Consider the following 69,118-nt stretch of genomic DNA (forward strand, 5'->3'; position numbering starts at 1 on the left):
ATATTGCTAATCAATAGAGAACTGAAAAATATAATGAAATATAGAGCTACATTGTAGACTATAGAGATTAATACCTTTATAAATAAACTATTTAGTATGACTCAATATAAAGGTTTGGCCATTTTTGTCAAAGGCTTATGCAAAGAAATTGGAAAAAAGGCTCAGCCTGATTAATATGCTATTTTGATGAAAGGACTATATATGTTTATAAATTTTGATGCATGCATTAGCTTAGGCAAAGATGAAGTGCTCTAAATTTTATAAATGGGACTCATACAATTGAAATGCCTGATATGTTAATTTTGCTAGTATACTGCTATTATGCAATATGATGGGCATTATGATATTTAATTACTGAAATGTTATCCTGCTGATATACATATGATAATTAAGCATGAAGTGTTGTCATACAAATTAATATCAATTATTTACATTTAGAGGGTCCCACGAGCAACATGTCAAGTAGATGGACTAGCTAGTTACCAATACTATTGTACCGTCTAATTTGGGATGCCACATCTAGCCTCTATTAAGATTTGCTCTTTGACTGTGCAAAGTAAACATTATTTGGTGCACATTAAGGGTCCGTTCCATAGAGTGAAAATAAGAAACAAAGTGAATTAAGATATGAAAGTTTTTGAAGAAGACTTAATCATATATGAACCTGAAAGAGACCTAATCATATGACGATTAAAAATTCCAATTAACAGAAATACTTGATTTTTTGTTGACGCAAATTAAAGAAACTTCAAATTGAGCCTAATCCATGGCTCAGCGGGAGCATTATTTACAGAATAAAAAAAAAGAAGGAAATAATTAAAGCGGGGAAAAAGAATACAAACAATCATGAAAAGTTTATGAGGATTTATTCTGTGCTTTGCTTTCTTCTCAATTTCTCTTCAAGTAGGTCTTGATTGAACACTGTCATGATTCGTCAAAGTGATGTTAACAAATTCTTCTGGAACAAATTAAGCACCTTTTCATCCGTGTACCACTTGTCTTGAACAATGGGAAAAACAACCGGGGGTATAGATTCTTAGAAGGAGGAGGTGATTTATCTTCCTGCGACAGATAGCATGCAAATATATAAGATATGCGTTTGAGCATTAAGAACAAAACATTTAAAGATGAAAAATTCAAAGTATATATTGATTTGATAATTTCTTCTTTTTTTTTTTTGAAAAATTATTTGATTAATTCTAGCTACTCTTTTTTTAATTCCTCCTAATGTTGTCAAATAAGATGTAGAAATTAATTTTACAGATAAAGTAAAAGGAAATAATTAAAACAATGAATATTATAAAAGGAAAAAAAAAACTGAAAGCAGTTATGTAAACTCAGTTATATATTAATGTGTTATTCTTTTACCGAAAATCTCTCTTATGTTGACCATATCCTCGTCGATCTTAATTACTAACTGCTTCCTTAGATCTCTATCTCATTGTTTTGTTTCTTTATGTTTTATTTTTTTAATAAAGCTACATATGTGTATGAACAAAGAAAAAAAAAATACAAATATTGACATATCTCACAAGGTACGAGGTTTTAGTAAGTGTCGTAAATAAAATTTTAATAATTTTTCAACCAAATCTAATATTAGTTTGCACTTTCTGTGCCTAATTTAAAACCATCAACAATAACCTTAAGATAGCTTTGCTTAAAGTTGACTGCCTTTGTAATAATAATAATAATAATAATAATAATAATAATAATAATAATAATAATAATAATAATAATAATAAAGACCTCTAGCGTAATCTTTTTCTTTTTTATGTTCATTCTACCTATAGCTTAATTGTTTACCTACTTACACAATCAAAACTTGACTTTGCTTAGGTTAACTTATGTTTTAATAACGAATCAGTAAAATTGGGATGGCATGTCTACCTTAATTTGCTACAATTTGTTGTTTCACGGAGTGATGATAACATTATTTGGTTTATTGAAGGATCCTTAAGAAACTTAGCAATTTGATGATAAAAAAAAAAATCAAAACTAAAAACACTGGTTCTTCATATATGCAAAATGAATTTATAATTAATCTAATCTAAACTTGGAAAACAATGGTTCTCTCTTACATGCAAAATGAATCTAATCTAATTTAATCTAAGCATGGCTCTTTGTACATGCAAAATGCACTAGGGACTGAATCTAATCTTAGGCTCAGAAGAGGGCACTAATTGCAGAATAACAACAACATAGAAAATAAAATAAAATAAAGCAGCGAAAAAAATGCAAACAACAACGCATCATGAACATGTTCAGCTTATGAAGATTTAGTCTTGCTTTGCTTCTTCTCAATGTCTGTCCCAATCAGCTGTTTAAGATCCTCAAGGATGGTAGGTCTTGAGTGAACATCCTCGTGATTTGTCAAAGTAGTGACAATTCCGTTTGGAACAAAGCACCTTTCCTCCGTGTACAACTTCTCTTGAACAAGGGGAGAAACAACTAGAGCGTGTATATTTTCAGGAGGAGGTTCAGCTTTATCTTCCTGAGACAATTAACAAAATAATTTAAGGAGATACGAAATGAATTTGAATATTAAGAAAAAAAAAAGTAAGATGAAAAATTGAAAGCATTGATTTGATAATTTCTAGCTCATTTTAAGGGTGGTAAATCACGGATGGCCCTATTTTTCAATTCTTCCAAATTTTGTCCAGTAAAATGAAGTAAAATGAAGAAATGCATTTTATAACTATTATAAAAGAAAGTAAAACATGGAATATTAATAATAATAATAAAGGAAAAACAAGTGGAGAATTTCATGTAAAGCAGTTACATAACAAACACGGTTTTTAAGCATATTTCTTGCTCTGGTGGAAGTCTCTTAATTATATAGATCCTGTCCTCCTCTTGTAACTGTTTTCCTTAACTTTCTTTAACCAAAGGAATGAAAAACAACATGGATACAACAGTGGGTCATAGTTTAGTAAATTGCATATAACTAACCAACTGGGGCAATTCAGCAATTTCAACTTGTATTTACAAAGAAGCAACATGGAGTCACGGAAGACATGCAATGGACTAAACCTTAATTACATTACAGCTTAGAAAACGTTTCTACGTGAACAATAATAGCATACTCTAACTAATTCTAATTAAGCAAGTGTTCACACTTACTAGATGACCAAATATGCAATGACCCAGCACATGCATTCGGATTGTTAAAGCAAATATTGAGGCATCGTCACATATGAACTAATTAAAAACATTAAAAAGAGACTCTATTAAGCATTTGTCACCAAAAAAATAAAATTAAAAGAATGAAAAGATTGACATTAAAAGCAATTAAAATTCAAGTGAAATAGAGAAGTTTCATAACTTAACATCATTTGCGACCCACATGGTTGAAAATATGGCAAGAAATTAACAGTTACATACCTCAAGTATGTTCATGAGTTCAAGCATCCCAACTTGGGCTTGAAGGAACTTAACATACTTTGCAGCTGCATGAAGCATCTCAGCTGTGTTCATCTTGGGTCCACCAGGAACCAACTTCCCAAGCTCTTGAGTCTTCTCAGTGATCTTTCTTCTCCTTTCTCTCGGCGGAGATATTGGTCTCTTGGTACCTCTCTTCTCACACTGAAGATCCACACAAGGGTCTCCATATTGTGTAACCTCGTAGAAGACTGGTTGTTGGAGTTCCTCTGCTTGGAAGGAGGAGCAATTTTCATAAGGCACAACAAATCCATCTATTAAATTGGATAGTAGGGTTGGTGTGGTAATCTCTTGCAGTGAAGAGTACACGTGTTCTTGATGTTGTTGTTTTTCCTCGTAGCAGCATTTTTTGCGTTTTGGGCATGGGAGAAGATTGTAATCTTCATGAGTCGGGAAAATGTCATCACGACTAGTGAGTGAAGTGAAGGGATCATAAGGATGGTTGATCCCTGGAGGATAGAGAAAACCGAAAGTTGGGTCAATGTAGTTCTCAAGAAGCGTGTTTGAAAGGAAGAAGCTTTCATCTAAGTAGGAAAAAAAGTGTTGGAGGTTTGGTGCTGCTACTTCTTCTTCTGGCATGGCTTCATGGAAAGTGTTTGTTTCTAAGTTGGAAATTTGAAGAGTGTCACAGTTGGAGTACGTGCTTAGTGCCATCATCACAAAACAACCTGCAAATATTAAAAAAAAATAACAATTTAGTGGATACTTAAACCAACATATATAGAATAGAAGAAATTGTGCATTAATTCGTAATTCTATATATATACAATGCACATGCATTCGAGCCTAGTGTAACGGTTAAAATTAAAGCTCAAGTGATGTAGAAACAGGAAGAAGAAGAAGATAACAACTAAGAAGAGACAAGACTTGAGATTTTAGTAATGTATATGGCACGCACAAGCACAAGAATCTTTGCTTTAGATATTTGTAGCAAGTAGTAGAGTATTTGTGTGCGAGACCTGAGAGATACGACGATGTTGTTGTAGATTTGAGTGTGAGAGATTAAGGAAAAGACTGTGTGAAGACTTCTATGCATGGAAGCTATGAAAAGAAAACTGACTCTATCCTCACTCGGCCCTCTTTGTGGGTTCAGATAATTTAGGGGAAGTTGCTGGCAGTTATGGAGAATGGATTATTAGCATTTTTTTTCTTTTCTTTTCTTTTCCTAGGTGATCGAGAGAGACAAGAAAATAACACAAAATTTTAGCCCTTGTTTTTATTTTAACTGCTATAATTTCAGGGCATGGTTGTGATATTTTGGACCTTTTATGTAAAATTGATTTTTATTTTTATCTATTTTTGTCAAAAGTACTGATATTTTAGCTCGTTTTTTTATGTAGTTTCTTTCTGCTTTAGGGATTTTATCCTCTACTTACTTTGGTATAATAACGCTAAATTTTAAGTCATGAACTATTTTTAAAATATAATTAACAAGTTTAAGTGAAAGTAGAGAATGTTAATTATGCAAATTAAATAACTTTTCATATAATATAAAGTGATAATTTGAATGAGTTTCACTAAACTTAGTTTTGTTAGGTAAGGTGTAGTCTAGTTATAATTCATAAATTGTTATAAATATCATGATACTGACTTCCATTCTTTGGGATAAAAAAAAAGTTATGTTTTGTTAATTATAAGACATGAATCGAATTAAATACAACATATGTGTTTGAGCATATAATTAAAAAACATATTTGAAATACAACCACTTTCAAAATACATCATCTTCTCTATATAGTGACATATTTGACATATTTTTATTTTAGAAGCACATATATGATGTATCTCAAGGGGTAGGGGTTCAGGTATTTGGTATTCCAGCTGGTGTAGGAATCCCATTGAAAATATCAGAAATCAGAATCAGCCTGACAAAGCCATGATATGATATACGCTATTATATATATCTGTTATTCTCCTTCTGCATAAATCGTGACAGGGATAGTCAAGTTTAGTTTTTAAGTTTAAAACTCAAGTTTTTTTAATTTTGAAATTCTTTAGTAAACGCTTGCGCATCTTTGTGATTGGTGAGAAAAATACCTTGTAGCACATCATTTTGGTAGTGGCATCTGATAAGATGGTTCGGCCAATAAAATTGTCAGATTCCAATTTTACTTTCAATCAATAAAATAATTTTAAATTGTTCTTAACATGTTCTCCTCAATACCACAATTTGTAATTTTGTATGGTAGAAATTAATATTCCTGTCATAAAATATATTTTCAATACAATTTTACCCAAAATTTGAAGACAACTTATGCCGAAAAGTATGAATATGCTTATGCGCAATTATGCTTAATAGTTTTTCAGTACGGTTATATTCATGGTATTTTTTTTTTTGGTCAAAGTAAATGCAACTGGCAATTTCAGATTTAAAATCTACAAAGCAGTGTGAAGCTACACAAAATCCCAGCTAAATTAATGTCACAACCATGCACTGAAATTGTATATATTGTATAGCAAAATGAAAAAAATAAAATGGGGACTGAAATGTTTTGTGCCATAATTTTTCTATAGGTACCAAAGAAAAATCATAAATGTAATGTGAATTTTATTTTAATTATAAAAAATAAATAATTCTCATAATTCATTCTCCGTAACTGCCTACAACTTCCCCTAAATTGTCTCCACTCACAAAGCAGCAAGAGGCAGAGTGAGGATAGAATCAGTTTTCATAGCTTCCATACATAAAAGTCTTCACACTGTCTTTTCCTTTTCTCTCACACTCAAATCTACAGCATCGTATTTCTCTCTCTCTCAGGTCTCTCTCTATTTCTCCCTCAAAGATGCTCTAGCTATATGCTAGAATTATCTAAAGCAAAGATTCTTGTGTCTTGTGGCATGCACAAGCATGACTTAAACTTCATGTCTTGTCTCTTATTATTTTCTTCTTCCTTCCTCTACATATGCATTAGACCATTACACTAGGCAAGCTTGCATGTGCATGTTTATATCTAGAATTATTAATTAATGCACCATTTCTTCTATTCTATGGTGGTTATAGAATCATCAATTAATGCACCATTTCTTCTATTTCTATGTTGGTTTAAGTTTCCACTAAATAGAACTTGTTTTTCCATGTTGCAGGTTGTTTTGTTACAATGGCACTAAGCACATACTTCAACTTTGAAACTCTTCAAATTCCCAACTTAGAAACAAACACTTTCCATGAAGCCATGCCAGAAGAAGTAGCAGCACCAAACCTCCAACAGCTTTTTCCCTATTCAGATGAAAGCTTCTTTCTTTCAGACGCGCTTTTTGAGAACTATATTGACCCAACTGGTGGTTTTCTCTATCCTCCAGACGTAAACCCTCCTTATGATGGGGACATTTTCCCAACTCATAAAGATTACAAACTTCTCCCATGTTCAAAACGCCAAAAGTGCTGCTATGAGGAACAACAACGACAACAAGAACACGTGTACTCTTCTTCATTGCAAGAGTTTACTACACCCACACTACCATCCAGTTTCTTAGATGGCTTTGTTATTCCTTATGATAATTGCTGCTCCTTGCAAGCAGAGGAACTGCAACAGAAACTCTTCTCCGAGACACAATATGGTGATACTTGTGTTGATCTTCCATGTGAGAAGAAAGGCAATGAGAGAACCATATCTCCACAGAGTGTAGCGGCGAGAGAAAGGAGAAGAAAGATCACTAAGAAGACTCAAGAGCTTGGGAAGTTGGTCCCTGGTGGACCAAAGATGAACACAGCTGAGATGCTTCATGCAGCTGGAAAGTATGTTATGTACCTTCAGGCCCAAGTTGGGATGCTTGAACTCATGAACACACTCGAGGTACGTGACTGTTGATTTCTTGCCATAATTTTTAATCATGTGTGTCACAAATTATGTTAGCTATGAAACTGCTTAATTTCACTTGAATTTTAACTATTTTAGTAACTTTAGTGAATTCACAGTGGAAATGTCACTCTTGTTTTTTCCTTTTAATGTTTTTAATTGGTTTTTATTATGTGTTGCTTCCTCAATATATATTTACTTTAACAATCCGAATGGTGAATGTATGTGCTAATTTGCTAATTGCTGAGTATTTTGTCATCTAGTACGTGTGAGGACCTCCTTAAATTAGAGCGTTATTATTGTACAATAGATATATAAGGATGATTGTCTTCTGTTTTGCTCGATCATTAATTGGTAAATACGAAAGTTGAAATTGCTTATTATTGCCAGATATTTGGTTAGTTATGTGTAGTTCACTAATGTATATGACCCACTTTTGTATCAATATCACTTTTCGTTCCTTTTACTAGAGAGACTTAATATATCAAAAAAATTAAAAAAAAAAAAAGAGAGAGTTTTAAGGAAACGGTTACAAGAGGAGGACATGGTCAACATGACAAATGATAACATAAGAGTGACGTTCAGAACAAGAAATATACAAATGAGTTTTTGTTATGTAACTGCTTTGTGTGTAATTTTCCAGTTTTTTTATATAATATTTCATGGTTTACTTTCTTTTGTTTTCGTTATAAAATTAATGTCTACATGTCTACACTTTATTGAACAACATTCCGAAGAATTAAAAAAAGAGTCATCCCATCCCATGATTTAACACCATTGAAATTAATGAAGTTAGTAACTTACTCCAAAATTATCTGGAAAGTATCAAGTCAATCTTTGAATTTTTCTTCTTAATTTATTTCTTATATTTTTAATTAAGCTAGCTCAAACTCATATCTTATATTTTTCTAATTGTAGCAGGAAGATAAAGCTGAACCTCCTCCTGAAAATCTACACGCTCTGGTTGCTTCTCCCTTTGTTCAAGAGAAGTTGTACACGGAGGAAAGGTGCTTTGTTCCAAAAGAAGTTGTCACTACTTTGACAAATCACAAGGATGTTCAATCGAGACCTACCATTCTTAAGGATCTTAAACAGCTGATTGGGACAGACATTGAGAAGAAAGCAAAGCAAGAATGAATTAATCTTTACAAACTGTTCATGATCTGTTTGCATTTTTCCATTGTTTCATTTCAATTCCTTTTTTTTCTTTCTTTCTATTTTATTGTTTTCTGGTAAATATTGCCCTCTTGTGAGCCAAGTTTAGATTAGATTAGATTCATTTCGTAGTTCATTTTCCATGTTGAATGTAGAGCCAAGTTTAGATTAGATTGGATTCATTTTGCATGTAAAGAAGAACCAAGTTTAGAGTAAATCAGATTCATTTTGCAGGTAATTAAGAACCACCAAGTATTTCAGTTTTTTGGATGTATTTTTTTTATCATCTAATGGTTAAGTCTCTTAAGGATCCTTCAATGTATACCAAATAATGTTACCTGCATTCTGCACAGTGAAACAACAAATCTTAACAAATGGTAGATATGTCTTCGCAAATTTATAGACTAGTGATTTTAAGTGAGTGTGATAAGACAAGAAAAAAAATTGTTACAAACAATGAGGTGTGTACAATTTTTGTTGTTAAGTATACTAAACTATATCTGCTTTTAATTTGACCTTAACACCTTAATTTGATATATACAAAGAGGATCTTGTATCTTCCAACAACATCTTCTCCATACACATAGTTAGGAATTGTGGCCCTCTCATCAAAACATGCTGATTAGTTTTTTTTTCTGAGGTAGTATCAAAGATCAAATATGTCCACCTCCACATCTTTTACTTTTCTGGTACAGATACAGTTGAAGAAGGTTTCAACTCAAGTCACTTTGTATAAATTCTCTCTATTTTACTTTATGTGTCACCTTGACTTTAGAACGAGTAGCATGCTGCAGGAAACCTGTTTGATCTTATATCCACTACCTTAATTAGTACGGCTTCTAGTAAACAATAAACAACACAGTTCCAGCATGTTTGGAAAATGTAAAACACAATGATACCATTGTACATTTCAATTGCGTAAATGTAAGATCTTCAAGAGATCACTAGTTTGTTCTTAATAAAATGCTGATTTGTTGATGATTGAAGGTTGAAACCGTGAATTTTCCTCAAATGCTTTTGCTGGTTACTACTTATACAAATTACGGCAAATCAATTGAACTTAAAACAAAAGTGATTGGTCACTAAAATTATTTATCTGCACAACAAATTGAAATAGACAACTTCAAGATATTAAGAAATGATTTCATTCCACAAACAGAGAAGTTAAAATTACAACAAGAAAACAAAAACATGGATTCCTACACATATAGCACCCACAGATAAAACAGAACCATATTAAACTAATTCATTCCTCTACAATTTGCAGGGGTTCGGCTGTTTATTCTTTTCAGTCTCACTTCTCAAGCCATTGGGGTTTCCCGGTCAAGAATACACGGCCCAAGAGCATTCCAAATAGCGCCACACAACACACGCGTATATTTGCCTTTACAAAAAAAACATTTCGATTAAAAGAATTGTCTTTTAATTACTGTCGACCCTGCGCATGGACTTAGTTGTTATTAATTGCTTCATTGCTAGAGTTTAATTAATTAATCTCTCCCTTTCAAAATGACATTCTTTTAAAAAGTTATGATATACTAATTAACAAATACTCAACTTATACAAATTTGACAAAAATATTCTCAGATTTTTTATCTACGATACACAGGATGCCCATGTAGTCAAACTTACATTCTAACACGATCTATGATCAAAATAGACTCATGTGAGACTCATCATGAAAATAAGTTTGTAAAAGTGATCCAAAAAGGTTAATCGGTCGAGAAACTGGCAGCAAAAGGGCATAATAAAGAACATTTGGATCCTTTATGCAAAGCCATTATTTAGGGCCAAATGCCTACACAGTACAACACAACTTTGATATTTTTTTCCCTAATGGAATGTTACGTACGAACCCGCATTTAAGAGTCTCAAAGAAATGATCCTCACACGTGAAGCTTTGATAAAAAAAAAAAAAAAAAAACATCTTTCAATCCATGCATATACATCTATATATTGTTTCTTTTTTTTTTATGTGAGGGATGGGATTTGATATTGTAGATAGGAGAATCTCATACATGAAAGAGTCATTATACGCCCAATATTTGTTTACTACTATAGCAAGTGCAGCACAAAAGGCAACCACCATGAACACAACAGACAGAAAAAGGAAGAAAAGGCCCGAGAGTAACTTCCACGGCAACATTCTTTGGAATTCTTTTTCAGCATAACGCGATGTGAGGATCCCAATGAATATCAACACTGAAGTGGCAGAAGTGAAGAGAGGCACTGCATGCATCTGCTAAAATATTTGTTTGTCATGCCTAATTGGAATGGTGACGTCTAATTGTCACAATTATTTGTTAAATGTCATACAGTGAAGGCAAAATGTTTTTAAATGCTAAAATAAAAATCAATTCAAATAAATAAACATTTAGGTATAACATTCAGATATAAATTATCCATTACATTATCAATGACAAAAACTAAAGTACGATAAATGTTCAACAATGATCTAAATCTAAAACACTACGCGAATTTACTATAGAACTACTTGCAAGCACTAATCTGGAGCTAAGAACAAGCCAATGGATCTTGCACAATATTTCTTCCTTAATCACGTATCACTTATGACTTCTAAGAGTTCCAAAAAATCCGTCAAAAAAAAAAAAACTTAGGAAGCCTATAGGAACCATTATGCATGGGCAATCGATCCTTGCGAAGCAAGAGTAACAATCCCTTGGCTAATAGCTTCTACGGTGTCACTCAGTGGAGGGATAAGTTCTACTTTTAACTCTGTATTTCTGAAAAAGAAAGAAGAAAAATAATAATATTTTGTCAACAAAACATCTACTTTATAAAGGTTGCTCATATCTAAAAACATACCACAAAAATATTTCCAGTAAGTGATGTGGCTACTTGTTAAGTTTTTCTAAATTTATTATATATATTTTTATAATTATATCATGGAATAACAAACCATTTTAAATTGTCAGCTTTGCAGTATAATAATAAGGTAGAGACTTTTGTGTTATTCAGTTTTGAGGGGAAAAAATTAGACAAAAAAAAAAACATAACAAAACAAAACAATACAACACGATGGCAAGCAAAAAGATAAAAGCGGTTAAGTTGTTTATTACCAAAGAGAGTGTGCGAATTGAAACTGATACGTGTATCCATGATCATGGGCTAAAATTTATTAAAAGATAAATTTGATAGGCCTCACGTCATATTTAATATATTTAATGCCTCTCTTTCTTCTTGATTATTGATTTGTAATTTTTAATAAATTTTAAAGTTAGAGAATCTATTTGAAGGTATGTTAAAAAAGTGTGTTCCGAATACTTTTAGTTGGCATAATTTATTAATTAAATCTTAAAACTACTAAATTATTATATTATAACTATTCATTTCTGAATTTTATTTTTTTTGCTATCACATTTCTGAATAATTTACATATTATAATTTTTTATTATGAAATATTTTTATTATGGTGAAGTAATCAACTTATACATTATTTGTTTATACTTTTTTCTATTTATTTTTACAATTTTATCGCGGTCAAATATAGTTCTATTTGCTTATCTGTATATTATTTAGCTATATTTACATGTAGCATTATACTACATTTTTTTAAGATACCATACCGATACTCATCCATTTAATCCATGCAACATATCTTTTTGCGTAATTTTTTCACACTTACACAATCTAAATTTTCTGAAAGAATAATAGATTTTATAGTCAAATCAGACTATAACAAGAACTTTTCATTGAGTAACAATTGTCTCATTCAAATTTCTATCAAGATGGCACGTGTGGATTAAGTTTCCACGGGTAAACACACCCCAAAACAGTGTCCCAACAGCACTGATTAATCATTAGTGCATAAGTGTGTGTGGTATGATCGTAAATTTTATTTTGTAATTTTTAACAAACCCAACCATTTCCCATTTCTATGAGACATTTTTTAACAACCCTATCATTATTTTTATAAGCCACATGATAGGATTTAATATTAGTAACATTTGACATGGAACATATTTGCGATTCTCAAGAATCTCAACCACAACTAAACCAGAACAACAAACAAACAGTAAAGCATAGAAAAATTGGTGTCTTCAAAATGTTTGACAAATGGATACAGCCCCTTCACTTGCAGATACTTTCTGGTGGCATGCAAATTTAGCTGTATTGAATTCATGAAGTGTCAACAAGTGTATCAGATTGTGCTCCCCATTCAGTCCAAGATCCATCATAAACTGCAACATCAGACTTTCCAAGACGATGAAGACCCTGAAAAAGAAGGTTATAATCAAAAGTAAGGAAAAGAGATTTCTTCTGGATCAAGGCTCTAACACAGACCAGCCAGCAAGTTCCAATTTTCCATGTCATGAAGATACATAATCACATGTTTTTACTGCTTCTGAATGAAGCTTCTACTTCTCTCAGCAGAAGATTAAATTAAATATATTGCAATTTATATTTTGAATGAAACAAAATTTCAGTCCTGACCATTATTACCCGTAGAAAAGCTATGCGTATGTGTCTTTAAAAATTTAAAACCCTAGGTCATATCAGCCTATTTTTATACTTTCAGACTTCCCGTTCGAGATATTCAAGTGTAACTGAATATAGGTATATCCCATCTAATGAAGATAAGTGTCAACACTCCTAAGGAGAGGATGCGAAATCAGAATTAAATATGGAAATGCAATGAAAGAATGTTAATTGGAAAAGCTACCTCTGCTTATTAATCAGGAGGGGAAAAAATATACAAGATAAAAAAAAATATCTGTCAAGTAAAAAGTGAAGCATAGGAAGGTTCTGACTTCTGAATATCCTTTCTAAGCAAATGAAAAGTGGAAGAAAAGGAAGGGAGTGACTTATGAAAATCCTTTCTAAGCAATTTTTCCTCTTTTATAACCATGGAGAGAAATAGGGATTATTTCATCCATAAATTAAGTAATTTTATCCATTCCCTTTCCCAAAGCAACAGATATCAATATATTCATCCAAATAGAGGGAGGGATGTACCAATGCAAGAATGCAAGCAGTTACGCCCGTTCCACATGAAGTCACAGCTGGGCTTTCCACAGAGATGCCTGCAGATCAATAGAAATGTCGACATTAGAGTTAACAAGATCAAAGAAATGCAAGAGATTTAGCATTACAAATATCCATCAGAAGACATTCACACCTTCTTGTTCAAATCGCTTCTTCAACTCATCTGCTGGTAACAATGTCTGTGAACTATCTAACAACTGCAAATAAACACAATTAACATTGATTGAATAGTCTGCAAATGCATACATACATAGTACATGCATATATACGCCAACCAGATCTTAAAATAAGATTAGTCAGTATAACAGAACTAGATCAGAATTTAGGGAAGCATATAATCTTTATTGATTGAACCAACAACCTACAAATTTATATCAAGATCATACTGGCAAATGACAATAGAAGTATGGAAGATACTGATATAGAGAACTGTACTCTCCCAATCTACTAACAGAGCCTCCCACAAGCTTTTTCAGTTTATTTCTCTAGCTCTCGCAATTACAACAACTCCATTCAATACACACGTTCTCATGTTATAAGCAGCCCTTATTGAATACATGCTTAATTAAAATGTTTATACAAATTTGCCCTAAATTTAAGAAGTCAAAGCTAGATGCAAGACAAAGAAGGCATAAACCTAAGACTGGTTAGCAAAAACAGTGCTATAGATAGAAAATCTAAAATGTTTCTCTGGGTAATCAAGACACAACAGAGTAGACCATATGCTGCACCTGGGCAAAAGGGATGCATTTGCTACCAGGTACATGACCACTTCTGATTCCCTTTCGAGGCTCTTGTACAGCTCCATCAAACCTGCCAAAGGATTAAAATCAACATAAACCCAAGAAATGCACTTTTAAAAAAAAACTCAAGAAACATTTTTTTATATTACAAGAAAAAAGTAAATACATGGAAAATAAAGTAACTTGGAAAAGAAATCTACTGACATATAGAAACAACTACCAAAGTCTTCTCCCACTAGGTGAGGTAAGATGTCTACCACTAAGAAAAGGATAAAATGAAATATCCATATGGAGGAATGCCAAGGTATCAGTTTTCATTAGCCATGGAAGTAATTGCATATTATAGCACTGTTGGGTCAGAGAAGGTGGCTACTACATGCCTTTTGGGGGTGTTTTAGAACTGTGGCTGTCATGCCCAAAATCGCAGCATAATGGGGTTGTGAAGCCACTACGGTGTACAGGTACAAAATACCCTTTTTTGCCCTCCTTTTCTGTGTTTTCCGAGCCTCTTTTTTATATTCTTGTGAATTATGATTTCTCCTGTGTTTTGTCATTAGAAACATTAGAGTTTGAAATCCTTCACCAATGATGCACACAAAAACATTTAAACTTGAACTCTGTTTCAAACTCTGACACTCCAGACCCACTGCTCATCAACAACATTTTTGCTCAAGGCTGCATCGTCTGCTGGTCTGCTCAATCATGCACATCCTTCATGCAGGTCGCTGTTGTCTGCTCACACCCTTCACAGTTTGCATCCTATCTCTCTGCTACATATCTTTGTTCTCTTTTTGAGTTCTGTAGAGTGCAAACTCTTCACAGTTCACACACTTAAATTGTTCACAGTCCTCTTTTTCAATGCTTTTAACAAATCACAGTCCTCTTTTCCTATGCTTTTCACAAATCACATTTTCCTATGTATTTCTTTTTATATTAATTCCATCATCTTCCTTTTTGCTATTAACTCCATCAACTTGCTTAAAATTTGGTGCAGTACTACTTTTCACACCTTATGTTCTTTGAATTTTGTTGTTGTCATCTTGAAAACAATGCCTTAGATTAATGGTGATTTTGTATTTAGATTATTACTTGTGATTGTTAGTTATGGATATGCCTTTGATTTACAGTAATTTTTATTTTTAAGCATTTATGTGTATAATAAAATTATTTAGCATGTATCTATAAAAGGATTGATAAGTATGTTAAATTGATATAATGTGAGGATATGAAAATATAAAAGGAATTAAGGAAAGCAAAATACCTAGGCTTTGATCGAGCATCTATGTGTTGGTGAGTTTTGTCCTCTATATTTTTCTTTACCTGAAAGGAGAAATAAACACAAAATAAGGAAACATTTAACTTAAAATATACTTACAGGCGTCCAACTTACATTTGATACCTCTTCTAGTATTAGTTAATTTTTATATCTGATAGACCGAGCATTTCCAAAGAATATATCATATTGCCAAACAGTACCAAGAACCATATTGCATAAATGTGTTCAACTTTTCTAGTGATTGTAACATGAATTAGGAAGATTTCAAGTAGATTTATCTGCAGTTACCAAGTTTCAAATTTTCAATTCAAGTTATATGATTATAATTCTTATTACACAAAGATGTCAAACCTATGATCATCATCAGACTCTTTCTCTGATATATAGGGCTCAATTCCATAAATAGCCCAATTAAGTTTTTTGAGTTGTACAAATATAAAAGATTATCAAAGTATGAGTATCAAGACTTTGGTTGAGACTAGCAAGAAACACCACTTTCTATATACAACTTTACCAGATATATCATGAATGTCTTGTAAACGGTATCATGTTTAAGCTAAATATTTCTTAAAGATAATGGCTCCACATGATCTTGTCACAATTTCATATTGTTTCTTTAAATTGTCAGAGATCATATTTTCTAGACTCAATTATTGATAGCATAGTAATTAAATTGTTAGAAAAATGAAGTGAGACAAAAGCAGGAAAATGGTTCATAATGAAATTGGGCTCAGTTTCAAGCTACTTAAGTCTTTCTCAAATTGCAGCTGCTACTTCAAACCTAACCTCATCCTTGTGGAAACTAATTATGGACTCTCCAGCAAGAAACTTTTTGATACTTTTACAACTATCAACATTCTAAACATTCATTTTTCTGAAATTTTGTTCTCCTATCACAATACATTTATTTCTTTCAGCAATCAAGATATGCATATTCAGAATTGCATTTGATATGACACTAATAATAAAGCAACCAACCTGATCAATGTTCCAAACAAGATGTGGCTGAAATTTAGTCTGAAATGTGAGTGGGCCAACCTAGCAAGAAAAAAGTACATTAGAGAATCAATGCACTAAAACAAAAACAAAAAATGTCAAATTCAACCAATTAATCAAGGAAAAACAATAGAAATTCAAAAGAATAAGAAATCATATTAAAATAGATGGAAAGATTCCAAACTCACTGTCTGTCCCTTATATACTTTCTCTATAGCCTCACTAGCAGCACTGGCCTTAAGAATAGCATCACTTGAAGCACTGGATTCAACATCATAACCTGATGCACGCCATCTCGGCAGGCCACCATCTAATACCCAAACTCTGTCATGCCCAAATACTCGGAACATCCTTTTAAGCAGAAGGAAAAGAAAGGTGTTAGTTAAAATAAATAGCAAATTCCAATCCATGATTCCATAATCCACACAATATACTTATATTCTTTTTTGTACAACACCAAGGCTTACCACCAAACACGAGCTGCACTAAATAACCCTTTTCCATCATAAACAACCAAATCATCTTTGTTCTCAATGCCAAGAGCAGAAACAGCAGCAGCAAAAGCTTCCTCTGATGGCAGCATATGTGGTAACTGATCAATGAATACAAGTTAGCATTCACATATGATAAAACCTTTACCCGGCATCTATAGAAGGAGGAAAAGCCAGAAATGTGGCCTATCCTCCATTGAAATAAATGGGCCATGGGAGCAAATTAGGCCATGTGATTGACCAGAACAAAAGCAGTTCCAACCAAAAACAAACTATAAATAATCATGTAACCTATAAGACTACTCATATAACAAGACTCCAAACAAATGAATAACCTTAATATTCTAACCCAAAAAAACATTTAAAATTTTATAACCAGCAGAGAAAGAGTCCCAAGAATCCAAATAGTAAACTAGTATAATCAAGAATTAGAAATATCAGCCAGTCATCATTCTAAGGTCTCTGAAATTGCCAAATATCCTTTGGTAGTTGGCACTAACATGCTTGCTAGGAAGGACATTTCTCTTTCTTCATCCAATTTCTGTAATTTATAATTTACTACTGCAAGATCATAAGTTTACTGACTAGATATGTAAACCAAAGTATGATATAAGAACAGCTCTAACATAAATGTATATATCGTATAAAATTGTCAAAAAGAATGAAATATAATATAAAAATCTCAGAGAGAGAAAATATCACTAACAGAGTTGAGGTGAAGTGAAATATTATTCAACCTAATGAGAGAAAGGTTACACCTCAGTTTATATAGGCAGTTACACAAAGGTAACTTCCACTAACTCTAACTGTCAACTGACTCTAGTCAGTTAACTATATCAGTACAATAAACTGTAGCCAATCCTATACATAGAAGCTAAGAAAGGAAAAACAGTCTATCGATTAAATATACTCCTATATATAATAAAAAGAGATTGGCTTACTTTTGTAGTCCGATCTGCTATTCCATCTACGTCAAAGAAAAGGGCACCAGGAATGTGAGCAACCTGTTGTATATGGTGTTATACAAAGTACACATTAATTGAAGATGGTAGACAGAAAAATAAATTTAAAATTATATAATAAGGTTGGTTGGACGGTTAAGGGAGAAGGGAAGTGGGGAAAGGTCGCAGGTTCGATCCCCTTTGCTAACATAAAATAACAATTAACATTTGCCAATAAAAAAAAAAAAAAAAACATATTCAAGTGATATCATATATCATTCAATTGTTCAAAACTCTGAAGTCCTGAGAATGTGATTCCCAACAAAATCACATTGATACCTGATATTCTTGAATTGGATTCCTCTGCTCATCCGGCATGTACCACGAAGCATCTAGTACCTGAATAGAAATTATAGAATAGCTAAGATAAGTTTTAGTACTTAAATGAATATTCAAATTCAATAGTAAATTAGGATACCATATATAAAGGCATTTTTTTTCAGACCATGCATATGTAGTAAGGAGTTTCAAAGAATTGGAGATAATTTCAAATTTTTAATTGTTGGCAATTACAGCAGATTGACCAGATAGCTTTGTTATCACCTAAATAAGTGATTGAGTGATTCAGGAACAAGTTGAAGGAAGTTGTGGCCATAAGTACAGTCTTTGCTAATTTTACTAGATATCATTCATAAAAATATACTCATGAAACAATGTGATTCTCCAACCAGACATACAGTGATTGCATCAGTACCCAGATCATTAATTACAAAGTAAGTGATCAAAAGAACAGGGAGTTTTAGTTAAATCATATACATACTGCATAGTTTGACAATAGCTGTCGCAACTGAGATCTATGGTTTGGCACGACAGTAGCAGAGTTCAATAAGTAATTAAAGGGATCAAGAGGAATTTCATTTTCCTGAACCTAATTAATTTAGTAAACCTGGAACTTTCAGTGAAGGCTGTTTACTTAATTTCAGCTTCTACCCTATCATTAATGTAAAGGAAACTGCAACCAGAATTGAATAAATAATTTTCAACATACCTTGATATCTGGCTCCTTCAGGTTATCATAAAGCCAATCTACAGATACAACTGGCTCATTTGTTGATACAGATTGTGTTGAATATGTAGCCCTTCTACCAACTGAGGAAGAAGCCATACAAGGAGCCCAACCAGTTGTTTTGATGTTTTGGGATGTATAGGCTGAGACTGGGACAGCTCGTATACAAAACAGCCGTTTCTGCAAGTAAAAGAGGAATTATATAATAAGATCTTGGAAAAATAACAAACAAAGATCAAGGGGAATCTTGAGGTCAATAAGACAATGCAGAAATAAATTAATGGGTAATATTGATCAAGATTGGCTTTTTAAGTGAAATAGAAGAACAAGTCTTCCTACTGTCGTTAATATATAATTGAATTTCTTTTTTAATTGCTTCTATCAACTTTTATACATAACAGTAGCACCAGATCCTGTTTTAAGCATTTATATATAAATGCATAAATCTGTATTTCAAAGACTAGCTGCCATTTATATCAAATTATCAGTGATTCACTCATATTCATAATATTACTAATTCAAAAAATGCACCTACAAAAATTAATACTTCTTCCATTCCAGTTGATGACAAATTGGTACCATCTCTTTTAATCCATTTCGTAAGAACAAAAATTAAAATTAATCCCCGCCAGATAGTGTTCACTTCAAAAGGAACATGCAAACACCCAGCCAGCCATACCAATGTGTTATGAACATGTAGATGGTGCTTCAGTTGATACACTTACTTCAACACCAAACACTGAAAAATTGAAGTTTTATGAAACATATGCCATGGGAAATTATGCAAATATATCACTCTACTGATCAACAAAAAAGAACAACAAAACAGGAAAAAAAATGAACTAACGCATACCCCAATTCCGACACTCAAAGTCAAAACTTAAATGAGAAAAACCGAAAACTCAATACCCACAAATCGAAACAACCGAAGGATCACACAAAGACCAAATTTTCAAAGGCACAAAACGTCCATTCTCATATGGGGGAAATCAACACAGGAATTAAAAAACACACACACACACAAATTGTAGGGTGAAAAGGGATACCCAGATGAAATTTCACACAGAAAAGGTGAAGCTTACACTGAATAGAGAAGAGAGAATCTGTGGCTGGTGAGTGAGGAACGAATAAGGATGGATCAATCGTTGGCCCAAAAGCATCTTTGTGAAAAGGGTCGAAGCCATTTTTATTAACGACCATATAAAAGAGGGGCCTCGGATAACTCGAACAGTCACAGATTGTGACAAAATGTAAAACAAAAATAACAATGACAAGTGAGTGAGAGAGTGTGCTGTTTCTCAACTTTGGGAATCTTTGTGCAGCTGAAGGTGCCACTGCCACTACTCATCAATGTTGAAGCTACATTTTATATAACTGATTAAATTGTGGTTTTAATTTTCAAGGGCTATTTGTTCATTTTAAGTTATTGAATTTCAAAGCTTTTTGGGTGTTTAATATTTTATTTTTATTTATAAAATTAAATTTAAGAGTTTGTTTGAAGGAAAATAAATATCTCATCTCTTAGATAATTATATTAATAACTAATAAGTATGGATAAAATGTATGAATATCAATATTATTTTTTTAACCAAGATATCTCTCTTCTCTCATTTGAAATCCAATGATTAATTATAAAAAGTATTAAGATCCACTTAATAGGAGACATTTCCTATAATTATTAATATTTTAGTATTTACACAATAATTTATCTTTTCTCATTTTTACTTGTGTTTGACGTGCTAACACCGCAACTAATAAAAAAAACATCTTACAATTATATTAAAGTGTCTTTCTTATCTCTATTTGAGTATTTATATATTTAATATCTTTCTAAGTTTCAATAATTGTTAAAATTATCGATATTTAAAAATAATTTTATATCACAATTTAAATTATTTTTTCAATCTAGAATATAACTAGTCATTTAGCTTGATAAATGTTTATTTTTATATAATTAAAAATAATATTAAACTAGCTATTTTTAATATATAAATTATATTATAATTAAAAATATAATTGAATATATATAAATTATACTTTGAATTTATAGTGAATAATTTAAAATTATGATATAAAATTATTTTTAACTGATATCAATTTTTTAATTAAATAAAATTTAATTTAAAAATAAAGATAAAAGATTATAGATTTTTAAAAATAAATCAATATATCATTGGTTTGAATGAAATTAAACTCATTCCCCTAAAAAGGGTTTTGGATTTCAAATATTGTAGATGAAACAAATATGATTGGAAGAAAAGATCATATCAACATAAATAATCATGTTTCTAAATAGAATTTAATCATCAATAAAATTGATGATGATTTACATCAATGTCATCGTTACCCAAGAAATAAGATTAAAAGAGATAAATATGTAATTAAAAAATTTAAGTATACAAATAAAGATAAAAGGAAAATATACGTTTTTTTTTTGTTAGTTGTGGGAATGATGTATGAAAGACATCTTTTTTCAAAATGAGATTGTTGTGCCAGTCTATTTGAGAGTGTAAGGAGAGAAAAGTTTCATTTTTCAAAATGTGTATCATAATTTAAAAATTCATAATAAATAAATATCTTGATCAATATATAAATTATATTTCAGAACTATATTAGACTTTAATAACCTTTTGGTCCCTATAAAAACAAAAAAATTCAAAAGACTAAAATAAATAAATAAAATATCATGATTTATAAAGATCAAAATATTATTTATGTCTTCAAATTATTATATAAGATTATTTTTAATTATCGATAAATTATTTTAAAAAATTATTAAAATCCACATTAGACATAAAGAAAAAAGAATAAACGTTATGAAGATGAAGTATACCAATAAGGATAAAAGAAGGGTAATTTGATATGGTTGAGTGAGAGATTTTTGTTATTTGAGGGAAAGAGTGAGAGATTTTTTATTTATTTATAGAATAATGTATGAAATGTATATCTCAAAAAGCAAAAAAGAATCGTACTAAAAAGACTTAAATATGTTTTTTCATACTTGTAATATAATATATTTGATTTTATTATCTAAACTTCACTTTTTGTTTATTTTACTACCTAAAAATTTATGTTTAACGTCAGTTAGAGTTAGAGTCCGTTGAGTGATTATGTCATACTAAGAAATGTATAAAGATTGGAAGGGGTGTATGTGTAATTAAACTACAATTGAGGGGGTCATCGTAATTTACTTAAGTTTTACATATAGGGATGAAATTGAAAATCCATAGAGACTAAATTATATGTTTAACAAAAAGTTTTATATTATCATTCAATCTCAAAATTACCATTTATAGGAAATTTTTACACTGACAAAGCAAATAAATCAAACTCTTACTAGTAACAATGTGTTCAAAAGTTAGCTGAGATGAGAAGAGTGAAAATAAACTAAGAGCCAAAGAGGAAACAATTGACTTTTATTACCTTTTAATGCATTTTGCTGGGTCTCTGCTCCAATTTCAAGTAGAACAATTGGAGACTTATACACCCAAAAGAATAAATAAAATAAACTTGTATCCGTAACTCAAATTGCCTATTGATGGAAACCCATCACAAATCTTTGAATACCAGCAAAATCAGCACGTATTTCTAAATTGCAGAAGCTTCCACTTCTATTATTTTCCATGTAATCAACCAGAGCCCTGCACTGGTGCTCTCCATTTGTCTATTAAGTAAAGTTAGGAAAGGAATAATCAGAAGCAAACATAAAATGAATGTGATACAGTATAATAGCATAAAAAAATGCTAAAGTTGAAGAATAAAATATTTTCCATTTTCTGAGCTACTGGTATCATGAAATATTTTTGTGTTTACTAGCACAGAGTATCATTCTTCTTTGGACTAGGATTCTATAACTAATTGTTAAAGAGTACAAGTATCAGACTATCAGAAGAACGTTTTAAACGATTTGTAACGCACTTTCTTCTTGAACATGGGATCATATTAACATATCATGGCTTCATGTTTCTCTTGTGTGATGCTAGAGGGACAAACCTAGGTTTCCCTATCTTCTACTCATTTTCACTTGCTATACTTCATCTCAACTAGTTGATCAGTCCTTTAATTTGGCTAAAGCCTACCAAACTAAAACACTAATCCCACAGGTATTGTTCAGTTAGCAGCAACATAAGCAGTTGTCAATCTAACCATAAACTATTATTGCCTTCAGTTCTTCCTTATCATCAATTATTCAGTCCACCAGTTTCTACCCTAGATTATGATCCATTAAACCCTTTCACTGTCTTAAATATCATGTCAGCTTCATAAACATTGGTCTATTGCTAAAAGAATACATTTTTTTTTATCAGCAAAACTATGTATATATTATATAATATCAAAGAGTACCAAAGGTACTTACAGATAAACATCCCAAACTTACTGACCACAAACCTGCTAAGGTAATTAAATATATATCAGTCATCGTGATATATATTGACATTACCAAAGCTGATTGCAATCATGCAAGTGGATAAGCCAACAACAACAACAAAAATCATTATCCCCCCCCCCCCCCATAGTGAGACCAGCTCTAGTATTGCTGGTCCAAATGTGGTATGGTAATTCAAAGTCTTTTTCTAAATTTCTAAGCCACAACCAAGCAAAAAATATTGCCTCCTCCAGTAGTTGCTGACACTCAAAATCATGGTTAGAGAAGCAAACTCTATTCCTATGATTCCATATACACCAAGTTAAAGCAGTCCATATAGTGTTCCATCTTTCCTGAAAAATTCCATCCATGTTGCCATACGAAATTTGGAGAAAATTTCCTTTCGGTGTCGCTGGTAGTGCAGTGGACACCTCCAGCCAGGAAAGACACTCCCACCACAAAGGCACCACCTTTTGACACCCAAAAAAATAAGTGTGATGCATCCTCTTCCCATTCTGCACAAAGAAGACATCGGCAGTCATCTAAGGTGATGTTCCTTCTCCGGAGATTGCACCTGGTAGGTAATCTGTATCTAATTAGCCTCCATAAGAAATGTGCAACCTTGCTAGGAATATTGGTTTTCCACAGTTTACTGAACGCACCATAACCATTCTGATCATTCAAATCCTCCCACATAGAGTAATAAGCACTAGTGACCGTGCATTCACCACTAGAGACTCCAAGCCACATCCACCTGTCCTGCTGATGCGGTGCAATATGAAAACATTGGTACATTTGATGGCAAGTATATAAGGGACTTTTTATCATCATAGATTTCAGCTTGGTCCACAAATAACATTGGTACATTGCTTTAAGATGACATAAAGAAACATGTAATCACTACCATAACTATTTAGCTTCAAATCCATTCTACAAAAGGGACTGATCATAAAAATCATTCTCAATTTTTCCCACTTTGATCAGATGTGCAAAACTGGCAACTTATTGAGGATTACTGGTCACCAAATTGTCATCAAATTAGGCTAGATGGTACCATTTTGATAAAATTTTATGTGTACCTAACCAAGGACAAGCACAATAAGAAACATAAAAGAAATTCGGTACAAATTTGTAGAAAGCAGAAGATCCATACCTCAAAAGCAAAAAATCCACCAGGTTTCAACATTAAACCAGCCCCATCACAAAGATGAAGAAGAGCATCCATGCCATCAGTACCTCCATCTAATGCAACTCTAGGTTCATGCCTACCAACTTCAGCTTGTAGACCAGAGATGTCTTTACTTGGTATATAAGGTGGGTTACTTACAAGACCCACTAGCTTTCCTTCCATATCTTTTAATGGTTCAAACCAAGATCCTTCCCTTAATTCAATTTTGTCCTGTAAAGAACAACAAAGTGGTTCAAATGAGGGTCACAAAAATCAAAAGTGGAAACAGTAAGATATATTAAGAAAATATATTTTAAGGGGGACAGGTGAAATAGATAAACAACAAAAAGGAAAATACATGAAAATCAACAATTTTAATTTTTTTTCAGTTCTTTTTGTTGATATGCTTCTCTATAATATCTATTTCAGTAAAAAGGCTGGATATCCATCCCCAGCAACATTTAAACTGATTGCATGCCCCCACCTAAATAAAGCAAGCTTGTGTTAGTGTTGCAGTTCAAACACATTCTGATGCACATTTTTTCCAATTCATGGGTCTAGTCTCATTGACATGAACGGATTTTCAGAGCTTCTAAACAGCCTAAAACAGTGACTTTCTTCAGTCTTGCCTTTATTTCTAGTTAAATTTTCTGCTTTGACTTGAAAACAATACAAAACAAAAACAAACACACTGACACACAGCACCATGCAAGATACAATGAATGAATGGAATATAAAAGTCCAACAAAAACATATTGGCCAAAAGAAATTGAAGTCATATGGCAGTTGGAAATATATGCTTCAAACTTTCGGCATATTCATAAAAAACCAGTGGAGGCAAAACCATGGTGGGGAAAAGGGGCAGCAAAAAGGAATTGTCTGGAAAACATGGAGATTGAAAAAAACTTGAAAAATCGCTAACCTGCAAGCAATATCTCTGCACATTGTAAGCTGCAACAGCAACAGCCACAGGGCTTAAATCTGTAGCAACAACCCTCCCTCCTTCACTCCGCAAAACCCTACCAATACCTATAGCAAGAGCACCACTTCCAGTCCCCAAATCAGCCCAAACACCACTTTTCAAATCCTCATTCTCTGACACCACATCATACACAAAATCAACAATAAGTTCAGTTTCAGGCCTTGGAATCAAGACCCCTTCTTGGACACTTAACACCAAGTCCCTCCAATGCTCACACCCAACCACATACTGAAAGGGTCTCCTCTCATGGATCCTTTGCTTCCACAAGCAGTATAGCTCATCTATTCCAATCCTCATTTTCACCCTCTCATCATCCACAATCATTGAATGGTCTTCAACAGCATCCTCCATGAGCCACTTCATCTCCCTGAACAAAATGCTTGAGTCTCGCCCATTATCTGAGTGCACAAAAGTTGACCCAATTGAAAAGGCAACACCTTTGGCCCAATCATGCCATTTTTTGAGCTCACACAACTTGGTTGAGTAAATGGGTGGTCTTAAAAAGAGGGGAACTTGGGGTTTCACACATGTGGGGGGAGATGATAGTGCTGAAGAACAAAAGGGTCTACTCAGAGTGCTGAAAGAAGAGGATTTGAGGAGTGTGGGGAAGCTATAGGGACGGTATACACTGCTTAAGGTTAGATTCATTTCAAGAGAATGAAAAAGGAAGAAACTTTTGTGCTTCTATAACGCATAATCTGTTATCAACTTCAACACTCTTGCATTATCCAATAAAGATTAAAACTGAGAAAGGGTTGCGGAAAAATTCAAGTTTAGAGTTACCCATCATGTTTTTCAGTTGAAATTAAAGCCCCAACGAGTTCAATTTGCTCGCAGAGCACCGATTTTGATGTAGATTTTCCGTTTACTGAATGATGACGAAGAAAATATACTCTGAAACGAGGAAGGCAATAGAAAAAACTCGGAAAATGTGGCAGTGAATGGGATAATCTCAGTTTAAAATTATTTTAGATATAAAAAAAAAGAATAAGTAAATAATATGATTACGTATCAATTTTTCTTGTATATCTCACATATATTTTAGAATTTAAATCAAATTTAAAATGTAAATATATTAAATTATAAATAATTGTAATATTGAGAAAATAACCAAATTTAAAGTAAAATATGTGAATTTAATATAAATCAATTTGATATTGTAAAATAATTTTTTGAAGAGTTAAAATCTGAGGAAAGAAGAAACGTTAATGTAAAATTATCTAATTTTTTTTAACCATGTTTTATCTGCCAAATATCATTGTGTTTGTGGACTACTAATTTCTTTTAGAAAACCTTGTTAGCTACTATAACGAGGTCTCCTTCTATGTTCTAACCGCATGCCCAAACCCGAGACATGCTTAAGAGATGTAAGCTCAAACCCACTTGATCCAATAACTTATCATCTTAATTTGTATAAAACTTTTAAAATGTAAAGTAAAAAAATTATAAGACATAGTAAGGAAAATTCAGGTTCGAAGTTCATATACCAAGTGGCCTCATTTATTCTCAGTTCATAATTATTTTTTTTTTTACTTGTGGGGGGTAGGAAAAGCCATTTTGTCCTTTGTTTGCATGTAGTTTGCTTGGAGGATCAATAACCAATTTTGAAAATAGTAATACCCAACTGCTTTGTTTATGTAGTAATCAGATTTGCACTTCAGAATTAAATATCTATGAATTCATGTCAAGAACATTAGCAATAGCAATAGCAAACCGTTTGGATGCTGATTTCAGTGCCACATAGATAAGCAGATATCAATTCTTTTACAAGATTTTGGCACACACATTTTCTCATAGATTGTTGATATTTCATTCACTGTATCACACATCCAAAAGGGTTGGTGGAAGAAGCTCAGGAAATAGCCAGCGTAATGAGGACTTAATTTTTCTTCTGAGGTAAAGATTTTGAGATGGTAAGCAGTTTGATTAAATGCTTGAACTGCCAGTAATTTAAACTGCATTTAGATGATTGAAGAATGCTAATTAGACAACGAAATATTTGGGATACATTTGCAAACATGAAATGGTAAAAAATACACCACCATTTTCCAATCTATGCATTTAATAATAGATTTATCTTCCACCTATGTTGGAAATAGTTAAACCATTCACTGAATGGATTTCATTATCAATAAAAGAGTCATATTCCTCAACCAGCTTTTTTCCGCGGTAAAATGCTGGTCTTCTAGGCAATGGAAATGTTGCAATTTCACTGTTTAACATGGGTATCATTTCTGAAATATTGGGGCGATCAGCTGCACATTCTTCTACACATAAAAGACCAACATGAATGCATCTTAATACTTCATTTTGAATGAAAGATTCTATTAAAGTTGGATCTAAGAGGTCTAGTGCATGGCCTTGTTTCCATAGCTCCCAAGCCTAGGTCATATGTAGAAAACAAAACATATTAGATGAAAAATACAATATAAGAGAATTCCTAATTTAATTTGGTTACATGGTAGTAATAATCAAACAGCCTTGGGAGAACATACATGTCCTACTAGATTGAGTGGCCCTTCAGCAGTATTGTTTTTTCTGCCACTAATAATTTCTAGCAGCAAGACTCCAAAAGCATAGACATCAGATTCGAAAGAGAAAATTCCCTCCATTGCATATTCCGGTGACATGTAACCACTGCATAATATCACATAGGACATAATATCTGTTATATCAGAAAGCACCTAGTAGAAGTAACAATAGGATACTTTAAGCCTACTCACTATGTCCCAACAATCCTTTTAGTGTTTATATCTGACTCTTGAGTGAAAATTCTAGCCATGCCAAAATCTGAAATTTTGGGATTCATGTTTTCATCAATTAGAATGTTACTTGCTTTCAGATCTCTGTGAACTACTCTTAATCTTCAATACTAATGTAGATACAGCAGTCCTTGAGCAATCCCATCAATTATGTTGAAATGTTTTCTCCAATCTAATTTTTCACCTTGAGTCGAATCTTCCCATTAGTAGCATGAACATTGTTAGTGTTTCAGAAGAAAATAAAGTAAATAATAATAATAATAATAATAATAAAAAATAAAGCTGATATATGCAAGTTCTTGCTTTACTCAGCAAAATAATTCCTCTCCAAATAAAAAATAGTCCAAGCTTTTGCTAGGCATATACTCATATATTAACATTCTCTCATCTCCATGAATGCAGCAGCCCAACAACTGAACAAGATTCATGTGTTAGAGTTCAGATATGAGAGTTAATTCATTTTTAAATTCAATGTCTCCTTGCTCTGAACCTTCCGAAAGTCTTTTGATTGCTATTTCTTCTCCCTGTGGTAACAATCCCTGAAATGATGTTCAACAAATATTATTAATTTATTTTCAAGAAGTAATCTTGAAAAAATGTTTAGGATTTGAAGCAATGACCTTATATACTGGTCCGAAGCCCCCTTCTCCTAACTTGTTGTCTATTGAGAACTTGTTCGTAGCTGCAATGATTGATGCGTAGCTGAAAATTCTTAAAGCATTGCCATTGTTCACTTCATTTTGAAGCTCAACTAAATTGTTAAATGTGTCAGACACTACCAAATTAAGCGTGTCATTCCCCATTTTGCTTCTCTTCTCTGATTTGGCAAGAATGTGAAAAAACAAGGTTATTTATGACCGAAGTAAAATAAGGTGCTTGAAATATAACTCAGAGATGGAACTGTAAAAACTTTGATAAGTACCTTGATGTGCATCTTTTCTTCTCTTCATCCTTAGACAGAAAATGCCAAGGCTGATTATGAGTAAAGCAGTTCCTACCAGAGCACCAATTTTAATCCACTTCTTTATATCTGTATTACCAACCATAAAGTACTCTCTGTTATATATCATAAGTAGTTTTATTTATAGTTTAGGATCTTGAATTACATTTTCTGTAGCAAAGTACTCTATGTTATATATCATATGTGGTTTTGTTTAGAGTTTGGGATCTTGAATTACATTTTTTTTAGCAAATATAATACTGCAATGCTTTTACTTCCCACATCATGCGCATGTTTCAATGTAATTTTGTTACTGAGATAAGTTGGACAGACTCTTATTTACTTTCAACGGTTCAAAATCTATTTCTATTAAAATCAATCATATCTAACTTTTAAATAAACAAGCACTCAAACAGTAAGTTTTGGTGATTAAGTCTTCGGTACCCAAAGACAAAGTACAGTTTGTATTTGACTAGTAGAATAACTACACAGAGGCTAGAAGTGATACCTTTGTGATCTCGTTGGTCTTTACAAGAATGCTGACACTCAATCCAGCATACTTCACATAAGTAGGCACCCATCCTCCACAATAATATTTACACCCTGTCTGATTGGGAAAATAAGTTGTGAATCCAACACAGTTGCAATTTCTCCAACAAAAAATCTTGCAACCAGTTTCAGTTAGTGTGTTCTTGTCTTCGGCAGAAGAATTATTATTTTGAGAAGAAGGGCGATCAAAGTATCCCTATTGTATTTCAAATATATTATCAGAATGCCTACAAATGGGTTGGTCTTCCCATATCTCACAACCTTCCTTGGTCTTGTAGCCATAACAATTTTAAGCTTGAGCTATATCTCCAATTTGTGTATCCTGCAAGTTTCCATTGCTAAACAGCACCAACTGTGAGTAATCATTGTGACTTGCTTTAACTTGGTGTATATGGAATCATAGGAATAGAGTTTGCTTCTCTAACCATGATTTTGAGTGTCAGCAACTACTGGAGGAGGCAATATTTTTTGCTTGGTTGTGGCTTAGAAATTTAGAAAAAGACTTTGCAACCTTCCTTGGTCTTGTAGCCATAACAATTTTAAGCTTGAGCTATATCTCCAATTTGTGTATCCTGCAAGTTTCCATTGCTAAACAGCACCAACTGTGAGTAATCATTGTGACTTGCATAACTAAAAGACTCCTCATCCTTGTTTGAGACAATTTTGTACTCATACATGAGCTGCATATGCCGTGGAACATTCTCAAACCTATTGTTTCTCAGAACCCCACTTGTCCACTATATCTTCCCTCCCATCTTTATGACCAATTCTCCTTTCCTTGGCTCCCATTCAAGTGCAAAGGAACCTGAAGATGGGTTGTTGGTAGAAAATGATGACGCAACCGACCATGACCGATTTGTCTTGTGATTAACACCTAGTTTCATACCAGGTAGCAAAACATCTGAAGGATGATCAAAGCTTTGCCACATCGCATGCTTCATAGATCCACTATCATCATATTCTCCAAGGACCAAGTTTCCAGAATCCAAAAGGGTGACAACAACATTTTTCTTGGTAGGTAGAACAGGTGAGTAGAGAGTTATGGGGTTCCCACCTTGACTAGTGATGGTCAAAGCACCTGAATTTTTCAATGTCAGAAGCACCCCAGAATTGTTGCCAATAGTCATTTCTGTTGCCAATCCAATCAGCATATCCGGTAGGAGTTCGTGTGTTACGAATGACTAAGTAGGTGTGAGTAGGGTCAAACTGAAGAGGAGCAAATTTCAAACAGAACTGATGCATTGGTGAGAATAGTGTAGATGAGTGATCAAACGTCTCCCCTTGCCTTAATAAACTGTTACTCGACAATGCATAAGTGCTGATCTGCAGACACAACCATGGCAAAATAACTACGATGGCTATCTTAACATCATCCTCATAAAACATCATTGTAGACTTAGGATTTGTTAAAGATAGAAACTAGCAAATATGAGATATTGCAGAGAACATTAGCCAAGGATTACTCTCTATGAAGGCCTATATATTTAAATACCACCTTGGTGGAACATCATTGCATGCTAGCAAGATTATCCACTTTATGCTGTGGTTGTATTATATTGTGTGTGATAACGAAGCAGAGGAAGTGGAGCACTAAGATGTATAAATTTGTTGGAGAAAGTGACGTAAAGTAACTCAAGTCGATCTTTTCTTTCTTTTTCTACTGATTTAGTCTTCTAGCTCTCATAACACTATCTAATCGACCACTCCTATCCATGAGACCAAAAAGTGGTGGGGTTTGAGATTGATGCAGATATCGCTGACTTTGTTGTTTGAGGGATGGGACAAAGAAGTCTTTTGCCCTTTACTTGTGTTCCCTTTTTACATTGTTCTATGAACATTTTAGAAATCAAATAAAGAATAATAATTTATATGTTTTTGTATTCCTTTAATTATTTTATTTCAAATCAATTCCAAGAGTATAAGGTAACCAAATCTCTTGCTTTATTTTTTTTAATTATTTATATTCTCTCCTCACAAAAATAAAATAAAAAACTAATTCCATACATAGGATATAATTGGCTCAACTCATTTTTAACTTAATTTCTCCTTACAAGAAAAAGTTGGGCCGAACGCCAATCAAAAGCTCTTAAAAATAAAAAGTTATTTTTTTTAATGAAGAAAAATTATAAATAAGGAGCTACTCCAAGCTAAATGTGCGGAGCTTAGTTTTTTTTATTCAACCTGTTTCGTTTAAGGAATTATAAAAAAAAAAATACTCTGTAAATTCGTGACTGATTTTTTTTTGTTTTTTTTTTAAAAAATGCTTTTGACGGCAGTGTACTAAACTTTGATTATATGATAATCCGTTAAACATTTTGGTGTTACTGTATTTGATATATATGAGAATATAGGCCAAATGAGGCAGGATGTTAAATTATATTATCTTACTGTTGTATTTTGTTAAAGTAAGACCTATAATGCTTTCTTCTTATGTTGTTGTTGAGGCACAATAGACTATGGAGGTCTCTTCCATATAGTGTTTTTTATCTCTGTATAATGAGTCTTTTATATATACAAATGAATTTGCTCAGTGTGACTTAAGCATTGTAGCAATGTAATATGTTTCTTTGTCATAGTCTGTCGGTGCTTGTTGTCAACCATATTTATCAAGGGCAGTACCCAAGTGGTTTCAGGTCCAAATTCTAACGTGCAAATCATGTGATGAGTGTGTAGCTCATCGGAGCTTACTTGGCCTATTCCAAATATTTTCCGGTCAAGGAAGAGTGGTTCTCTTTTGATACATATTTTAATCAAAATCTAATATCATTAATCCTTATATCAGACCATACATTATCAGTTCAGCCTTAGAGTAGATATAAACTTTTGATACTGATATCAATTGCATTTTTCACTTGTTATTTTTTTTATCCATCTGTTTAATTGATATGATCTATTTATTAACTTAAAAAAACATTTAGAAATAATTGTTTTTCATAATTATTTTAGAGTAATGTTATTTTTACAATTTCTATACATGAGAGATAAGAGACAGAAAAAAGTATGAGATAAGAGGAATAATGATGTCGTGAAAAGAGATAAAAACAAATAAATTATAAAAAAAAATGTTCGTAAAAATGACAAAAAAAAAATAATATTACTCATTAATATACTCCTAAAGATACACTAACTGACTAACACTATATTTGAAAGAGGTGAAAAGAAGAAGGAAAGGAAAATATTGGTTTCTCAGTAAGACATGGAAGAAAAGAATAAAATCTATGAGGTCTATTTTATTTTTCATTTTCTGTTTCTCTCCGATTTGAGAAGAAAAAGAGAGAGAAAATGTTTGGTTACATTTAAAAGATCAAATTATATATCCTTAATTTTATATATTTAATTTTTTTTATCAAAGATATTTATGTCATTTTAATTATCTACATCCATTTGCTTTCCTTTTTAGTTTCTATAAAATTAAACAAAACGAAAGAAAAATATAATTTTCTTTATTTTACTTTCTCTCGGCCAAACTACTTAAATAGTCATCTCATTTTTTGGTCCTTTTCTTTTTTATTCTTATTTTTTTCTAAAATAGAAAAACATAAAGGTCCAGTGGCCCAGTATTCTTCCGGCCAGGTACACAATAACTGTTAAATCATAGGAAAGAACCTGTAACTAACCTAAATTTTCTCATTTTCCTTCTTTTCTATTAGTACATTATTACCTTCTATTTTTTTCCACTTCATATATTCTTGTCAAGTCTCACTTTTGTTCCTTCATAAAAAATTCTCTTTTAAATTTTTCAGAAAGTCAACGACCTCAACAGCCTAGCACAGAATTTCAAGCTCAGCATGTTTCAATTTTCCTTTCCAGTACTTACACAGACATGTGTTGCGTATTTGATTGAAGCGAAAAAATTCACACTGCATGCATATGATTCACGTACCTACGTACGAATTCTTTTCAACTATTTCAACATACATGTAACATATATATCATTCAGTGTTGACATTACTTCAATTCACAGGAGCCATCACTTCTAAGTTCTAAAACAATATGAACATATATAAAGCCATTACATTAACTGACACAAGGAAATAAACAGCTGTTTTTTTCAAGGAAATATGAACATATATAAAGCCATTACATTAACTGCGCAGAAATTCTTTCGTCTCATTTTCTTACTTTCCACACATACATACTTGTCTGTTTTTTTCTATTTACACAACAAAAAAAATGTTAATAAAAAAAGTTCAACGTTGTAAGTCAACTATGACGGCTATTATGAGGGTCTTTATTATAACAATTCAATTTGTTATAGTTAAAGCCATATCATAACTTGGTTTTTAGAACACAACAATGGTGACAAAATGAAACTTTCTCCTTTCCTTATTTTTGCATGGTTGTGTTTGCGAACAACAACACATGCAACAACAGCAAGAGACAGTTTGAGGCCAGGTGAAATGCTTAATAACTCAAGCATTTTAACATCAGCACAAAAAAAATTCTCTCTAAAATTCGCCACAATTGAAATACCCAACACCTCCCTCAACACCTACTTGGTTATAGACCGCGCAAACACCACTGGCAATGTTGATTGGATTGGCAACAGAAACGACCCTCTTGCGTACAATTCTTGTGCACTAACACTGAACCATTCTGGTGCTTTGATCATCACACGCCACAACGGGGACTCCATTGTCCTCTATTCTCCTGCTGAGGCCACCAACAGAACCATTGCCACACTTTTGGATTCAGGGAACTTTGTTTTAAAAGAAATTGATGGCAATGGTTCTACTAAGAATGTGCTGTGGCAGAGTTTTGACCACCCTGAATTTGTTTTGTTGCCAGGAATGAAGTTAGGTGTCAACAAAAAAAGTGGCATGTCTTGGCTTGTTAAGGCATCAATTTCTAGAGCCAAGCCTGCTTCAGGTTCGTTTACTCTTGAATGGGAACCAAGGGAAGGGCAACTGGTCATAAAGAGGCAAGGGCAGGTATGTTGATGTTTTATGCAAATTTTCTAGGATAGTCTAAACTCTAAAAATATTTAGGATTTAAATGGAGGCAATAGTTAGTAGAATATAGAAGTTATTCAAAAAAAATGTTAGTAGAACATAGAAGTTAGAAAGGTTATGTAGGAAGCCTTTAGAAAATCTCTTGAAACAATATAAAGCTCTGCATATTATAATTGCAAAAGGAGTTTAAAATATCTAAAAAAAGAGGTGGAAAATGTTGATAAATAGATAATGTTTATCACTTCAGAGAGTATGCATATCTTCAACTCACACTTCCAGCCCACCAACTTATCTTTAACAATAAAAATGCTAAATATGTTTTGGTTTTCATAAACAGAGAAAAATTCTGTTCTAGTTTTTAAAAAGAAAAACATTGATTTAGGTCATCAAAACTTTTTTAAAATGGTATCTACTACTATTTAATGATTATGTGATATGCATCTAGATATATCATTTCAACAACCACCATGTAAACAAGGCAAGTGACATGACATATCTAGATCCATGTTACATTATTACTAGATAGCTAGTAACAAAAGTTATTTTTAAAATTCTTAAAATTTATAAGAACCAAAATAATAAAAAAAAAGAATTGAATGAATAAAATCAAAATTCATCCAGAAACATATTTAAGCTTAAAAACAAATACCGTGCTCCATTATACAAAGACTTCTGGCTATATGAATGTATGGGGGACAGTCATTGTACACAATCTTACTCTTGCATATGTAAAGAGGCAATTTTTCGATTTGAACTCATGACCAGCTGATCACCAAGGCACAACTTCACAATTGTACTAGAGCTCGCACTCAAAAACACATTTAAGCTTGAATAAAATGATATCACTATTTTAAATATACTAGTATTTTTTTCCTTAAAAATTTCTAACAGGTATATTGGGCAAGTGGGTTGCTGAGAAATAAGAGATTTGAGCACATTCCAGAGGAAGTTCAGCTCATGTATGAATACAACATTGTGTCCAATGAGGAAGAAGAGTCATTCAGCTACACAACCCCAAATGGTGTATCACAATGGGTGTTATTTCACAATGGTCAGCTAAAGGACACAACTAGGGGAAGTGAGATTGCTAGAGCTGACACATGTTATGGCTACAACACCGATGGTGGTTGCCAGAGATGGGAACAACCCACATGTAGGAAGAAATCAGATCAAAGAGGTACTGCAACAACTCAAGCAAAATCTTAAATCTCTTTTTCTCTTTCACATCTTTGTATGGAGTGATTTGACACTTTACATGAAGTGTAAAGAAAAATAATTTAAACTAATGTATCCTAGTGCCCCAAGGTTCCTCGCTATGCGAAGCTACGAGAGAGGGTCATTGTAGGCAGTCTTAGTTTTGCATATGCAAAGAGATTGTTTCTGGATTTGAACCCATGACCAACTGGTCACCAAGGCCCAACTTAAATATTTTCTTTTTATTACTTTCTCACTTTATTAAGCGACTTTGGCATTTTATAAAAGTGTAATGGGTATAAAGAAAAGAATTATGAAATAAACATGCATACTAGTCACATTTAAAACAAAATTTTCTAGGTGAGTGATTCAAGTGTTGTTTTCATTACTATTAGTTGTCACATTTCAAACAAAATTTTGAAGGCGAATGATTTGGTGAATTCAAATAACTTTGAATATGTAGGTCCAACAACTTAGTGGAATAAGGCTTTGTTGTTGTGTAGATCCTACAAATTTTAGGCCTCATAGTCATATGGAAGTGATTCCTTAGTAATTTTCCACCCGACATATTTCTACATACAAAATCTTAATTTTTGTGTTGAAGAATAATGTTTTGGTACACTTATCTCACTCCCTCTCTTCTAATCTATACACCAAATATCAATCAACTGGTAACACGATGCAGATATGAAGAAGTCGATTCGTGTTCATTTTGCTGCAGCAGTAGCGTCACTTGTAATTGTCATTACCTCCATTGGCATTTTCTACATAATATTAAGGAGAAGAAAATCTGCACTGAAAGGTAAATGTTTCACTATTTTTATGGAGCAATATCTCTAAGCTAAGTATCACTATATTTTTCTTCAGAGTTAAGACCTCATTTCATCATATATTTTAAACAGATAACACAACCAGAACTGAAAATAAAATGCTGAAATTAGTGGCTTTGGATAGATATGCTGTTAGTAAACATCATTGTGAAGTAAAGAAGAGGAGTGATTCAAGAGTCTTCAGCTATGCATCAATCATTGCCATGACAAACAGGTTCTCTGTAGAAAACAAGTTAGGAGAAGGGGGTTTTGGACTAGTATACAAGGTGCTTACTTGAAAGCCTTAAGCTGTGTTTGAATAAACTTTTCTATAATTATTTATAGGAGAAGAAAACAAGTAAAATGAATTGAGTTTCTCCTATAAGCTAAAATCAACTTGTGCACTTAATTTTTGTAGAAGCTTTCGTATCTAACTTCTTCAAAATCTGAGATGCATAAGTTGATCTTAGCTTATGGGGGAAGTTTAATTGATTTTTTCTTTATGGAGAAATTTATCCAAATAGAGCCTTACTTATGAGCTTTTTCTTTTGACTAGTATGCAAGTGACAAGAAACTGATAGCTAATGGAATGTTATTTCAGGGAAAATTGCCAACAGGAGAAGATGTGGCAATAAAAAGACTATCAAAAGGTTCAAGGCAAGGAGTTATAGAGTTCAAAAATGAGTTAAACCTCATATCTCAACTCCAACACATGAATGTTATTCAGATATTGGGTTGTTGCATCCATGGAGAAGAGAGGATGTTAATCTATGAGTACATGGCTAACAAGAGCTTGGACTTTTTTTTATTTGGTAAGGAAGGAAAAATAGTTTTGACTTAAAGAATACCACATCTTCCCAATATCATACTTCTGATTTGTTTTTCCTTCTTTTAATTGACATTGATGATCATGTTTACATTGTAAAGATCGAACTAGAAAAATGCTACTAGATTGGAAGAGACGTTTCAATATAATTGAAGGAATTGCTCAAGGATTGCTCTATCTCCATAAGTATTCAAGATTGAAAGTAGTTCACAGAGATTTGAAAGCTAGTAACATACTTCTTGATGAAAACATGAATCCTAAAATTTCAGATTTTGGCACGGCAAGAATTTTCAGCCCTCAAGAATCAGAAATAAATACTGAACGAATTGTTGGAACATAGTGAGTACAATTTCACAGCCAATTATTTTTCCTAGATGAATTTCCATGCTAACTTGAGTTATAAGACATAATGTTCCTTGTGGTTTATGCAGTGGTTACATGTCGCCTGAGTATGTCACGAGGGGAATTTTCTCAATCAAATCAGATGTCTATAGTTTTGGAGTCTTAATACTTGAAATTGTTAGTGGTGGAAGAACCAACAGCTTCTACAGTGGTGAACGCCAATGCAATCTAATAGGACATGTATGTTCTTTTGTGGCAGCTTCATTAACTTTTTAGCCAAATTAAAGCTACGAACCCTGATATTTTAAATTAGTTTTTACACCAAGACAACCTGTTTTGACATTTTCCCAAGGGAGTAAAAGGTAATGTGAAACAAACATTATTATAAATATTCACCCACCTGCTTCTAGGACAAAATCTAGTTTCCTTGAGACAGATAGGTTGTCTAATGATTTAAAGGGTTAATATATTTTTAATCTCTACAAATTAATGACTTTTTATTTTGGTTCCTATATAAAAAAAAAAAAAATCATTGGTTTTCATTCTTCCAAAATCTAAAATCATTGTTTAAAGTAAGCAAATTTTGGTTGGTCCTTGTAAAAAAATCACGGTTTTTAGTCTTTAACATTCATTTAAGACAGATAAAAAACATTCATTTTTTAAGAATTTGAAAAACATTTAGAAGTTTCACATGTTGACATGGTATCACATATACTAGTAGGTGAGGGATAATCACTTAACCTTCCGTTGAACACATAAGGAGTTAATAGGTGTCATATGACAATTGACAGTCGGTACCAAAAACAACAATTTCAGATTTTTAAAGGATGAAAACCAAAATGAAAATTACACAATGCAAAATTAAAATTTACTTATTTGGAACCAAAAATATATTCAACTGTATTTTAAAAGAGATAGAGAAACGTATTGATTTAGTTAAGTTTCTAAAGTCACGTATGGATTAAAGTGGATTATATCATAAACTGGAATTTAACCTCATTTTTATCTTTTAACATGTGATGTGTTTTCTGCTGATGCCTCAGGCTTGGGAACTTTGGCAACAAGGCAAAGGACTAGAACTAGTGGATCCAACTATAAGGGATTCATGCATTGAAGACCAAGCATTAAGGTGCATTCATGTTGGTCTTCTATGTGCAGAAGATAATGCAGTTGATAGGCCAACCATATCAGACATCATAAACATGTTGACAAGTGAATATGCACCTTTTCCTCTTCCTAGAAGACCAGCATTTTACAGTAGAAGAATGCCTAATGAGGAATGCAGATGTACCAAAGGTTCTGAATGTTATTCAGTGAATGGTTTGTCTATTTCCAACGTAGTAGCAAGATAACTCCAAAAATTTATAGTTGTGCTCCTTCCATCTCAAAAAAGTTTTATTTTGTTTCAAATTGTATGGAAATTTAACAAGTCAAGAATGTATTAACTATTTTTCAATGTTTTTTTCATTAATATTTCTGCTAGGTGAAATAAGAAAATATTGATAAAGCAAGAGGATTTTTGTCAATAAATAAATAAAGCAAGAGGATAATATAACCAAATAAACTTATATTTTCTTAAAAATTGATATTATTTAATAACTTCTGTAAACTACAATTACTCTTCTCTCTTTGGATTTACTCAATCTCTCTTTTAATAGGAGGCTTCTCTTCATCTAGCCTCGATTAACTCTTCATTAGATTGTGAAAAAATGTATGTTCATTTTTCGACCATCATGGCTACAAAATTTGCTTCCTCCATGTTTTACCAATCTTTCACTTCATTGAGTTCAATATCAACTCAGTGAATTTCAAAATTAAGTTTGCTACTATTTTTTTATTTAAATATATTTAAAAACACTCTGTTGAGCTACAAATTTAAACCTAATTCGTTAAATCAAAAAGACACAACTAATATAAATCTCAATACAAACTCATTTAGCTTGAACTTAACCAAATCCAACTCAACTCTGTTTCTATCCTAAATAATGAAATTTGGACCGACAATCACTTTTATAGGCATGTTCCATCAGGAATAATAATAATAATAATAATAATTCTATTCTGTATATTAATCCGTTAATAATACTACTATTCTATTTAACATTAAAAAACTCTATTATGTATATTAATTTTGAACTATTCACAAAGTTCTAACTTATGTAAAAAGATGTAGGGCTATTTGACAATCATTTGAACTAGTGAAACAGCTTGAAGTTTGGCACTCAAGCAATAAATTACTTAGTAAGTTTCTTGTCCACTATATGAACTTCATTTGCTTGTTAAAGGAAATCAATTTTTCCCACCACATACCTCAAACTTTTGTGTCTGCCAATGCTTTTCCAGAATTTCAGGCACTGAACCATCTGCTTGCACATCATATTCTGAAGCCAGCATTTCCTAGGATTGATTTAAAAATTATTTGTCCACTATGCAGTGATATTTCCATTCTGAAAATGGCGTTTCTCTTTTCCCTTCTTCCACTGACTAGCTTCCTCCAGCAGTTCTGTCATGCAATGACCTGGCTGAACAACTGCATCTGAAGCACCGGGCAAGCGCAAAAAGACACTAGTTCTTTCATGCTTCTGTTGTGTAACACTTATCATCTTTTCACATTCTTCATGATTTTCTGAAGCAGCATACTTTGAAGAAAGACTTAAGCACGAAAACACACTAGCTCTTGGTTTGGATTTATCAGAGTACATACCCTTGGAAGGCACATGTATCTGATAAGGGGAGAGCAGTATTGCTAGAGTCATCTAATCTGTAGCGAGAACTAGCATGTGTAGAAGCAAATGGGTGCTCCATTTTCATCGCATTGTATCCTTTATTACTCAAGATGTATACCCATGTGCAAAGGGATACCTAACTATATGTTTTTCATTACTGAACAGTGAACACTCACTGAAATCAAGCTCCTCTTCTTCAGAGTCAGACTGATCAGATGGAAACAATGGTATATAATCCTGAGATTCTTCAGTAGAAGTATGGGAGTTTCCTTCCTTCTGTTGTAATGAAACAAGTTCATGTGATTCATGGCGTGGAAGTTAAATTGCGTGTGCAAAAGGAAGTTCATGATTCAACAAGGTTAATCTGTTGAAATTAAATCAGATTTTATTTATTGAATCAGAGGATTAAAAAAAAGGAATTTTACCATTTTTATTATATGTATGATGAAAGGGTGATAGAGTAAATTAAGTATGTAACTTTGTAATGAAGAAATTTTACAACAGTTTATATAAACTAAATTCTTTTAATTTATCCATTGCTTTTAGATGTGTATGAAAAATTTGTTTATTTTTATAATAATAATTTTAAAAGTCATATAAAAAATTGTTAACTTTTGTAATAAAAGAAAACTGAGACTTACAACTTGAGTACATTGTAAAAAATGAGACTTACAATTAAATCATTTGATTTAATGGTAAATAATGTAATCAAAAGAATGACCGCACAACAAGTCTCATTGTAAAAAAGATTCGAAGAGCCTCACCCTTAAAGTAAGAAATATTGGAAGTGTATTGGATTAGAATTTTAAAAAAATATTTTATTATAAAAAAAATCTTATAAATTTTAAAAATTATGTAAAAATGTTATAGAGTTTATCATATTTCTTTATAAAAATATTATAATAGTTTGAATTTTAATAAATTTATATTATAAGAATTTAAATAATTTAAAATTACTTTATAAATTTATAAGATTTGAAAGAATTTTTAAAAATATATTTAAAATTATAAAAGTTAATAAAATAATAATAAGAAATGATGAGATTTTAATAAAAAAACTAATATAATTTTTAATCTTTTAATAGTTAAATTGATTATAATTTTAAGTCTTCTTATATTAACTTTTTTTACAATAACATAGATTTAAAATTATAATTGATTTTCTATTTTGTTTTTAATTATTACAATGATAATTCCAATACGTTTAAATAGGTGAAAATTATAATAATAAACCTATATTAGAAGAAAAATTAAGAATGACAGTCGAAAATTATATCAAACGTCTGAATAGACATATCAGTACAAGGAAAATAGATTAACCTTGGTGTTTATATTGAGCAGGTAATAGGCATATCAATAATGAGGGTCAATGATTATGTTGAATATCTTAAGAACTCCATTATGTTTTCTTGGGCCATCATAGATCCAACATGCCCAAGAAGAGGCCCAAATTCAAGACTTGCTCTCTACTCCTCCTTTCTTTCTCTCACTCTATTACAGACGCTTCTTTAGAACAAGCAAACACAACTCTGCTACCCTCTTCTCTCTCTCTCGGGTTAGTTTTTTCTCACTCTTTTCCCTTATTTTCTTTGCTCCTTACGGATCACGTCTTTTCTTTTTTCTCACGCCTTTCAATTCAATTTATCCATCACACAAACTCTACGATTTTTTTTAATTTTATTTTTATCTTTTTTACTAGGGCTGGTATGAAGATAAAAAACCCTCTTTCAAGTGTTTTTAATTTTCTATAAATATAGTAAACTGATTATTTTTGGTTTGTTTTGTGCTGTGATTGTAACTTGCAAAGTGAAGTTGTGAGTGCAGATTTCTTGCGCGGTTTATCATGGGGGATAGTCAGTATTCGTTTTCTCTCACCACATTTAGGTATTGTTATTGCTCTTAACTTTCAATTTGGTTTAATTTTTTGTTTATATTAAAGAGAAGGGTATGGTTTGTGTTTCAACTGATTTCGTTGTGTTGTGGAACAGCCCTTCTGGAAAGCTTGTTCAGATTGAGCATGCTTTGACGGCTGTCGGGTCTGGACAAACGTCTTTGGGAATTAAAGGTGATTGATTGGTTGATTATCTCTGCCTCTGGACTGGATCTGTTTATAACCCACCTCACTTTCAGCTTTTCAATTTGAAATAGATTATTTTGGAGAACCTCATGCACTTCATGTTGTTAATTTTGTAATGGGGTTTGGGAGCAATGTAAATAAATGACATTTTGTTGTGTTAAGTTGTTTTTCTTGAATTTCTAATTGTTTTTGATAACTAAAATTAAACTGTGTGTGTTCTGGGATATATGGAACTTGGATTTGTTCACTCAGGTACCTGAGATTAGGATGCTGAAGCAACTTTAGGTTTCAAATTTCACGCCTAAGTTTACAGTAGTGTTCTGGGATTTCCGATTAAGTTTAGTGGGATTGAGGTGGCTGAGGGTGCTGGTAAATAGACAGAAACTGGAGTGGTGATGTATGCGGCTATGATATATTGAGTTTGACCCTTGTTTATATAAATAGGCTGGTGGTGTGTGGAAAGATCACTGAAAAAAATTGTATGTGCTGGATAAGTATTATGGTGGTGTGTGGAACGATCACTAAATACAATATCATCTTAGTGTTAGATTATCATAAGAAAGAAAAATGACAGTTTTTTTTCCCACCAAATGTTGAAAGAATGAGCTTGTATGGGTTGTTTTCTAATAGATCGGCAGAAGATTGAATCGGTGCAGAAAGGATTACAGTTCTTTGTTATAGGCCATTTAAGTGGCTTTGACATGATGGGAAGTTCAGTTCTGTTTTGGGAAAACAGTGCTCTCTGAAATGTAGAATTTCTTCGGTTGAGTATGCTTTAGACTTTAGAGGAGGCTAGAGTTAGAGATTTCTTAGTTTGTGATTTAATTGTGTGTTTTGGTGTAACTTATTTTACATTTTGGGGGTTCATTTTGTTTGCTAAAATCTATGTCTGCAATTGTTTGTACTATTTACTTTCTGATTCATTGGGTTCTTTTGTCCTCTAGATGATTGTGATCCTGTAACGTAAGCTTTAGCTTTTGCTAGTTCTTATTATACATTTGATATTTGATTCATGCAGCTGCAAATGGAGTTGTCATTGCTACCGAGAAGAAATTGCCATCTATATTGGTTGATGAAGCATCAGTGAGTTTATTTTCCATTATTAGATTGCTTTTTAACTGTGCTGAAGGGCTTCGTTTGATCCATGTAGCCAACCTCACCTAGTGGGATAAGACTTTGTTGGTGTTGCTGTTGTTGTTGTTGTTGTATTAGATTGCTTCTTGCTCATTATTCATGTAATTTTTTTTTAAAAAATTGTCCTATCCGTGTGTGTTTGTACATGGTTCTAACACCTTCAGTTATACATAACCTTGATGGTCCCAATTATAAGCTACATTGCTATAACAGTTTTGTCCATTTAACTCGAACCCTGACCCCAATACACCCATCATTAATACTCCCTGTCGTGTGTGTTTGTACATGGTTCTAACTCCTTCAGTTACACATAGCCTTGATGGTCCCAATTATAAGCTACATTGCTATAACAGTTTTGTCCATTTAAATCGAACCCTGACCCCAATACACCCATCATTAATACTCCCTGACTCCCTCTGTTGCAAATTCCTTGTGTTGCTAGGCTGGATTTCCAGGTTGGGTCACCTTTGTGTATGCTGTAAATAATATATAATTGCTCATATATACAAGTCTATATCTTCATTTAGATACAACTGTGTACAATATTGTTTTCAAATTTATGCTGACTGATAATCTACCAATGGATATTTGACGATATTAGTACCTTACAACAATCTGATGCATGCTTCATGTGGAGCAATTCATTCTGTTAATACTGCCTTATCTTCCTCGTAATCTAAAGTATAATATATAGCATTGTTTTGCTTTACTTTTTAAAAAAAATATTTGCTAAGTGGGATGATGTGCCTGTTATATTTTGATTGATAATTAAGGATATTTCAAAGTCTCTTTTTTGTAGTTTTTGCAAGCGGATTGTCAATATACTATTAAATTTTTTTGTAGTCAGTTAATTCATGATGCATTTTGTGTATTTATTCTTTGTTATATTTGATTGCAGGTCCAGAAAATTCAGTTATTAACACCAAATATAGGTGTCGTATATAGGTTTGTTTCTATATACATATTTAAATCATTTTAAGTTAAATATATTTTATTACATCATTAATTCATTGTATATTGATAGTGGTTACGCATAATGGCAATTGATGGTTTAGCTTTGAATGTCTTCTTAATCATGAGATGCCCTACTTAAGTTATCTTTACACACATATCAACAACTGAGGTGGAAGGCATTAGGAATGTCACACAACTATTTTTGGGGAAACATTTTCTTAAAGTATGAAATAGAAATTAACATGGCACACTTAAAACTGATTAATGACTTACTAGATGGAAAATATTTATCAGTCAAAATACAAGAAAAAGCTCTGTCGAGTATACTGATGTAAACAGACAGAAGTGTACTAAAAGCATACTTGCAGGTGGCAGACTGTTAAATTTGCATTGTTTTCAATATAAATAGATCATCACTGGCTGCTTTAGGAATTCAATAGATTCCCTAATGAAAGATTTACTGGATTCAACCTGCATTTGACTATTGACCCTTTCTAAGGGAGGAGAGGAGTTGTTTGTCTCTGAATCTAGACTTTTTAATGTCTATTTTGAAACATTAAAAATGCAATATAGAAAACAGAAAATTTTCACTTTTTATTCACTTTTTGCTCTTTGTAAGATAAAATTGTTGAAATAACTTATGTTCTGATCTTTAATTTGTGTTTGAAACTTCATAACCAGGCTTAGTCTACCCTTGTTCATGTCTGTTAAGCTTTTGGTAAATGGAGACAATTATTTGTCCTTAACTCGTCTGGCAAATTTGACCTAAATTTGGTCTTTGTTGTTCAGTGGCATGGGTCCTGATTTTCGAGTTTTGGTTCGGAAAAGCAGGAAACAAGCCGAGCAGTATCACCGTTTATATAAAGTATGGTATACCGAATTCTATTCCAACACATTTTCATACTACTGAGTTATTGTTCTGCTTAGCTAAGATGATTCAGTTATAATGTCTGCTTCACTATGGAACTTGGTATTGTAATGAATTATATTGTCTCAATGATTGCTACTTGGTTAGACATTGTGTCTATAGTAGTTTGGTGACACTTTTTGCCCAATAGTTAGTTATTTAGAACCTGGATGAGCACTAGAGAGAGAGAGTCACTTAAGCATTTTATATGCTCAAGTATACTATATTTTTCCAGAAAGTCATTTTGTTGCTTATTTGAAGGGATAAAGAAAATACTTTGTAAGTACAAGTAGTTGTAGATTTAATATCTTTGATAAAGTATTGGCCGTGAAAGTGCTATTTATGCTGACCAGTTTTTAACGGGATCAAATGGAAGAATCTCATTATTGCTTTCTTAAACTGAGTTTTACAACTCATGCAGTATTTAATTTTGAGAGAATAGTTACAATTCTCTATCATATTGTTAATGAGACATTTCCTTTTTCCATCAGTGAATTTGGTAATTCTTGTCTGTAGGTTTTGTTGCCTGTTAATGTTGATTGTCATATATTAATTAGATTTTCCCTTGTTTTTCTTTTTCTCGAGAGTTTTGGTACTTAATTATTAATGAAAGTTTGTTATAATTAAAAAATATATGAATTAGCACTACTTGTAATCTATATGAATATGCTCTTCTTTTTCTTGTTCTTTCTGTTTCATTTTGGTGTTCTATGTTGGGTCATTTGTGAACTGTAGGTTATATCTGATAATATAACTGAAATGTGCAGGAACCAATTCCTGTCACTCAACTTGTCAGGGAAGTTGCCGCCGTAATGCAGGAATTTACTCAATCTGGGTAAATATTTCTTTGAAAACTGTCCTCTCTGAGATATGTTTTGACCCCTGAAATTTAGCTCGTCAACTGAAAAGAACCAGCCTGAATTAATATTTATAGAGTTGTTTCTCTAATTGTTTCCTTTTCCTCTTAAGGTATATAGTTAGATAAATTGGTAACATTGTGATCCGTATAGAAGTTCCATGTCAAAATTAGACAGATTTTTATAGTAGATAAATCCTTAATAAGCAGCTAACTAAATGCACTAAACTTAGTTTGATATTTATGTGTACACCCAACTACGTTTACTTTCCATTTTTACTCTATCTTTTTTGAATTCTGACATTTCTGTTTTGGTCCTAATAGTGGTGTTAGGCCTTTTGGAGTGTCCCTGCTAGTTGCTGGGTTTGATGATAACGGGCCACAATTATATCAGGTGTGTTTATATTCTTTTCTGATGTAGCTCTTGACATGGTTGCTTTAAACCTTGGTAAATGAGCATCACTTGCAATCCTAATTTCTGATTACATTACATTGTCTAACCCTTTGTTGTGAGAACTTGAACTCTTTATGTATGTTTAGCTGTCACATGTACAAGCTGTACATGTAACAAGTCTAGACTTCAGAACCTCATTCATCAGTGAAATACTGAAATGAATAAGTGCTCCTCAGATTCTCTGAAGATTTTATAATTTAATTTAATTACATTAGTTTTAGGCTATCTTGTTTTGCTTCACCTGAATTAGTTTTGCATCTAATTGAAATTTTCTCATTGATTATGTGTTCAAATTCAAATGTGTGCTCAGAGAATTGGTTGTCTATATCACTGCGCATCTAGACATTTGTGTATTCAATGCTTTTGTACTGGCCTACTGGGATCTCTTTGTTGTTGCATTTGAAGCTACTGCTTTGAATTTTAAAGAGAGGGAATTGAAGGTTGTGATTTGATGCAATTTGCTTTTTCTGTAGGTGGATCCATCAGGTTCATATTTTTCTTGGAAAGCTTCTGCTATGGGGAAAAATGTTTCTAATGCAAAGACGTTTCTTGAGAAGAGGTAAGCTTTTCATCAGTAACAGTTCTTCAAGCAAAAACATGTGGAGTGCATCAAAATTTGTTGTGTTGTATCCATTAAGTACTGATGAAATCTGTCTGTGCTGAACATCAATATATGATATGATAACACAATAATACCTGTTAAGATACTCAAAAGTCACTTAATCAGAGCTTAAAAATCCTTTAAATATGCTGAGATGGCTCAGATGGTAGCTAATGATACATTGATGTTTTGATCTCAAGAGTAATTGTAAACCATAATAGCTGAAGTGACAGATTCATGAATGCACACTTCAGAAGTTATTTTATATATTATTATGTACTATAAGAGGGCAAGCCTTGGCGCAGTGGTAAAGTTGTGCCTTAGTGACTGGTTGGTCATGTTTTTGTTCCGGAAACAACCTCTTTGCATATACAAGAGTAAGGTTGTGTACAATGACCCTCCCCCATATCGCTGCATAGTGAGGAGCCTTCCGGCACTGGGGTACTTTTTTTGTTTTTTATGTATTATAAGTAAATTTGTCTGCTGTGTCTATTTTAATGCATCTCTTCAGTTGTTAATTTTGTGGTTTGGAACTTTCTTTCTTTGGAGATAATTGTGATTATGTTGAGTTTCATTAGTTACACCTCATTTTCCTTATCATTTCTATGGTTGACTTGATTGTCCACTTACAGGTACACAGATGATATGGAGCTTGATGATGCAGTCCACACAGCAATATTGACTCTGAAGGAAGGGTAGGACTAGGAGCATGCCATTTCAAGTTTATGCACTAAATAATTATAAAACTATAATGAAAATGACATGTTTAACTATTACGGTCCATTAGGAGGCCCAAAAGTTATTTTATATTATTTGGCTATTTTCATCTGTTTTTGGCCAAATGTTATTCTCCTACCATAAGTAGTAATGCATGATAGCTTGTGTTTCACAATTATAATTTGGGGAGGAAAATGCATCTAAGATTGGCTTATTGGGTTCAAATGAGAATCTTACGGTTGTGTTTCATCTAGTGTATTTAAGCAAATTTTGTAGTATTGATTTTGACTATTACCTACGGCACAACCCTCCAAACCATCTATACATCAGTTGGCTTTATTCTTGCTGGTTTTAAATCAAGCTTATTACATTAACTTTGATAATGACAAGGAGTTATGACCGTTCTCATTTCCCTTATTGACAGTTTTTATGTAATTGTATTTTATCCTCATCTGCTACTGTATTTTTGGAACCCATGTGGTATTTGTTCCGTCTTTTGAAATGTTTCTCAAATTTTCTCTTCTGTTTTCTTTTGTGAGTGTTTCCCAGGTTTGAGGGACAGATCTCAGGAAAAAACATTGAAATTGGCATAATTGGAGCTGATAAAAAGTTCAGGTGCATATCCGTATACTTAAAATATACCTAGTTTGCTTGACCTGGTTTCTGTCATCAGTCTAATTGAGTTGATTTTTGGGTTGTCCAATCTGAAATAATAAATAATAAATTTAGAGTATTTCAAAGTACAACAGAATTTCATCACTAAAACGAGACTTTCAAGTTATCTGCATCTAAATTCTAAACCAATCTAGACTTCAAACTTCAAAGCCATCCTTATATATTTAGATTGTTTAACTGGGTGATTTAATAATAGCATGTTAATGATGTTGCAGGGTATTGACACCAGCTGAAATTGACGACTATTTGGCTGAAGTAGAATAATCTGCAATGAAGAACTCTTGTGTTCCTGAAGTTGTTTGTTTCACAGTTGGGTTTAATTGGTAGCTTAATTATTGACATTGTGATGGCAATAGTGAATTTGCGAGCTACTCGTTGTGATGACCAGCAAGCCTTCAGATAAACCCTTTTCCAAAGTCATCAACATTTTCAAACAAACCTAGTTTGTTTAGACGGTGCGGAATGACTTAATGACTATTGCTAATTTATTATTTTCACCCTTTTAGAATCTGATTGTTCCTTATCTCTGTTATTTTTATATTTCCAGTTAAGTTCAATGCATTATTAATTGCACTGCGATCTCAAATTCCTTATCATGTTCATTTACTTCTGTAGAAATAGGCTTTTTTTTTCCTTGAGATTTTGTTAAGTGAACAAGGTTCACGCTAGATAGAGAGTATCAAGTGATATTGTTATAAATTCAACTGATCCGTTGGGCATTGTAAATTTATATAATGCCAATAATTTAACCAATCAAAAGGTTAGTCAGGGATATAAAACAAACTCCAATAAAATCCACCACTACACAATGTATAACAGAACAAATAATCACTTGTGTACTCACATTTGTGGGACAAGCAATAACAGCAAATAATTGCACTTGTGGCATTCGAGAAATGTTTCAAACACGGATGATACTGATGAGAGTAATTTTCCAGCAGGATGAGACACAGGGGGTTTGTTTTTATCGTTTAACTGAGAAATTTAGAACCATTTTGGTTAAGATTTGGTGTGAAATTTAATGCCTTACCTTTTTTCAGACAAATCATGATATGCATCTGATATATTCCCTTCATTTCTTTTTATAAGTGTCAAAATTTTAGAAACTTTTGTTTCTATTTATTTTTCATTTGTAAAATTCAAGATCACACGTTAATTATTTTTTTATCAATTATACTTTTACTTGTTTTTTAATATTTAATTATTTTATATATGCATTTATTGTGGAGTGAGAAGAAAAAGAAGTAAAAAAAAAAAAAAAAAGAAATCCCATGACTATTTTATTAGAATTAAGAAGTTTTATTATTTTTCTTGATTTGCATGCAATAACCTTAAATGGCACATAAAAAGAAACAAAGAGAATAATAAAATATGAATCCTTATTTATAAGGATATTCTGTTTATTTATGTTAAATTCTTAATTTTCTTTTGAAAAAATTTCTTTCAAGAAGCATATCTACATTGATAAAAAAATATTGATTTATGTTAAATTCTTAATTTTCTATTAAATAAATTTCTTTCAAGAAGCACATCTCCGTTGATAAAAATACATATATTTATTTTTGTTAAATACTTTCTCCCTTCCTAATTATAAAACTTAAATTTAAGATGGTGTTTGTTTCTTTTTATAAAATCTGTAATGTTTTCTTTATTAATTATTTTTAGATTAAAAATACCCCTCATTAAAAGAAGTAAAATAATGTATTGACAAATAATTAAAAGAGAGATAAGTATTAATGACAAGAACAATTTTTAAAAAAATTATATATTTGAGATAAATTTAATTATAAATTATTTTTCTTAATCTTGATGAATTAGATAATTAAATCTTATATAGTAAGAAAGAGTATTTAATTTTCTATTAAATAAATTTATTTTAAGTAATGATAATTTTTTATTATTAATTTTTTATTGATTTTTATATTCTGATATTAATGACAACACTGTGCTCGAGATAAGTATTTCGATAAGGAACGCAATTTGTTGCTATCCAATGATTTATTTCCAACTAATTTATTCATTTCCATTGATACAAACAAAATATGAATCAATGATCACACTAGTCCCAATTTCACTCACCGTAAAAGACCTTTTGTTTTGAACGCAATTCCGTTAGCCAAAAAAGTTTAGTTATATGTTTGATTTTACGTATATGCAATTGTCCATATGAAGATAACGTTACTTCATCAATAAGTATCAACACTTTCAAGGAGAAAAATATTCTCCAACAAGTATGGCTGTTTCGTCATCCCATACAAATCACATTAATTGTAATAGAAATAAGGTACTGTATCTTATCTCAAATATAAATATAATTTTTTTTAAATATAAATAAATCTCAATTAAGAAAGCTTTATTTAATGATACCATCATCAAAACATCCATAAGACCAATTTTTTTTTTGGAGAATACAAACGGGTGCCCTAAGGGCACTATTTAAAGAACTTTAAGTAAAAAAAAAAATATATTGAAAGATGTAAAATTACAATATCCATAGGTTTTTTTTTTTTTTTGCACTCTACTATAATTTCTACATTAAATATTTTCTTCTTTTAATTCTTTAATCAATTTCCTAAGGATTTGGTCAGTGAGACCCAAATTTTTATGTTAGACATCCACTGCCATTGATTAAGGTATTTTGGGAAAAAATTATTTCATAATCAAAAATTATTTTATAATTGAAAATTATTTTTTTAATAGAAAATTCATTTCAAGAAGCATATCTATATAGGAAAAAGATTATTTTTTAATTGAAAATGACAATTTAATGAAATTAACTAATTTTTGAGGAAACATGTTTTTTATTTCTTCTTACAATTAAGACGAGAGTAATGATTAATCCATCCATACCAATACCTTGGTTTGAACGCTGAGTTAACAATTATTATTGAAGATATGTTCTTAGAACATGACCATAAAAAAAAAAAAAAAAAATACTATGTTGCAACCATTCTTCAACTTTGTCTATGCACCGCAAAATGCTATAAAAAATGTGAGCTGTTAATTTAAGGAATGTAAACACATTGGCTATGGCCAGCACTGTGGTTAGCCTATCCTCAATAGTCTTGCTTTGCACGATAACAGCAGTTCAAGGGAGGAAAACACTTCATCACCTAAACAATGAATGGCTAACATCTTATTCAGTTATTAATGACATTGATGGTATTTGTAAAACAATGGTAGAGACACAAGGTTACACATGTGAGGAACATCAGGTAAATATTACTATATATCTTGTTGCATCCACCTGCCATTGATTAAGGCATTTTGGGGAATTGATTTCTTAATGTGGATCCAGGTTACAACAGAGGATGGCTACATCTTGAGCCTGCAGAGGATTCCGGTAGGGCGGTCCAGTAACAACACTGACAAGCCGCCGGTGCTGTTACAACATGGTATCTTTTGTGTAAGTTGTGTTATTGCATATATATATTTATATATACACATAAGAGAAAGCAAACATGTTGGTCTGCTAAGATTTTAAAAGGATAAAACTTAGATACATTTTTATATGTGCTTTTAGTTTTAGTATTATTTTTCAATCAGAATTGGAGTTTCACCTTGGTGATCTACGTTAACCTTTAACACAAACCTTTATTATGTGTATTACTAAAGTGAAACTTCAATTGTGATTAGAGAATAGCACAAAAAACACCTATGAAACTACAAGTTTTGTCCTTTTAAAAATAGAGGCAGCAGTGTGAGTATTGAACTAAGATAACTAGTGTTGTCTGGTTTCAGGATGCTCTAACATGGCTGGTCAATTCTCCAGATGAATCATTAGGGTTTATCTTAGCAGACAATGGATATGATGTGTGGCTTGCCAATACTCGTGGGACGAAATATAGTAACAGGCACATATCACTTGATCCTGATGACATGGTTCTTTTCCTTATGCATTTCAGTTTTCAGACTTTTCGTAAACCAATTGATAGCTGCTATAATGGATAATTGATTTATGTTATGTGCAGGCTTATTGGGATTGGTCATGGGATGAATTGGCTAGTTATGATCTTCCTGCCTTTGTCCAATATGTGTACAACCATACTGGTCAGAGAATACACTATGCAGGTCATTCCTTGGTGAGTTCTTAATTTCGTTCTGGTTGTGTTTTTAGATTTTGTCATATTAAATATATTTATAGATTCTATATATTACTTTTTCAATTTTAGTTTTGGTTCTTACACTTTAAAAGTTTGGTTTTTGGTTTAGGGACCAAAACCAAAATGTACACAGGATGGCTAAGACCAACCCTAGTGATTTTGAAATTATAGGGACTGAAAATTAAACTTTTAAAGTAAGATGATTAAAACCAAAACTGAAAAGCTATAGTGACAAAAAATGTGGTTAAACCTTTTACATTTCTAGTGAGTGTATATTTAACAATAACTTGAAATTTCAGGGAACTTTAATGGCTTTAGCTTCTTTCTGTCAAGGGCAAGTGGTGAACATGTTGAGATCAGCTGCATTACTTAGCCCAATTGCTCATATGAATCAAATTACATCACTACTAACAAAAATTGCTGCTGACGCATTTCTAGCTAATGTGAGAGATGATGGGAGAAGATCAATTATATGAGCATTAAATATCTATTGAAGACAATTTGATTTGATGAAAAATATTTTTTCCTTTTTCTTAATTTAACAGGACATATACTGGTTAGGACTCCGGGAATTTGTTCCAAACGGGTAACAGAAAAACCTTAACCTTGGAAATTTACAATCTCTTTCTGCAATGTGTTTGAGTGCACAAAAGTTAACTTCATATATAAAAGAAGCTTAAAAGAAATTCCAATAGTAGCAATGTTTCCTAATGAGCAGGGATGTTGCAGCAAAATTTGCAAAAGACTTATGCCATATTCTAAACTTCGACTGCTCAAACCTAATGTCACTTTTCGCAGGTGCTATGCTATAAATATTACTAAATTTTCACTTATATATATATATATCAAAACAGTTCCTGCAGATATTGACATTGTTTTAATATTGCTTACGCTGAAACTTTAGGTCCAAATTGCTGCATAAATTCGTCCACAATAGATGTCTTTCTTGATCATGAACCACCGCCAACAGCAACTAAGAATTTGGTCCATCTATCCCAAAGTAAGTCCACTAGTAAGCAACATTTTTGGTGTGTGTGTGTGACCAAATGCCATTTGATTTTGAAGTATGCATTTCTGATTGGGAGTACTAGTTTGTACATAACTAGATTTAGGGCATGTTTGGGTAAACTTCTCTAGAAATACTTCTAGGAGAAAAAATAAGAAGAAAAAAAGGAGATAATTCCATAAGCTAAAATGAGTTCTCCATTACTTAATTTGTAGATGTTCTATCATCTTTTATAGAAGTTATATGAGAGAGCTTCTACAAATTAACTAATAGAGAGCTCATTTTAGTTTATGAAGAAGCTCATTTTCTTATTTCTCTTCTTATTTTTTTTCTTAGAAGTGCTTTTAGAAAAATGCATCCAAACAGACCCTTAGTTGCACAGGGATATAAAGAGGGTATAAATGAGTATATTAGTGATATATTTTTGTTAACTTAAGAAAATAAATTTAAATTACCATTAAAAGCAATTTGATGTCAAACTGGAGACCTTTATATTGTGTATGCTATAAATAAATGTCAGCATGAAATGCTTTCATTCTGCATAAAAATAGATGTAAAAGTACTTAAACCTATCATAAAGTGGGATTTGAAACATCTTAATCCAAATAATTGTATATACTATAGATTTCTTGTTGATGTTCCTTGCTATGGATTTGGAGTAGTGATCAGAACAGGAACAATAGCACAGTATGATTATGGCAATCAAGAACAAAACATGCAACACTATGGACAACCACTTCCTCCTCTTTATGACATGACCGGAATTCTGAATGAATTCCCTCTTTTCATCAGCTATGGAGGGCAAGATACTCTATCTGATGTAAAGGATGTGCAGGTTTTGCTCAATGACCTCAAAGATCATGATTGGAACAAGCTCGTGGTATTGTTGAACGAAGACTATGCTCATGTTGATTTTGTTATGGGTGTTAATGCTAATCAAATGATCTATGATCCTATGATGGATTTCTTCAAGGTTAATTGATTTTATACTATTGCTAGTCGTACTTTAAATAATGTAAATATTTTTGCATCAAGTTAGATCAATAGAATATGCTACATTTCCTCTCTAATCAATCACAAATTTTGATTTCTGTTCTCAGTCATAATTTAACACCTTAATAGGGTGTACTGTATTATAATCCTTCGTCAAATTTTGCATCATATTCGCATTCAAATCTCATAAAAAAAATGTTAGCATTCAAATACACAAGAATTCCAGTCATTAATAGTTTAAAATAGGTTTCTGTACACCCTTGATTTTAATTAAAATAGTGCTTATGAATCGACTTTAAACGAAGGATAAATATATCCTTATTTTCTAACTTTACACATCAAATTTATGTTATTATGTAATTAAGTCAAATGTATTGGATAGATAGTTTTGTACGAGTAGTATGATTATATCACGCCATCTTACATGGTGCATTTTATATCCTAAAAGAAGAAAAAAATCTTACAGGTTCCAAAAGCAGTGGTACATATTTGATATTCTTTATGCATACTTTGAGAGGTGGATTTCATGGGTAGAAACAGAAGATAAGCTTTCCTTTTAGCCAAACAAGATTATGAATCCCAGGTTTAAACAAGATTATGTATAGAATATTAGGCATGTACATCTATTGTTCTACTAGCATCAGTTTAGTTTGCTATAAGCCTTTTTTTAATCATATTATCGGTACGAAGTATCCACTGACTTTGCCGATGACTAATCTCCGTCGAAAAATCTGACTGACCACCTTTAATGAGATTCTCTCCTTTCAACCACATTTTTTCCATTCATAAGACTCAAATCCGAGATCTTACTTAAGGAAACCGAATTCAGTACCACTCGGACTAAGAACATATTGTTTAAGCCTTTACTTACAGGAACAGATAGATAATAAGAAAAAAAATGAAGAGAAAAAACAAATCCTTCTTGTGGATAAAGAGAAGAGAAAAATAAAAATAAAGATCACATATTGTGATTATGCTCGAGACAATTTTTCGTATTTCGTAAGTCATTTTTAACACAGATTACATGTTTGGTTAACTGTTCTGAACATACTTTTGGGTGGATGCTAAACTGAATGTATTTTTGGAAAGGACGCAACAATTATCCAAACATGCACTAAGGAGTGTGCGGGTTGGGGGTTCACAAATCTCAGATTGAGTATACGGTAGTAAAATATGTAAGGAAAATAATAGTCGGGTAATAGAGATTATAGGAAAAAATTGTACCCTCATTACCATGATGCACAACAGGTATATATGATCATAAATGATCTGGTATAAATCTTTCAGTAACAAGAAAAAACTGCCCTACTTTTATCCATCATCCAGAATCAGTCACATTGAGTCACGGAAACACAGCCAGGGAAAGTGGCATGCCTATCCGCCACTGCAAACAATCCCCTAAGCTTTTTGTTTTAACTCATCTGTTCTCTGTTCTAGTACCATTTTTCCTTTTAGCACCACAAACAACTAATTCTTGAAGATTGATGCAGATTCTCATTTACACACATAAAAAAAGAAAACAAAAAAAACATCAATACTTACTGTTTCAAGCTTGTGGTTAGAAAGGAAGGCTAATCAAAAGCTCTATAGAGATCGGATCCAGATGACTGCTCTTATGTCTAAAGCTACTTCTTGATATTCCAGTTATGGGATGTGCGAGGTCCGGTTGCAATGCCTTCGTAGTAATGTGAATCGAGCTTTCCTTTGTTCCAGGCTTTGATGAAATCAGAAAACAACTCGCGTGCTGACTCAGCCAAAAGATCCGAGAAAAACACATTCTTCTCTTCTTTTAGCCAGGTAGCAAACTCGTTGTTCTTTGCAAAGTAGTCATCATTTGACAATTCTTGGAAATCCTACATCCAAAATAACCAAGATGAACAGTAAATATCAACAAACCAATCGACAAATAATATCAACAATCACTTCTAACAACTAAAAGTACATAACTATATCAATATATATCAACAAGATATCGGTTATAGCCTTTTAAAGGAATGATGTGGCATGACTAGATGGGAATGGTCCATCTTAAAAGTTTTAAATTATTTTGATAATTATACAGTAGCAACAAAATTAAGTCTTCAAAATATGGGAAACAAACATTATTGGGCTGTTGAACATTGCAGCATAAACTATTCGTTTTATTTTTTCTACAGTATTTTTCTGTCTAGTAAAATAAAAGCATTCCTCGCCCATATCAATGAATTTTGTAGAAAAAACAATGCTGTTAAATGTGGGGGTGAAGAAAAAAATAAAAAAAATTAATAGATGCAATTGTTGAAGAGAAAAGCATGAATGCAAAAAAGAAAGAAAAAAGAAAGGAAAAAGATCTGACCCAGATACAGCATGACAGTAATACAAGATTATTTTGCATGTAGCATAATAAATAATATTATATATATAACTTACCATATGGCCTTCAACTTTGCTATGTTTGCTTCTGTGCTTATCTTTCAACTTCCCTGAAATAACAACAGAATGTAGATTTATTTTTGCATGAAAAGAATCCCATTTGATAGAAGAGAGTAAATTAACCAGAACTCTAGTTCAATGAACAACAAACAACACTAAACAAAGTTAATGCTCGTCAAATATAATATTAAGCAATGATGAGTAGAAAATTCCTAATAGAGAGGAAGCACATGAACATCTCTACTTCACTTGTGTTACAAAAGTAAGTATCGGACTAATTTAGAAAGAAAATCTTTCAAAGGAAAATTTCTAGTTTTCTTGCTATTCACCAAGAGAGCAATTGTTATATGGAAAATTACCCAGCTATGAGAAAAAATTTAACCAAAATTTGTATTTTTAAAAATTGAAGCATTTTCAAGAAAAGATGGTGAAGTACCATGCAATAATCAGCATAGCCATTGATAACAGCAGTTCATGAGTTGTGATAGAAGACAGTAAAATGTTTAAATTGTAAGCAACAGTAGCGGGTAATTAGTATTTTGAGTTTGCTTGGCTTTTGCATTTTGAAGAGCATTTTCAGTAGACAATCACACCAAATAATGGAAGTTGTAGATAGACTTTCCACAACAAGTTTCCCTCAAAAGAAGAACATTCAAGGATTATCCATTACTAAGTGAATTTGACAACTTAACCTCAAACACTTACAATATTGATGTAGGACAAACCAAACAGAATATGGTAGGAAGAAAGATCTTGGAGAGGCTTAGAAATTATAAAGATATGATTTGTAATTAGGAAATATCTACAGCTGATTATTAGGGATTATGATCATTATTAGGGAATATTATAGGGAATATGGAACAAGGGGAGAGAGGGAGAAGAGAGGGATAAAAGGAGAATCAACCAACAATTTCAATCATAAATTCAGTTTTTAAAACTATTTCCCTAAGAGCAATGGTTAATAGATCGATAAATAGAAAATTTCTATTTGAAACCATGTCAGTTAATGCATTGATAACATTAAATGTTACACTTTTAAAAAAGACTTTTCACTTTAGATTTCTTAAGCACTGCCCTGAGGATAATGTTATATGTTATAGATTTACCAATTACAGAGAAAATCCAAATTTATGTCTAAGTAATCCTAATTATTAAACATTCTAGAAAAAAATGTATTCCACTATGAATGATTGATTTCAAAATTCAAAGAAGAGAGATAAAAAGGGATTTAGATCAATAGTTGTACACTAATCTAGGCTTAAAAATCAGGGGAGATATTCTCCTCTTAACTGGCAGTGAACTAAAAGAAGGAAAAATATACAAGAGATCCTTACACAATAAAAAGCATATTCTCCTAACTATACAAATCAGAATCAATCTGATAATTCTGTTTAATGCTATAAATCTGGAGTTAATCTCCAAAAACTACGAAGACACAATCACCAACAAACTTCAATATTGGGAAAATGGAAAATCTACCAATCCTATAATGCTACCCTACTTACAATGTATCCCTAACACATAAAAATATGACATTCCATAATCCTAATAATATTGTCAACATCCCATCATTATGGCTATTAATTATATGAGAAAAAAGATTATGCACTGACAGTGTAAAAAGTTTTACACAGTCATCCAATCACAACCCACCATGTATATTAAGTTTGTTGACTTTTAAAATAATTATCTTAAAATAATTCAAATGGTAATTTGTGATTGGATGACGGTGTAAAACTGTTTTACACCGTCATTGCATAGAAATTAAACTCTAATTATATAGTCAATAAAAAAAACATCATCAACATTGCCAAAGAGAAAGATAGAAAAAAGTAGCCAATAGAATCTGTTGTGAAATGGCATAGGATAGTGGGCCTGGGGAGATTATCAACATCCAGGGGAGAGATGCATGGTTATGAGCTGATCAGCAGGAGCTCTCATGATATGAGAATTCCCTATTTCCACCTTGAGGGCAAGGTGGAATTTCAAGGGGGAAGTATTGTTAGGATGTATATAGTATAATGAGGAGGATTGAATAAAGACAACTGTTAGTTAGTCCATTAGTTATATAGCGAGACTAGCTAGCTAGTTAGTTAGAGGAGTTTGGTTAGATAAATAGGGAAATCAGATGGGGGAGGGTATTCGGTAAATCAGATTGGGGAGTGGGAGGAAAGATCCTTATTCAATTCTCCACTTTAGGTCCTATTTCCAATAATAAAGTTCTACTCACTTTATTCTTTCCACCTAGTTTCCATCTTATTTTCTGAGTTCCTATCAGGTAGTGATGTGTAATGCCTATACATTGCCCTATTACTGTAGGAAATCAAACATGTTGAGGGGTAGACATGATCATAAGAAATACTGACATTGTCCAAGACCCCAAGAAGTAAGCCTAAATGAATTCACATTCATTTAAATTGGGTCTCCTTTGAACTTATGTTACAGAACTGGAGAATTAGTGAGACAACTTTTCCCATTCATGCACCTAAGTATAAGAAAAGAAAGATGCCTAAAATTGATTTTAAATTCAAATTACATACAAAATATTGGCATGCCTTCTGGACTAGAACATCGAAGATTTTAGCAAATAAAGAATTAATCTCCATATCCTCTTGCTCCTAATCGAACTGGCTTAGTTTACAATCTCTCTCAATACCCTCCAAATCATGTTGACAACAGATAAACCCTTACTTTTCCTTGTTCCGCATTCTGTAAAGTAGAGATACGGTACTAATCTCTTAGATAGACTATCACATCCTAAGGCACTTTGAAAGCAACATCACTTACACAATAACACAAGGTTAATAATGTTACCATTCTTTGAATGTCTAGGTTTCATATGCTTATAATCTTATCATATTCAGTTCATTCAAGATTTAAAACTAATAGTCCCACCAAGGTTGAACTTGGTTGTCCAATCCAGACAATAGCACCTAAATATGCATGTATCATGTCCTGCAGACACTACAGTTAAGCAACAAAAATAAAAGCCTTATTCCACTAGATGAGGTTGGCTACATAGATCACACAATGCTATTTGTCTAAGCTTAAGACCAAATTGTCAAAGATATTATTTACCATAAGATTCCTCTTAACAACTTCCCCCAGATGTCCTTCTTGGTCTCTCACTCTGTATTTCCATATGACAAAAAACCATGCCGCCTACTCTTCTCGTTGGGCTTCCATTCACCTTCTTTGCATGTATCCAATCCAAACCATCTTAACTTATTCTCTATCATTTTTTCCTCAATCAGTGCAACACCAATATCTCCTTGTATACAATCATTTCATATCCTATCTTTTCTTGTGCCGCCATACATTCATCTCAACATTCTCATTTCTACCTTTTTTATCTCTCTTATTCTGCCTTGAAAGCCCAACATTGACAACCCTAAAATTAAGCAAATATTAACAACTAAAAGATACAAAACCCACTCACCCTTCTCAGAATTTTCTTTGGAATGCTCGTGAGATTTTTTGTCCTTCCTTTTCTCCTTCTTTTCCCTCTTCCGTTGCTTCCTTTCCTCATCCTCTACCGTTCTCCGCCTCTTGCTTCTCTTCTCATCTATCAATTAACCCCACAATTAGTAACAGACAATAAAGTTCCCACACAGAAAAATGGGTACAAAATACAATTGTTTTTTTCTTCTTCTTCTTCACTATTACGCAGAACCCATGAATCAAATTTTGTTCCAAAATCGAAACTTAGTTTGGATTTAGTGTTAGTCACAGATTTTGCATAGCGAGGGAAAGTGAAGTACCTTCGCGTTGGGAGGGTGAAGCTCGTTTCGATTTTCTATCGCTTCCCATGATTGATGATTGCTTTTGCAAACCAAAATGCTCACAGTGAAAGATGAACGTAATTTAAAAAATTAACGCGAATTTATGTTGGTTTATTTTGAGAAAATGTTTTTTAACGTGTTTTTTAAGATTTTTTTATAAAAAAAAATTAGTAATTGTTTTTCAATATGTAGTAAATTTTAGGTAAGTATTTAATTTTAAATAATATCTTTAATTTTATAAAAAAAATTTACTCCAACTTTATAATTTTTTAATGTTAATTTTATTTAAAATTAAAATAAATTCAATAACAATATAATTATATTGTTTGTTCGGCTTTAACATATGGGATATCGGATAATTGTTGTAAAAAAAAACTAAAATATAATTTTCAGTCTCTGTAAAGTTATCTAAGCTCGTGTTTTGTTCCTACAAAAATTTTGATCTATTTTTTCATCTCGTAAAAAAGAATTATAAAGTTAAAGATATTATTTAAAATTAACATATCCTCAGCATGGTCACTGAAGCATTGGACATCAGTCCCATTAGGAGGGTGTTCGTTTTGGATATTTGTAAGTTCCATTGGGCTATCCAGATGCAAGAATAATTGTTATTAGCTATTTTAACAGTTAAAGGTAGTGGGTGGTTATAGGCTATTTACTATGCATCATGTTCATAAATAAGTTGTAACCAATTCACTTTTTTGTTGGGTATATTATACCTTCTTAACAGAGGATGGCTTATATCTTTATACTTGTAATTTCTTTGGCATTTCTGATGCCAGTTTACATATATATAATATTTTCATTGGTTATATGAAGTCAACATCCGTAGAGAAGGCCTAGTCTTCCTTGACAGCAGTGGTGGAGATTGGAGAAGGCTGTGGGAGGGAGAGGGACTTATGGAGAATGAAGGGGAGTGTATTTTCAGGGTTATTTTTGGAAAATAAAATCAAAATGAGAGTGCACTAGTAAAAAGGGGAGAGGGGAAGTGTATATAACAATTCTCAAAATTGTATGCTATTGACTCATTTTTAGCCCAGCCAGCACTTTCTTTAGCTGGGCTAGAATTCCTTCAAGAGAATGGTGATTTCTATATTGTGCTTAGCTAGTTGACACTCTTTGTTAGTAGGGTCAATGGAAATTTTCTATCATGACCTAAATCCTCATATTCTCTAAAACCCAACTTCAATTTGAATATATTAAAAGACTAAAACAAATAACACTAAAATTCAAATTTACAAAATAAATAAATGTCTAAAAACTAAATTTACTTGAACTAAAAAAGATGTAAAAACTAGAATTTAAATAAGGATAAGAATAAATTGTACTTATGTGTACCAAAAAGGTAAATATAAGTTGTAGCTATAAGCTATCCTTCTTAGGAATTAAAACAATGAAGGAGCTGCATAGAAAAACACAATGAAGGAGCTATTAGTTCTCTTAATAGCTTGCCATATTCATGGGATTTCTATGAAAAAGAAATAAAGTCAGCTTTTACATTCGCTCAAAACTCCTTAATAAATCCAAATTTTACTTCATCTTTGGCCCTACACTCTTCTCTCCTTCACATACTCAAACCTCCTATTTGATTTTCTCCCCAGAGAAAGGTACAATTAGACTCTTGTTGTCATCATCATATATTTTCCTGAATTGCATGCTTTCAAGACACATTTGTTGTCTTTGTCATTTCTCGTAATGTTTCCTTAAAAACTTTGCTAGCCCGTTCAGTTGTTCCACCCCCTCAACTTTGACACCCCCAATCTCTAGACTTAACTTTGGATAGACATATGATATCACTAATAAAAACATCCAAAAAAATAATTAAATCTGTGAGCAAAAACATTTGTAAAACTTAAATTAGCCACATATACAAGACTAAAACCATTTAAAACTTGTCATTATGCTTCAACTTTAAAGTACTATTTTAATTCCTTATGTTTTGTCATTTTCCTATTTTCATCCTTAATGTTTTAAAAGTCTCATTTTAATATTTACGTTTATATATGAACCCAAAATAGTCTTTGTGTCCATTAAATGACAATGAAATGTTCAATTTATTATTATTTAGTATGTTTTCTGGCAATTTAGTTTTTTACAGTTCAAAACAATTAGAAATTTGTCAGAAATGGCTAGTTTGAAACATTTAACAGCTATCGAAAATAATTTCTATTCTCGCTGTTAAAAACATCAGAAATTATAATATCTGAAATTTAATTAAATTATTTAATACCTATTAAATGTTTTAAACAAACAATTATTAATAATTTTAAACCACAAAAAATATAATAAAATAATAATAAAATTAACATCACTTCATCGTTTACTAAAAAAATAAGACTTTTAAAACATAAAAATCAAAATAGAAAAATGAAAAATATATAATACACTAAATGAAATTTTTATCCTTTGTTCAATATTAAAAAAAATAATGAAATTGATACAGTAAAGACTAAAAATGTTGAAGAACACTTAATAAAAAAAAATGGTGAAGAACATGTCGTTTGTGTAAGACAATGATTTTTCCAAATGTATGGATGTAGAAGTTTACAGAAAAGATAGGACCCACAAGAGGGTTACACGCAAGATTTCTCTCTATCTTCTCATCCACCATTTCTCCAATTGGAAGCACACGCCATCGATCCTATTGCTCTATTATTTTCACCACTACTCAGAGTTGTTCATAGCCATACCACACCACAACACAACTCTTGTTCTTCCTTGTTTCTCTTTCTCCCATTATCCATTTAGAGACCCCAAATGGCCTCTGCCACCACTCTCTTCACCCCTAACCCCATGTTTTCAACTGAACACCACTCTCTCTCTCCATCTCCAACCATTCCCAAATCCTTCACTGGCCTCTGCAAGCCCTTCCATTCAAGGGTCCCCACTTCCATCCCCTCCTTCCATTGCAGAAGACCCAAATTCTTTGTCAGGGCCACTGTGAGTGTTTCTGCCTCACCCTGTTCTCCCAATGCTACAAAGTTTTCTTCTTTTTTTTCTGGGTTTATTAGGAGTTGCCAAATTGTACCGACAAGACTCAAGTTTTGATTTTTGTTGCTGGGTCTATGCTCAATGATGCTCAAGTTTTATTTTTTTCTTTCTGGGTCTATGCTTATTTGTGCAATGAACTTGCCGGTTGTCCTTGGTATGGTTGGGAGGTTTTTTTAAATTTGGGTGATGCCCTTTACTGATGAATGAATTCAATGGATATGATTTTTGTTTTAATTGGGGTTTTTTGTTTGTGCAAACTTTTGTTGCCTTTTACTTTCTCAAGGTGTGATACCAAAGTAGAAATTGCTGGTAATGTTATATGAAGTTCAGAATAGTATTCAGCTGAGGGAAAGTTCTGTAATATCTAGGATTTAGCTGTGTTTCGATTGAAAATTTAGTTGAAGTTTTTACATGGTTATTGGCTATATTTTGGACAACAGTGTTGCTTGTTACTTCAAAAGACGTGAAGTACTGAGTGTTGTCTATTTTGTGTGCATTTGATAGTTGTTGTTGAAGACCTTCTCATTTTAATATGCTTGACAATTCTTTCCCTTCAGGATACATGGTACCTACGGTCTTTTGTGAATTCACTGAATTGGTATTGTGTCATGGCGTGTTTGGTTAAGATTTTAACTAGCAAAATGGGGAAAAGTTGGAATTCCAATTTACCTTTCATGCTTTTGGATATTGTTTATAGGAAGTTTATTCATCCTTTTTTGCTCAATCTCTGTTCAAATCGAACAGCATCTAATACAATCAAGCTCTTAGTTTTCTACATGGTACTCTTAGCCACAGTGGTCAAACTCAAGACTCAAGAGTTTATGTTAACTCGTAGAGGGTTGGTAAACTCAACTTGTAAATTCAAAAGGGTTTTACCCTTTACTGAAATAATATTAAAAATACATAATCATAGTATACAAATCAAATATAATACTTTAAAATAATACAAAAACTAGCATTTCAACTTCATAATAAAGCATACCTTACTAACAAATTATGATAGTACAGACATTCTCAATGATCTAAGTTATGAAGTTCTCAAATTTCCGTCCAAAACATTCTACTTTTAATAATAAAAAATAACAAAAACTAATTATTAATTCACAGACAAAATATAATAACAGAGAAGAGGGTTGCTGGCCTTTTGGTTTGGACATACAGATTTCAGTTTTAATAATGTATGAAGGCAGTCATGGGTTTCAAGGCACACCTCCTCTAGCTTTCATTTACATGCAGGTTGGAAGGGTGCGGTTGGTTCTTTTGCCAGTTGCTGGCTTCTGTTTGTGGCTGGCTGGGTCCTTTCATAGGTTGCTGGCTTCCTGTTGTGGGCTTTGCAGATGTGGGTGTCACAGATGGTTGTCTTTTTGTAAAGTGAGGGTGTTATAGATCTCGGTCATGGTTGGTTGCCGGTTAAAGAAGAATGTTTGGTGCTGCAAGGTGGTTGATGGTGGCCAAGGTCATTCATTGGAAGAATGGTTGATGGGCTGGGCAACACTTGAATGCAATTGCAGGTCACAATGGATGTCGTGGATTTTGACTTTAGAGTGACTTAGGTTTTAGAACAAATCAAAAAGGAAGCTACACTTAAACACAGTTGTTTGGTGGGGTTGAGTGATGTTTTGCTGCATTGCTATGAACTTGTGAACTTGCCCCTGAACTCGCAAGTTTATGAGTTCTTCCAAGTTCATCTGAGTTTGCAGCCAAGCAAGTTTACAAGCATTCTGGTTGATAGGAAAAAACATAAACTCGTACAAGTATACGATTTAAAACTGAGTTTAACTGCCACAATTCTCCTTAGAATGGGGGATGGTTTTTTATGTGCACTGTTTTGTTCAACTTGTTTTTCTTTTCTACTTTCGATTGCCTTTAAAAGACTTTGCAAAGATTGTTATAGAAAGTGGAATTTACTGATGGAATTGAGGATAGGAAATAAATGTAGCTTTAGCATTAAGACTAAAAATTTATAGGGGAATAAAAATCTTGATCAATGGTTCAATTAGGGAATTGGTTGTCTAATTTTGCATTCATAGAACATCCTATCGATATTTGCAAATCATAATCTTGATCAATGTTTAGTGATACTACTATCATAGTGTTGAATTTGGGAAAACTTACCCCTGGTTTAACCTCTAATATGCATAATATTTCCATCCTATCTTTCATATAGTTATAGTGAGATTCATTTGAATGGAGAAACAAATTTTGACATGTGCTGTTTTTTCATTGGGTGTCTGTATGGTACACTTTTTTTGGTCTTTTTGTCTTCTGTACATGCACATTAATTTCATCTTCAGTTAGAGAATGGACTATTAGCTTGCATATCAAATTGTTGATTAATGAATAATATCATCATCTTGAAAATTCATGTGCTTCTGCTGTACTACAGGTTATAAAGTGGAGATGTCCAAAGCAAACTATCCCTCCCGATGATACCGGTTTCCAAAAGAAACTCCTGTATCTGGAATCAATCGGTATTGACTCTTTCTCGCTTATTGAAAACCATCCAACAGTGATCACAACTTCTCTTGCTGACATAAAATCCACCGTGGAATACATTACCTCCTTGGATTTCACCGCAATTGAGTTTCGGCGTATGGTTGGCATGTGCCCTGATATTCTGACCACCCAAGTCTCAGACCTCATACCTGTCTTCACCTTCCTTCATCGCGAGGTTCATGTGCCTGGCTCGCATATTAAGCGGGTAATAAATCGCCGTCCCAGGTTGCTTGTCTGCAGTGTTAGTAAGCGACTTCGTCCTACCCTATACTTCCTCCAAAGTATTGGCATAGAAGAGGTAAACAAGCACACTGACTTGCTATCATGTAGTGTTGAAGAAAAGTTCATGCCCAGGATTGATTACTTTGAGAATATCGGGTTTTCTCGCCGTGATGCAACTTCAATGTTCCGAAGATTTCCTCAGCTGTTTTGTTATAGTATTAAAAATAACTTGGAGCCTAAATACAGTTACTTTGTGGTGGAGATGGGGAGAGATCTGAAGGAGCTGAAAGAATTCCCACAGTATTTCTCATTTAGCCTAGAGAATAGGATTGAGCCTAGGCATAAACAGTGTGTAGAAATGGGGGTGTGTTTTCCTCTCCCTGCCTTGTTAAAAACAAGTGAAGTTAAATTTCAAAGTAGATTAGACGTATGTGTAAATTCTTCAACCCCTTTGAAAACATCCCCTCTGTGGTCTGCTGGCTGTGATGTTTATGACGTATAGAATAACAATTGCATTGTATATTTAATTGCTTTTGTGAATTTCTACAACAGCCATTAGGTGCTTTTGGCCTTTCACTATGGAAAAGTTAATCAGTCATGAGCCATCCCTTCTAAGCCCTTGTTTTTTTGTGTGAAACGAAGTTTTGCATGATTTCCAAACCAAACAAATTTTGCTTTGGCCATAACTCGTTTCTAATGAGATAGTAGTACAAACGGACTCTAAACTTGAAATCTTGGATGCTAAACTTGAAATCTTGAATAGCAATTTTCTTTAAATTTCCTGATAACTGTTGCAATTTTTCAGGAACAGTAATGACAGCTCTTGACTATCCACATAATATATGAACTTTCATATTCGTGCATCTGTTTCAAAACAATGTCCGCTGTCTCTGCTTTGCTTTGGTATTGTGACATGCCAAGTTTAAGAAGAGGGATCAATTAAAGTGATCTCAAATAGAAGTAGTTAAGCTTGCACTCAATAGCTATCATTGGTTGCTAATGGTGCTGCCAATTTTGGTACATAAAAATGACTATTGGCATTTAGAAGCGGGAGATGGACATTACTAGATCAAGAAAATAGATGTGGTCCATGAACATTGAGATAGTGAGGTAATATTTCACCTTGACTTTTGATGTTCCAAAGATGATTTTCAAATACAATTGTTAATATAAACTAGTTTAATAATCCGTGTTGTATTAAATTTTTTTATTTATTATTATTTTATGAATAAATTATTTTTAATTTTTATTATTAAATTCATTCCACCTTTGCAAATGATCCTAAACAACATCATTACTAGGCCCATGAAACCCCTCATCTGAACAAGGGAGTTGTTATTGGTCCCTCTCAAGGGGTTGATCCCCATTTTTGTTCCAAAATTTTCCTTCTCGCAGAGTCATGATTTTATTGAATAAAATGTACAATAGAAACATGATTTTGTTGCTTAACCAATTTTGTATTCCCTCATCACAACAAAATCGAGATTTCATTATTTTTTTCCACAACACAACAGAATCGTTCCATTATGGCATTGTACTGCTTTTCAAAAAATTGAAAAAATATATTTGGTGTTTTTTATTGATTGAACATTGCATTTATTGATTGAACATTGCTTTTTAGACGTATTGACTTAATATTGTTTTTTCTGATACACATATCAATTGTATTAAATATAGACAAAATCTAAACCGTTTATATTGTTGGGACAATCTCAACCATTGGTATGACTCATGAGAGAATAACATATCATCTAATATAAACAACAGTTGGGTTTGATGCAACTCAACACATTTGCTTGATATTCACCATATTGTTTAAAACATGGAAAATGTATTTGTTGTTGTGTATTGCAATGGTGACATAATTTCATCATTTGAAGAGATATTATTGAATGTTCTAGTGATTCTAAAGTCGTCACAATAAGTGAAAACATGTCGTTTGATACTTTAAGAAAACAATTATGGATGTCATTAGAGGTTGTATAATTTTAGTTGATCTTTTTTATCATCAACCTGTTTATGTTGGTGATGGTTGTGTTGAATATGAGTGCATGAAGCTTAAACTCGACGATGATGTGAGAAAAATATTTTTCATTTTTTTGAAATTTAGTAGCAAAGGTCTGATTAAGTTAAATGCAACTTTTGAACGATCTTCGGATAAAACCTTGTCGTGCTACACAAACCAAGGAAAGCAAGATTTGCTAATGAGATC

General features: G+C 32.4%; 11 protein-coding genes across 22 annotated transcripts; 5 read left to right on the top strand and 6 right to left on the bottom strand.

Moving 5' to 3' along the window:
- Positions 1-2,266: 2,266 nt before the first annotated feature.
- On the bottom strand, positions 2,267-4,092 carry LOC102665807 (transcription factor bHLH52). The gene is made up of 2 exons (XM_006586331.1): positions 3,382-4,092; positions 2,267-2,491 (listed from the first exon to the last, which is right to left on the bottom strand). The coding sequence occupies exons 1-2, from the start codon at positions 4,090-4,092 to the stop codon at positions 2,267-2,269; spliced, it is 936 nt and encodes a 311-aa protein (XP_006586394.1).
- A 2,444-nt stretch (positions 4,093-6,536) lies between these two features.
- On the top strand, positions 6,537-8,372 carry LOC102665938 (transcription factor bHLH52). Its single transcript, XM_006586332.1, has 2 exons — positions 6,537-7,232; positions 8,157-8,372. Exons 1-2 carry the CDS (start codon positions 6,537-6,539, stop codon positions 8,370-8,372), a joined length of 912 nt encoding a protein of 303 aa, XP_006586395.1.
- A 3,694-nt stretch (positions 8,373-12,066) lies between these two features.
- On the bottom strand, positions 12,067-20,295 carry LOC100798053 (thiosulfate/3-mercaptopyruvate sulfurtransferase 1, mitochondrial). 3 transcript variants are annotated; one of them, XM_003531438.5, is made up of 12 exons: positions 19,993-20,295; positions 18,893-19,090; positions 18,184-18,243; positions 17,845-17,907; positions 16,880-17,004; positions 16,601-16,763; positions 16,395-16,454; positions 15,402-15,460; positions 14,129-14,210; positions 13,531-13,594; positions 13,368-13,435; positions 12,067-12,626 (listed from the first exon to the last, which is right to left on the bottom strand). In XM_003531438.5, exons 1-12 carry the CDS (start codon positions 20,092-20,094, stop codon positions 12,531-12,533), a joined length of 1,140 nt encoding a protein of 379 aa, XP_003531486.1. In that variant the 5' UTR covers positions 20,095-20,295; the 3' UTR covers positions 12,067-12,530. The 3 variants fall into 3 exon arrangements, with proteins under 3 accessions (XP_003531486.1, XP_040874160.1, XP_040874159.1); XM_041018226.1 differs by lacking the exon at positions 19,993-20,295 and adding an exon at positions 19,957-19,972; XM_041018225.1 differs by lacking the exon at positions 19,993-20,295 and adding an exon at positions 19,446-19,644.
- Positions 20,296-22,272: 1,977 nt separating this feature from the next.
- On the bottom strand, positions 22,273-26,374 carry LOC100798586 (release factor glutamine methyltransferase). 6 transcript variants are annotated; one of them, XM_026129642.2, is made up of 4 exons: positions 25,367-26,356; positions 24,430-24,675; positions 23,939-24,035; positions 23,675-23,850 (listed from the first exon to the last, which is right to left on the bottom strand). In XM_026129642.2, the coding sequence occupies exons 1-4, from the start codon at positions 26,072-26,074 to the stop codon at positions 23,819-23,821; spliced, it is 1,083 nt and encodes a 360-aa protein (XP_025985427.1). In that variant the 5' UTR covers positions 26,075-26,356; the 3' UTR covers positions 23,675-23,818. The 6 variants fall into 6 exon arrangements, with proteins under 6 accessions (XP_003531487.1, XP_014634518.1, XP_014634517.1 ...); XM_014779033.3 differs by having other exon boundaries at positions 23,939-24,038; XM_003531439.5 differs by lacking the exons at positions 23,675-23,850; positions 23,939-24,035 and adding an exon at positions 22,273-22,574.
- A 1,035-nt stretch (positions 26,375-27,409) lies between these two features.
- On the bottom strand, positions 27,410-28,991 carry LOC100802852 (putative cysteine-rich receptor-like protein kinase 32). The gene is given in 5 exon segments (XM_014778416.3): positions 27,410-27,808; positions 27,922-28,063; positions 28,150-28,384; positions 28,679-28,727; positions 28,818-28,991. Coding segments are annotated over 5 exon segments (909 nt in total). The 3' UTR covers positions 27,410-27,499.
- A 641-nt stretch (positions 28,992-29,632) lies between these two features.
- Positions 29,633-31,175, bottom strand: LOC102668799 (G-type lectin S-receptor-like serine/threonine-protein kinase At1g67520). The gene has a single exon (XM_006585345.3). It carries the CDS (start codon positions 30,826-30,828, stop codon positions 30,415-30,417), a length of 414 nt encoding a protein of 137 aa, XP_006585408.1. The 5' UTR covers positions 30,829-31,175; the 3' UTR covers positions 29,633-30,414.
- Positions 31,176-33,984: 2,809 nt separating this feature from the next.
- On the top strand, positions 33,985-39,152 carry LOC102666068 (G-type lectin S-receptor-like serine/threonine-protein kinase At1g67520). The gene is made up of 8 exons (XM_006586333.2): positions 33,985-34,608; positions 35,521-35,806; positions 36,509-36,625; positions 36,726-36,919; positions 37,234-37,444; positions 37,560-37,797; positions 37,890-38,040; positions 38,844-39,152. Exons 1-8 carry the CDS (start codon positions 33,985-33,987, stop codon positions 39,150-39,152), a joined length of 2,130 nt encoding a protein of 709 aa, XP_006586396.2.
- Positions 39,153-41,983: 2,831 nt separating this feature from the next.
- LOC100799108 (proteasome subunit alpha type-2-A-like) lies at positions 41,984-49,478 on the top strand. Of its 3 annotated transcripts, none has more exons than XM_006584519.4 (12): positions 41,984-42,081; positions 42,351-42,410; positions 42,515-42,591; positions 43,622-43,686; positions 44,636-44,682; positions 45,481-45,556; positions 46,366-46,433; positions 46,779-46,848; positions 47,382-47,467; positions 48,142-48,204; positions 48,776-48,841; positions 49,117-49,406. In XM_006584519.4, the coding sequence occupies exons 2-12, from the start codon at positions 42,370-42,372 to the stop codon at positions 49,163-49,165; spliced, it is 708 nt and encodes a 235-aa protein (XP_006584582.2). In that variant the 5' UTR covers positions 41,984-42,081; positions 42,351-42,369; the 3' UTR covers positions 49,166-49,406. The 3 variants fall into 3 exon arrangements, with proteins under 3 accessions (XP_006584582.2, XP_006584581.2, NP_001240931.1); XM_006584518.3 differs by having other exon boundaries at positions 42,029-42,081; positions 42,339-42,410; NM_001254002.2 differs by having other exon boundaries at positions 42,037-42,081; positions 42,334-42,410; positions 49,117-49,478.
- A 2,176-nt stretch (positions 49,479-51,654) lies between these two features.
- LOC100803910 (triacylglycerol lipase 2) lies at positions 51,655-55,044 on the top strand. Of its 3 annotated transcripts, XM_003532879.5 has the most exons (9): positions 51,658-52,116; positions 52,200-52,307; positions 52,643-52,783; positions 52,873-52,983; positions 53,304-53,447; positions 53,550-53,590; positions 53,723-53,802; positions 53,909-54,004; positions 54,673-55,044. In XM_003532879.5, the coding sequence occupies exons 1-9, from the start codon at positions 51,931-51,933 to the stop codon at positions 54,990-54,992; spliced, it is 1,227 nt and encodes a 408-aa protein (XP_003532927.1). In that variant the 5' UTR covers positions 51,658-51,930; the 3' UTR covers positions 54,993-55,044. The 3 variants fall into 3 exon arrangements, with proteins under 3 accessions (XP_040874162.1, XP_006585409.1, XP_003532927.1); XM_041018228.1 differs by lacking the exon at positions 53,304-53,447 and having other exon boundaries at positions 51,655-52,116; XM_006585346.4 differs by lacking the exon at positions 52,643-52,783 and having other exon boundaries at positions 51,657-52,116.
- Positions 55,045-56,258: 1,214 nt separating this feature from the next.
- LOC100799628 (style cell-cycle inhibitor 1-A) lies at positions 56,259-61,301 on the bottom strand. Its single transcript, XM_003531441.5, has 4 exons — positions 61,177-61,301; positions 60,855-60,980; positions 57,413-57,465; positions 56,259-56,856 (listed from the first exon to the last, which is right to left on the bottom strand). Exons 1-4 carry the CDS (start codon positions 61,223-61,225, stop codon positions 56,629-56,631), a joined length of 456 nt encoding a protein of 151 aa, XP_003531489.1. The 5' UTR covers positions 61,226-61,301; the 3' UTR covers positions 56,259-56,628.
- A 2,503-nt stretch (positions 61,302-63,804) lies between these two features.
- LOC100804440 (transcription termination factor MTEF1, chloroplastic) lies at positions 63,805-68,092 on the top strand. The gene is made up of 2 exons (XM_014779035.3): positions 63,805-64,137; positions 66,575-68,092. Exons 1-2 carry the CDS (start codon positions 63,955-63,957, stop codon positions 67,406-67,408), a joined length of 1,017 nt encoding a protein of 338 aa, XP_014634521.1. The 5' UTR covers positions 63,805-63,954; the 3' UTR covers positions 67,409-68,092.
- Positions 68,093-69,118: the final 1,026 nt, after the last annotated feature.

This window comes from Glycine max, chromosome 8 (assembly GCF_000004515.6).
Source record: "Glycine max cultivar Williams 82 chromosome 8, Glycine_max_v4.0, whole genome shotgun sequence".
Classification (NCBI taxonomy): domain Eukaryota; kingdom Viridiplantae; phylum Streptophyta; class Magnoliopsida; order Fabales; family Fabaceae; genus Glycine; species Glycine max.

Coding starts and splice junctions, on each gene's coding strand:
- LOC102665807 (XM_006586331.1), bottom strand. CDS start 4,092: ATGGCACTAAGCACGTACTCCAACTGTGACACTCTTCAAATTTCCAAC. Junction 2,492..3,381: donor AACTCATGAACATACTTGAG/GTATGTAACTGT, acceptor TAATTGTCTCAG/GAAGATAAAGCTGAACCTCC.
- LOC102665938 (XM_006586332.1), top strand. CDS start 6,537: ATGGCACTAAGCACATACTTCAACTTTGAAACTCTTCAAATTCCCAAC. Junction 7,233..8,156: donor AACTCATGAACACACTCGAG/GTACGTGACTGT, acceptor TAATTGTAGCAG/GAAGATAAAGCTGAACCTCC.
- LOC100798053 (XM_003531438.5), bottom strand. CDS start 20,094: ATGGCTTCGACCCTTTTCACAAAGATGCTTTTGGGCCAACGATTGATC. Junction 13,595..14,128: donor AATGCATCCCTTTTGCCCAG/GTGCAGCATATG, acceptor GTTTATTTGCAG/TTGTTAGATAGTTCACAGAC. Junction 13,436..13,530: donor GAAGCGATTTGAACAAGAAG/GTGTGAATGTCT, acceptor ATTGATCTGCAG/GCATCTCTGTGGAAAGCCCA.
- LOC100798586 (XM_014779031.3), bottom strand. CDS start 26,074: ATGAATCTAACCTTAAGCAGTGTATACCGTCCCTATAGCTTCCCCACA. Junction 24,676..25,366: donor TGCAGAGATATTGCTTGCAG/GTTAGCGATTTT, acceptor TGTTCTTTACAG/GACAAAATTGAATTAAGGGA. Junction 24,039..24,429: donor GTGGATTTTTTGCTTTTGAG/GTATGGATCTTC, acceptor GCACCGCATCAG/CAGGACAGGTGGATGTGGCT.
- LOC102668799 (XM_006585345.3), bottom strand. CDS start 30,828: ATGCTGATTGGATTGGCAACAGAAATGACTATTGGCAACAATTCTGGG.
- LOC102666068 (XM_006586333.2), top strand. CDS start 33,985: ATGAAACTTTCTCCTTTCCTTATTTTTGCATGGTTGTGTTTGCGAACA. Junction 36,626..36,725: donor AAGAAAATCTGCACTGAAAG/GTAAATGTTTCA, acceptor TATTTTAAACAG/ATAACACAACCAGAACTGAA. Junction 37,798..37,889: donor GAACGAATTGTTGGAACATA/GTGAGTACAATT, acceptor TGGTTTATGCAG/TGGTTACATGTCGCCTGAGT.
- LOC100799108 (XM_006584519.4), top strand. CDS start 42,370: ATGGGGGATAGTCAGTATTCGTTTTCTCTCACCACATTTAG. Junction 46,849..47,381: donor ACGGGCCACAATTATATCAG/GTGTGTTTATAT, acceptor CTTTTTCTGTAG/GTGGATCCATCAGGTTCATA. Junction 48,842..49,116: donor GGAGCTGATAAAAAGTTCAG/GTGCATATCCGT, acceptor ATGATGTTGCAG/GGTATTGACACCAGCTGAAA.
- LOC100803910 (XM_003532879.5), top strand. CDS start 51,931: ATGGCCAGCACTGTGGTTAGCCTATCCTCAATAGTCTTGCTTTGCACG. Junction 52,308..52,642: donor TACAACATGGTATCTTTTGT/GTAAGTTGTGTT, acceptor GTCTGGTTTCAG/GATGCTCTAACATGGCTGGT. Junction 52,984..53,303: donor ACTATGCAGGTCATTCCTTG/GTGAGTTCTTAA, acceptor TTGAAATTTCAG/GGAACTTTAATGGCTTTAGC.
- LOC100799628 (XM_003531441.5), bottom strand. CDS start 61,225: ATGGGAAGCGATAGAAAATCGAAACGAGCTTCACCCTCCCAACGCGAA. Junction 60,981..61,176: donor TTCACCCTCCCAACGCGAAG/GTACTTCACTTT, acceptor GTTAATTGATAG/ATGAGAAGAGAAGCAAGAGG. Junction 57,466..60,854: donor CAAAGAAAATTCTGAGAAGG/GTGAGTGGGTTT, acceptor TTGTTATTTCAG/GGAAGTTGAAAGATAAGCAC.
- LOC100804440 (XM_014779035.3), top strand. CDS start 63,955: ATGGCCTCTGCCACCACTCTCTTCACCCCTAACCCCATGTTTTCAACT. Junction 64,138..66,574: donor AATTCTTTGTCAGGGCCACT/GTGAGTGTTTCT, acceptor GCTGTACTACAG/GTTATAAAGTGGAGATGTCC.